This window comes from Haemaphysalis longicornis, unplaced genomic scaffold (assembly GCF_048455015.1).
Source record: "Haemaphysalis longicornis isolate Haplotype H1 unplaced genomic scaffold, Haemaphysalis longicornis Haplotype H1 scaffold_2, whole genome shotgun sequence".
In the NCBI taxonomy this organism is placed as follows: Eukaryota; Metazoa; Arthropoda; class Arachnida; order Ixodida; family Ixodidae; genus Haemaphysalis; species Haemaphysalis longicornis.
Window position 1 is genome coordinate 248,184,817 of NW_027526295.1, and position 60,948 is coordinate 248,245,764.

Here is a 60,948-nt window from a genome sequence, read left to right on the forward strand (position 1 = left end):
CGGCTCACTCAAACTCACTCACAGATTTATTTTCGAATCACCACTCACTCAAACTCAGACTCATTGCTGAGCAGCACATCTGCGCTCACTCAAACTCAAACTCGCAGTGAGCGCAAAACTCAGAACTCACTCGGGGTCAAAACTCAAAATGTACTCAGAACTCAAAATGTACTCAAACTCAAAATGTACTCAAACTCAAAATGTACTCAAAACTCAAAATGTACTCAGTACTTAAAATGTACTCAGTACTTAAAATGTACTCAAACTCAAAATATACTCAGTACTCAAAATGTACTCATACTCAAAATGTACTCAGTACTCAAAATGTATCCAGAACTCAAGATGTACTCAAACTCAAAATGGACTCAGAACTCACTCGATCTCAGGCGTACTCAAACTCAGTCGGGCTCAAACTCATCGAGCTCAGACTCACCATGCCACACTAGCCTCGCGCTCACTCAAACTCAAACTCACGTGTGAGTTTGAGTCCAAATGAGTCTGAGTGAGTGGACTCATGAGCGAGTCCGTCGACCTCTGCTTGGTGCTGTAGGAAGTGGAAAGGCCACGCACCTAAAATGGACTTGAGCCTAGACATGCAATGTTGGACACGGGGACAGCACGACGGCGTCGTATTAAAGCGAAGCTGTAGTGTCCTCGCTCATGCCGTTGTACGCCAATACACCCTGCAGGAAAGCCAACTTTCTTTGACGATGGTGATGGTCGTGGGTGAACTGAAAGTAAAAATGGCTGCGGCTTAGCTCAGCGAACCTCGGATATGCAAAGCAAAAGCTTGGCTTAGTATAGTTGAGTCTTGGTTTCCCTCGGTTAAACCTTTCATTTACAATGCTCACAGAAGGAGGCCGGGCGAACGCGGCGTTCATTCATGGAGAACGCACCGTTCTCTTCGACGGGCGCGACACGAGTCACGTTGCCCGAAACGACCCAGCGCCGCATGCATGGGAGGCTGCGGGGGTATTTGGCTGCCTCGGCCGCAGCGGCGGTGGCGACCGCAGTGGGCGCCCGCAGGCGCCAACAGCGGGCCCGGCGAATCCCGCGATGCACTTCGAGGGGTGTGTCGGCGGGGGTGTGTCTCCGGTTAAAAGGTCATTTGTGCATCCTCCACGAAATCGCTGGACGATAGTTGTAAAGCGATGCTTTAAAAACGCTTTCCGGGTCCGAAATCGAGCCTGGGCCCTCCACGTTATGAAGCTGGCGTCTATATGACTGTTTCATTTCGCCATGCTCACTGACAGTAGCGTACCCAGAATCAGCAGAATCAGCGCACTCTCTAGGGTCGGCGGGTGATATATATATATATATATATATATATATATATATATATATATATATATATATATATATATATATATATATATATATATATATATATATATATATATATATATATATATATGGCAACAATGCGCGCGGCAGCGCCGTCACGTGGTATTTTTCATATTTCCCAGGTTTTATTTATCAGTCAGAATATATGAGTACGCAATTAGTTCGTCGCTGAATATACCGCAGTTAGATGCACCCCGTGGGTATCTATAAGTGCCTCATTGACACTTCAGTGATTAGGACAGTAATTCTCGAGTTAGATAATTAACTACGATTAATTAGTTAACTCTCATTAAAGAACTTGAAAATTACTGTCCGCTTCTCCACAATACTGCAAACATTATGCACAAGGTTTTCTTTCAGTAACGCCATCACTCTTTTTTTTAAATCCCGGTGCATGATAGCTGAATATATATATATATATATATATATATATATATATATATATATATATATATATATATATATATATATATATATATATATATAAATCGAGTTCTTTTTAATAAACTTCGCCTGCAGGAGGGATATAATGATGCACACACCTTTACATGACAAAAACAGGACGCGGAAAGCCTTTTTGCCGTTGCCGAAGCCTCGGACCCGAGGGTGCAAGTAGAATGGGAAGGGAGGGATGATGGGACATCAGGGTGGAAAAAGGAACACAACTAAAGCGTTCCAGAATGCCTTGCAGAAAAAAAAAAGACTTTGCAGTAGACCTGACTATTTTTCGCTGCTATACCTGATATAAAAAAGCTGCTTCCCTGTCCACCAACTGCAATGCATGGTTTGCACTGCAAAACCAGTTTGGAGGAACAATGATAGAGCCGAACCTTGAAATACGCCTGAATGCGAAATTTTACTCAAATTGGTCCACATACAGCGCAACGTGGGGTAGTGACCACTATCCTATATCTATTATATTACGTGGCAAGCGACTACGCATGACGAAAACTATCACTCGAACAGACTAGTGTGCCTTTCTGCAAGCTCTCAATGCACATGAGGACCACGATTTTTCGGCATTCATCGCTGGCGTCCAACAGGCCTCGCACACGGCTTCCGAACAAGTCACCTGTTATGAAGACATGCCTCTCGCCCAATCTGCCTCCCAAATGTACATTCTGCAATACCCTCACACATGCAGACCTCAACCATCTCCTTCGAGATTGCTCCTTCTCGCAACATCGCTCAGACATCATCACATTTTTCCACGCGCCCACAGGCACTCCAGAAGAGTATCGTACTATGGAGAAAATAGGGCTGCACAAAATAGGGCTGTTTGCCATCAAAAGTGGCCTAGCACGGCCAGTGTAGCTGGGGTCGACTCTGGTGTCTGCACGCTGCCACGTCCCTGTAAAAGACACTGCATTCCCCTCCCCTACTTCCCTAAACCGGCCTTTGGCCGGTTTGGCCCACCTTACCAATAAAGGTACTACTACTACTACTACTACTACTACTACTACTACTACTACTACTACTACTACTAGTACTACTACTCAAAATCAATCTGCCTGCAAGGGAATGAAATCTGTTAGTATACGTTGCCACAAATTGCCCTGAGTGGTCAAATCAACCCATATTTTTGCAAGCCTATTCAGCACGGCGTCATTGTAATCCGTGTTCACTGGTTTTTCTAACTGCGAACGAAACGTGGCCGCTTTCCTTGCCGGGATGTTAAAAACTCGGGCGACATAGAAAAACCGAACCACCTTTATTTAACAGGAGAGGGAGGGATTATTTTAGCTCATACAGTGCTCAGTATTGAAAAGACGGGTTGTTTATATTTCAAAATAAACAAAATAAATTCCATCTGGTTTAAAGACAGAAGGCAAGCTCGACAATAATGATTCCCAACCAATGGGAAAAGTCAGCGTCCTTTTTTAGAAGCATCCTTTTTTAGATTCGAATCTTGCGGTGGCAGTTGTGCACAAAAGTTCATAAAGTAGTATAATGTTATAACCTTCATAAAAATTTTTACCAACATTGAATTGAATGTTTGTTGACAAAAGTCGACAAAAGCTACCAACATTGAGTAGACTGTCTACTTACTGTATATAGACCTCCTAGCAACAGCCTACCAACTTTTTGTCACCCATTGGCCACCGTGTTTGAACTGAAACGTTTCTGTAAACTTTCTACAGAAAGTTTTGTGTAGACTTTATAATCAATCGCGGTTGCTAACCGAAGCGTTTTTGATAGGAAATTCAAAATGTGATGCAGGAGGAAATGCCGACCATTTGTACACCTTGCTGTCAATACAGCTTAATTGAAGGTCGTCAATAATTTTCTCTAAAAGATCGTGTAGTGGCAGCAAAAATGAAAAATAAAGGAAACAGCAACAGGTTAGGCTAATCGGATTATTCAAGGGATAATAATTTCGTTCACATTTTCCGAGGCATACATTCACACGCTCACTTTCTCAAAAATCACATAACACAACCCCACCTCAGAGACGAAAAAGCTCAAACGCAAAGCAGCACGACACCGTCACCGCACACTTTCTAACACTGCACTTAATGTATATATAGCCGCCATCCGCAGGATGCCGATGCCGCGGAGGCGTGCCTCTCATTGCATGTTTACAAAACTGCGCGTTATTATTTCCAAAATACAATACCGGGAAAAACTGGGACGTAAACAATTGCACATATCTTCTTGTTTACTTTATAGTTGCAAACTAACCAAACAAAACGGAAAACTGGAATGGGTTGCACCGTGTTGGCTGCCTCCGGTGATTGACGCGTTTCTCCCGGAGGTACGCAAAGAGGGAGGGGCGCCGGTGTCAACATACATGTCAACATAAATTAGATAGACTTTCTATTTACCACCGTCAACAGACAAATGTCAACGTAAATTGAGTAGACTTTCTATATACAGCAGTCAATAGACGAGTGTCAACATATATTCAATAGACTTTTTACAGACAACTGTCAATAGAATGTAAGAGTATGTAGGATAGCAATAAAGTTGGTAGGGTATGTCAACACAACGTCTACAGAATGTAAAGAAGCATTTTTGTAAGGGACAAAAAAACAACAAAATTTGTATATAAAACAACAACAAAATGTCTGTTTATAAAACAACAACAAAATATAGGAAAAATTGTAATTGCAGTTCAATGTGGGCTATGAGGCGCGCCTAGGGGGTGGTGGTGCTATGGATTAATTTAAATCCCCCAGCGAGTCTTACGCATTCCGAAATTTCCAACCCGTGGACACTTTTTCCGTCACTAAGAAATTTTCTCGTTCTTTTTGTTAAATTACTGCAAGTTATACGCAAGTTGGTACACGAAGTCTTAAAAACACATAGCCTTATAAGATCGTGCTCCTGTTTTATTTTTATTTTTTTAATATCAGTAAAGCAAGATTGCATTCCGAGACTGAACTAAGAGTGCCCATCAATAGAAGCTTCCGAGACTACAAATTTCGCTCGGCCAACTTCGGTTGTCGGTTCGGTGAAAGAGGGGGGGAGGGGGGCTGAGTCGATGCGGACTTCTGTTTTGAGGGAGGAGTAGCACATTATCTCTGCGTAAGATTGGCCAAGCAAAGAATTCATTTCGAAAAAGCTTCGCGTTCAACCATCGCGATCGTTGGACGGAGGGGTGCAAGATTGTTATTATAGTCACCGTGTGTTTCCTCGTGCCTGCAGGTTCCTAGGCTTCAACAGCGGCCTCATCCGCACAACTATGATGCTTTTGATGTGCGTCGGTGCCGGCAGCTTCGACGAATTGCTGGACGGCCGCTACCTGGGAACTCTGGTGATGGTGGGCAAGCTGTCCTTCTGCGCAATTTTCTTCCTCGGCAAGGCCCTGCAGAGGGAGTCGGGAGCCTTCGTCACCACCCTCAAGTTTTCCGGCGAAATCATCTTCTCGGTGATCCTGCAGATAGCCTTCCTGGATCTCTACCCGGACGTCTGGACCATCGGGGGCATTGTGCTGGTGGCGCTGTCTTTCATGGTGACTGCATGCGGGCACTACTTCGTGCCGCCTTCGTGGAGGCAGCTGCGGCCGAGGAAATCATCGAGGCCACCGGGACAATCGACCTGGTTCCCGGAAGAGCGCGCCGCAGCTAGCGCGGCCAGGAGCGCATCCATGAAACCCTTATCCAGCGGGTTCAAGCCTCTAAAATGAAGCCACTCCGGTTGCGCGATTCGCCGTTTGCGCTGAAGCCCAACGAATACGAATAAGCAGTGTTCAATGTTTCAGCCAATATGTGTGTAACAAAAAAAAAAAAAAACCATTCGCTGTTTTTCTAATGTTGCGATGCCACGTCAGATTCGCCGTTGTCGAACCATGACGCAATCAGCCGATCGAAACGAGAACGCATCGACAACCCGATCGCAAATGCACACTATAAAGACACTTGCACACGTTTTAGTGCCTGAGCATCACTCACACGTTAGTTGGCTAAGTCGGAGAAAAGCGCAAAAGAGAGAGAGTCAACCTTTATTGAGCCCAATAATTATAAAGGCACTGACTAGTGCACGCAAGAACCGGATGGGGTGGAACCCTCTTCTCGAGTCCCATATCCGTCTAGCACCTTCTGGCCTTTGGCTGCCAGCGCGAGCTGGATCGTCAGGTCGGGGCTAGACAACAAGGCCTCCCATCGCTCTCGGGGGTCGGCTTTGGGAATGGAGGTGGGGGGCGGGCGGATCTCAAGAGACTCGCACTCGGCCAGGATGTGTTCTAGAGTGCCTTGTCTGTCCTTGCAGAACGGGCAAGTACTCTCGTTCCTGTCGAGGTACATCTTGTTTAGGAGTGTGGGGTGCGCTAGCGACCCCGCCTGTATCCTTTGGATAACGGTCTGCTGTTTTAGGCTTAACTGCGGGTGAAGCCTGGGGAACCTGCACTTGCGCTCTCTGAACACATCCCCAGCTTTCTCGCTCAAAATTCCGTATTCTCAGGAACATAGTGAAACCACTGCCGGAAAGTGATATTTCGCATGGAATAGAGAGTCGACTTGGGCATGAACATGGTGAAAGAAATTTCCAGAACTCTAAATAGTTTTTGTCTTACTCACTGTCAAACGCTAGCGCCCGAACATTTCAATGGTATAGTTTCCTTGGCTCTGGAACATAGTATAGTTAAGCGCACAACTTCAAACCCCGCACAATGCAAGCTGCCACCTTCAGTATTAACAGTGCCAAACGTATTTAAATTACGCTAAATAACTGCCGAGTAACTACTTCTGATAGAATTGCGACGAGCCGGAATGCTGCACATGATTGCAGTTATTTCTCCGTAGCTCGTTACGAGGCGCAGCAGCATCGGCTCGTCCTCGGCCCGGACGGACAACTCTCGGGCGTGGTGGTCGGCGAGTTCGTTTCCATCCACCTTCGAGTGAGCCGGCACCCACACGAACTCTAAGGGTCGCCTTGGGGGCATTCGCTTGGGCTGTATCGGACATGCCGCGGGGGACACCCTCCCTTTTCGGAAGTTGGCGTACGGCTCAAAGTACGGTTCCGTACTTTGGAAGCGGCGAGTCCGCGTAGAGGACGTCGGGGTCATCATCGAGCTGGTGAGCCAGCGCCTTGGACCTTGCGGACCGCCTCCCTTCGTTTTTCCCGTGCTGCATATTCCTGGGAAGGGGCTTGGTCTTTACGAAGTCTCTCCACTCGGGAGGTAGCGTCTCGGTGTCTGGTTGGATTGATTGGATTGAACGACGTTTTTACGCGCCGCGACGCGGGCCTCGGCGTCGTCCTGGTGGTTACTCATCCGAGACGTGAGCTCGCCGTTGCCGACTCGCGAGTCTCATGCCTTGCGAGCGCCCGCAGGACCTGCTGAACGGCACAGTGTTGATTTTCATAGGTGTAGCTCCTTGCGGCTTCTGCAAGCCGTGGCAGGATGGTTCTTGACGTCGCTTCTATTGGGCTCGTGACACAGTTCCATAAGATGTGCTTCTGGTTTGCAGTCTCCGGTTGTGGTTCGATGCTCCATCCCATCCCGTCCGTGTTCCCTTTGGTTAGAGAGGTGGGCCTTTACCATCTCGTCCACCGTGTTGTGCCTTCCCATGCCCGGCAGTTTCTGCGTGGACGAGTGGAAGGGCACTCCCACGGTGAGCTTGGTCGCCTTTTTGACCACAGAGTCTAGGGCCTCACTGTCCGCCTTCGTCAGCTGGAGGTACGGGGCCGAGTAAGTGATGCGGGACACGATGAACGCCTGCACCAGCTTCAGGGCGTCGTCTTCCTTGATTCCTCGGTTCCTGTTGGTGGCTCTCCTGATTATGCTCGAGATCTGCTCGGAGACAGTCTTGATCTCCGGCGTGGCCGCAGTGGCCTTGCCGTCGTCGCGCAGCAACAGGCCCACGATGCGGACCTGCTGCGTGGGCTCGACCTTCGCGCCGTCGATCGTTACAATATCGTTCGGCGGCGGTTCCTTCCTGGGCCTACCTGGCTGCACAATCAAAACTCCGACTTCTGCGGGGCACAGCTCACCCCGCAGGTCTTGGCGCACTCGTGGACGGTCGTCGCCGCCCTCTGCAAGGCTTTCTCCACCCAGGCGTCGTAACCCAGCCGGGGCGTCCACACCGTTATGTCGTCGGCGTAGAACGCGTGGTCCACACCTTCGATTTCTTGGAGTAACTTGGGTAGGGGCAGGAGGACCAGGTTGAAGAGCAGAGACGACAAGACTGACCCTTGCGGAGTGCCCCTGTCTCCGAGCTTGATCGGGTCCGACCATTCCTCTCCTATCCATATGGTCGCCTTGCGCTTGGTCAGAAAGTTCTTGACGTAGCCGTACGTCCTGCTGCCGCAGCCCGTCTTGCAGAGGTTCTCGAGCACGCTTCCGTGGGACACGTTGTCGAAGACCCCCTTGAGGTCCAACGCAAGTATCCCGCAGGGCGAGTGTCTCATGACCTTCTTGAACACCAGTTCGTGTAGCTGGAGGAGGACGTCTTGAGTGCACAGGTGCTGGTGGAACCCGCACATAGTAGCCGGAATCTGGTTCGTCTCGTCCAGGAACCCTTGGAGTCTCCGGATTACCATGCTTTCCACGACCTCGCCCACTCAGCGTGAGCTCACCCTGTAGCAATGGAACTGTCGGTCCTACCGCAACGAGCAGCCTACACTTACCCACTACACGCAACAGCACAAACCCGACTTCATCTCATTTCAAGAAACAGACTCTGACACTGTTACTCTGCGCGGCTACAAAACACATGTCACCGGCCTTGGCTCCCGCACCGCTATGCTGGTACAGTCAACCCAAACGGCCCAATCCCACACTTTGTTAACTGAGATCGACTATGCATTTGTAGAAATCATTCAACGCAAGAAAATTCAAGCCAGTCTATTTGTATTTAAAGGGGCACTGACACAAAATTTTGAAGGCGAGATAACTTCGGAGATAGATTGGTGGGAACACATATACATCATCTGCAAAATATCAGCGGCGAATACAGCCTAGAACATATTTAAAATCAATTTTGAAGTCTGCGAAACGCAACCGAGCAGCCAGCAGAGGACCACGCGCATTTGTAAATAAACAACATCCAAACACGTCACGAGTTTGTGTTTGCCGCTTCCGCACTACCGGCGTTTTTTGCCGGCTCGCCTGGCTCGCCGCTCCAATCGGAGGGCCGGAGGGCGGAGCTTCTGCTCTCGAGAACGAACGACCCGATCGTTGGCGGCGGAGGCGCCGTGATTTCGTCAGCTAATCGGGCAGCTGGCCGCGACCAAAGTTCTACAGCGATTCCAGGCACTCTGTTTCTATTACTGTTTATTACCATTGGATGCGAAAACGCGCCGGAGGCACGAAAAGCTCACTGATCTAGCCGCACGGTCGCTGTGCAGGCGGCGGCCACGGCCGCGAAGTGGCCCAGGCCGGCGCAAGTACCTCGAGTGATAGCTTGTTACCGCTGCACGAAATTGTCCCCAAGTCCCGACCATGGTGGCTTACATGAGAAAGGAGTTAATGATGCGATGGCGGGTTGCATTAAAAATTGTCATCTGCACCGATTACGAGAGCGGCACTCGAATATCCGCCGCAGTGCTGAGCCGAACACATCTGTAGGCGGACCTGTAGGCAGACCGGCCGGCTGCTCCCAGCGCGCGCCTTGCCACCCACCGTCTCGAGCGTCGCGCGTCGTTCTTTAGCCGCGGTAGCATTTGCACTCGCAGCGCCTGCGTCACATCCACGGTCGCTTTTTAATTAAGCGCCTCACGAGATCAGTACGTGGGGGCATTCGCAGAAACTGCCGTCGATGCGGATTCGACAGTGCTACGGCGGCTCTGCTCTGTGATATCCCTCCGACGGTCACGTGGTCAGCTTTGTTCACACAAAATCCACAAAATCCATCGTTTCGCGGCACTCGCTGAAACCGAAACTGCGACTGGCCGCATTGAAAATGCCTCTAATTAAACAACCGTCGCACGCTGAAGCAAATGAGGTTTCTACAGGTTATAAGTAGGTCACTAGCTACTTATCGCAACAAAAAAAACAAGATGCAAAATTTTTGTGTCAGTGCCCCTTTAACATATGCAGCCCCCAAACAAACCCCTTACCGGCATCGACAAACTCCCTCAAACCACCCGACAGCGCACGTGCGGACAAAAATTAATCGTCCTTGGCGACTTCAATGCCCAACATACGGCGTGGGGATACCTAAAAGACACCAAGAAAGGCAAAACAATGTATGATGCAACACTTCAGAACTTTCTGCGTTTGTGCAATATTCCAGATCTCCCGACAAGAATTGGCAACAGCATCTCCCGAGACACCACCCCTGACCTTACCTTCCCATATAATATCAAGAGTGTCACGTGGACGCGCACGCAGACGCGCTAATCAACGCATCGGCACCGCCAGACTCACTAATTGGAAAGACTTTCGAGGCGACACCCCTGCAGATTCCATCACTAACCTAGATGACAGGGTCCGACGGTTACTCGACACGGCCAAGAAGCACACGAAATAAATTGCATTAAACCAGGAAACCCCAGCCACTGACGAACACCTGCTCCATGTTTGGGATGCACGACAAGGCCTGCTTCTAAGGTGGAAAAGGAACAAAACGAATAAGAAACTTCGCATCCGCATAGCTCAAATTACAGCAGAGGCAGATGCGTACGCTAAACAACTTAGCCAACAAAACTGGACTGAGTTTCGCAACCAACTTCAAGGCACGCTCGGCACCCGCCGCACCTGTCACTCCGGTCCTTACTAGGCAGCAAGGAATCAAAATCCACCACACAACACCATCTGAAACGCCTCATACATAATTACCAGGGCACAGAATCAGATTTATTGCGAGAGCTTCAGCGACCGCTTCAAGTACCCATTTCTGCTACTACTATGAAACTTCCATCATACACTGGAAAACCCAATCCACACATGGGCGCACCTTTCTACCATGGCGGAAATCGAAGCAGCCGTTCACCATCTAACCCGCAACACAGCTCCAGGAAAAGACCGGATACCTAACAAGCTCCTCCGCAACCATGATTACGTTGCCCTGGAAAAACTTCTGGAATTGTTCAACTCCCATTGGCAGGCTGGAACCCTCCCCCCACAATGGAAGCACGCTGAAATCACCCTCATACCAAGCCCAACAAACCGCTTATTACAAAGAACCTCCGCCCCATCTCTCTCACTTCCTGTGTCGGAAAACTGTTTGAGCACATGGTGCACAACAGACTATCACCCCACATCGAAGAGAACGGGTACTTCCCACATACAATGTCCGGCTTTCTCCCCCACTTATCGGCGCAGGACATCCTACTTCAGACTAAAGACCACGTTCTGGATACCCTGGACAATCACAGCAAAAAAATCAATACTAGCCCTAGACATCAAAGGGGCATCTGATAACGTAACACACCATGCTATCTTGCAATGTCTTGCCTCTACGAACTGCGGCGAACGTACACAAAAAAGCAATACTAGCCCTAGACATCAAAGGGACATTCGATAACGTAACACACCATGCTACCTTGCAAGGTCTTGCCTCTACAAACTGCGGCGAACGCTCATTTTCCTACATCGCTTGCTTTCTGATCAACCGCACGGCAACGATAGGCATTGGGCATCTCCGTTCCGACCTATTCCCAATGGCGCCCGAGTATCCACAAGGAATGGCAACGACGGACCGTCGTTTCACCCTTACTATTCAACTTAGCTATGAAAGTTCTGCCGCCACTCCTCGCAGCAATACCCAATTTACTCCATGCACTTTACGCTGACGACCTCACCTTGTGGGTCCCCACCGGCTGCACCTGCGCCCAACAAGACGCCCTTCAGGAAGCCATACACATCCCTAAAACATACCTTTGAGCTCGTGGACTAGAATGCGCCCCAGAAAATCCGCCCTCCTCCCGCTCTGTGCAACAACAACCTAGCAACCCCCACCTCCGCATACTCGGTCTCAGCATACCCAAAATTGGAAGCAGCTCTCAAACATTACCTGCATTGAAACGCACCCTCACATAACTCACGCACCTCGTGCGACGCATCGCCCACCGCCGCTACGGCCTTCAGGACAAGGACACTCAAATTTCGGCACACCATACCTGGCTCACCATACCGGCACACCATACCGTCGAAAAGAAAAACTCAATACTTTTATCCGCCAAGCCTACAAACTCGCCCTAGGCCTACCACCTCAACATCTACGCGCAAGTTGCTCGAACTAGGGGTGCACAACACTTTGGAAGAATTGCACGAAGCTCATCATTGTTCCCAAACCATCCATCTCAAGCTCACACCTACCGGACGAGACACCTTGCACGCCTCGCATACCCAGCACCGCCCAAAGAAGACCAGCACCATGTGTACCCCTCCACATCCGTCAACACATTCCTGTAGCTCCCGTGCCGGGGAATATGCACCCCCTTTACAACAAAGCACGCCGCAATGCACGGGTCGATGCGGTTACGAAGAAGCACGCAGGGAACCCTACGACACTCTACAGGGACGCCGCACACTACACCCGCAAACCCGCCCACGCAGTCATGGTTATGGACCACCAGGGAACCGAAGTCGCAGCCGCCACGATATGCACCACCTCTACAAACGCCTCTGGGGGAATCGTCATCGCCCTAGCAGCCACAAAAACAGCGAATACATTACAGTCATTACGGACTAGCAAGTAGCATGCTGAAACTACCAGCTCGGCCGCATATCATCCTTCGCCCTCAAGATCCTTAACATCCTTCAGCTTCCCGACATCCATATCGTTTGGGCCCCTGGACACGAGTCTCTTGACGGAAATGAGGGGGCACACGCCGCTGCCCGAGTACACACCCTCCGGGCCGTTTCCAGAGAGAGCCAAGACACGGAGAGGACTCCCCACACACTGAATGGCTACGCGGACATTCTCTCGCGCTTCAGACACGAGCGTCAACGGTTCCCTCCACCCAACTCCCACCTTTCCAGAGCCGAAGCTACCACACTCCGCCGGCTACAGACAAACTCCTACCCGCACTGTACCCTCCTCCACCATATCTATCACACCCAGTATTATAGTACCTGCCACTTTTGCCCCCAGCCAGGCACCCTGTACTACGGCCGCTCGATGGGACCTAGTTCCCATCGAGCGGCCGTGCCTGTACCATCTGGTCTGGGATTGCCAATACCCACCCCTCACACCCAACCCTCGTCCCACGTACGAGCAGTAGGTGGACCGGCTGTCCAGCTCGGACCTCTCGACCCAGCGCATGCTGATGAGGGGGCACGAGCAGCCAGCAAGGACCAGGGCATCCCGGACTAACGAACGCTCTCTCTCTCTCTCTCTCTCTCTCTCTCTCTCTCTCTCTCTCTCTCTCTCTCTCTCTCTCTCTCTCTCTCTCTCTCTCTCTCTCTCTCTCTCTCTCTCTCTCTCTCTCTCTCTCTCTCTCTCTCTCTCTCTCTCTCTCTCTCTCTCTCTCTCTCTCACATCGAAACCCGCCGTCCGCTTTCAGATACAAAATTTTCGCGGGGCACTTCAGTCTGCTTACGTGATTTGAAGGCAAAAGCTTGGCGATACTTAATACAACAACTGATACATTGTACTTGCATAATTCTTAACCGATATATTGCACTTCAGGCATGAATTTTGGCATTACTTCGACCGAATTATTTTATGCTATCCCGTGTTTGCGTCAGTTTCTTCTCTTTCATTTCGTAGTTGCACGTTCACGTAGTCACGCGGCACGTATTATTCTACAATTTTCAAAACCGAGCCCATTCGCTCCTCAGAGCTCCCAATCACGGGCAAGTCACCCAATTGGGCATGTGCTACTTAGAAAGGAATAGCTACAACCACAGCTTTTCAAATTTGTTTCCTTTATTTCATTTTGCTCTTCACAGCCCTTGTTCGACGAAGCTCGCTAGTCTTTTTTTATAGTCTCAATTTTTCCGACAAAACCCGTTGAATTGCCTAAAGACTGCCTCAAATGATAGGTACAATAGACGCCGTTGATTACCTACCATACTGTAAAGTTTTCGCAAGAATGTTGTGACACGCAACGCCTTAAGAGAAACCGTATGCCACACTGAGACAGCTGAAGCACGGCCACTCGATGGAAACCTCTTCTCCATCGAGCGGTAGCGACTGAAGCGTACGCTCCAGCTACAGACGGATAAAAGCATGGTATACTCTGCGGAAGCCATGTCCAGCAAACCACGTAAAAAAGGCGAAAAACATGTATCCAGTAATCCTATTGCGCACACACCGGCTGACTCGACTGGGGGCGGTCGCGGGTGCGGTCGCTACCAATGCTTCCGTGGAATGTGTCCGCCGCCTAAAACCACAGCGCACACAACAGTTGCGCCTCGGCAGTCATGGAGCGAAAGCCGCCTCAACGTCGTCGCAAAGGGGGTCGGGCGCCAGATGGCTTCCCAGTCAATGCATGGTACTTTCAATAGACGAAAAAGGGCTTGAAATTCCTCCTCCGCTTAATAAAAAAAACTGTCGGGATAGATATATGCCTGCTACGGCGACCGTGACCAATGTACCACACCGCAGCAGCCGCCAACACGAGCGCCACGAGCTCAACTCGGCCGTGCAACATCTATCCCGAGTTTCCTCCGAGTTCTCGTGTCAATCACACACACCCAGCCCATTCGTGGGCGCGGCGTAGCGACCAAAGACCCACCCAACCATGGCGTCCACTTCGCCAGTGGGGTAGCGTCGCAGCCACGAAGTCACTTGCATTTCATGCTCCAAAAACAAAGCTTAGCAGCAAATAATGAACGAACGAAGTCCGCACGCCACCGTCAGTCAAATGCTGCCGCAAGTAGGAGGGTTCGGTCCGAACGAAGAGTTCGCTCTAGTCCGAACGATAGGGACGACAAGATTTTCCCACCGCAGCCGTATTTATACACAGCAAAAACACAATCGACCATGACATGGTAAATTGTGGCGATGTCCGATACTACGCGCGCCATCCGCACGTAAACAAAGCCGGTCACATTCGACTGTCGGGAGAAGGGCGCGTTCCTTCCGCTATAGTGAACTGCCTCGCGTATACTTGGTTTGCGCTTGCGCTGAGCTACACGGGAGCCACCCTCAAACCACGTAGCAAATACATTTCAGTGGAAGTACAGAACACCGAGAAAATCGGAGCCGCCCCTGGCCGCTTTCAGAAGGCGTAGCTTTAAAAGAAGGCTGGGGCCAGGCCGGAGTTTTGAAAGGAAAAGCTGGGTTATTTACTTTACGCAACGGAGTGCATGTTTCAATTAGTTCCTAGACGGCGCTGCACACGGTTGTTCGCACAAGCCGTGATTTTTCAACGTGAGCGGCCTTAACTGGGCGCTCTGATAATGCCAAGCGTGCTCCGCGCGATTTCGCCGGTGTCGCTCATGGTTTATCGGATGCTGTACTATTTTATTAACTCGAGCAGCTGGAAACTCGGGATCGAGCTATCTCGGGCCTTCTGGAATAGCGCCCCTGTTTAACATTCCTGCACGCTTAAAGGGACCCTGCAACATTTACTATCGACTACTTCCGTTCACTATCACCGAAACTACGCGCGTAGAGAAATAGCGAATCATCATTCCCTCTCAACTCGACCGCGGACAACGCGACGAAAGCTGCGCGCTCTCTTCCGGAGAGGAAGCGGCTCGTGGTGTTGTACAACAAAAAAGCAGGCATACTTGCCTGACCCAGGCTAGTCGGGCAGTTCGTCACTGAAGCTCCGTGTGCACTCGAAACAAAAAAGAAACGCCAAACTGTTCGTACAGGTTCAGGCATAGAGGTTCGTGCACAGCGCCGACGACGGCGGATTGTCACAGAAAATGCAATAAAGTCGTGAAGTTGACCAGCGACAGCCAATGGGGCAGCCACCGCACAAATGACGTAATTACGGCGGTGGCAGTGGTGCATAAGAGAAATTAGAGAGCGCGGTTGGTTTTTTCGCGTCTTTCACAGCGATTTACTTGCTCACCGCTTCACGTGCACGTGCAATATTGGCTCAGGTATTCCTGGCAGTGCAATCTAAACGTCGCGCAGGTTTATTTGCACTGCACGGAGTGTTGCAGGGTCCCTTTGAGGCTGCTGTGTTACGACGACGTGAACACGTTTTCCGCTTGTTGTCAGTGCTTACGTTCTTTTCAGATATCTGAATTTTCCTAAACCTTGCCCCAAAATTTCCAACACGCAAGGTTTAACGCGGCGACGTTACACCGGCGATGAGATGCGCCGTATTGGAGGGCTCCGGATTAATTTTGACCATCTGGGAGACAATCGATTCACCTTTTTATTTCTAAAGAGCTCATGTGCAGCTCAGAGCTGTTACATCCAACACCACTTAATTTACCTCCGACTAGCGCTCGCGTCATGTTTTCACAAGTATGCACTAAATGGCCCAGCTACACATTTTATTACCCGGATCAGTTGAGCGACGTTTCAACGAAGTTTAGCAGGTTTCAAAAGCATCGTCCGTCGACGTCAGAAGTTTGTCAAGTCTTCATAACGCGTTACGTGCAACAAAACCATGATGTGATCAAAACGGCCGGCACCACAAGAGAGCAAAAGTCGCCTCTGTATGCACACCCGCTATTTTTCATTCGGGTGTGACAGCACAGCCAGTCATTATAGCAATTATAAGGAGAGACACTTTGGTTGCAAGCCCCCTTCCCTGCGTCTTGAAACTGTCCTCGGCTGCAGGGTCCCTTATACACGTTGCGCCGATAATTGTGCGGCGTTGTCCCACGAGCCTATTGCATGCGGCCAGTGGATAGAAACAAGCGCAATATCACGCACGTGCGAAGTTCTGTGCAAGTTACAATTCAGGAATAAAATACGAAGAATAAAATACGGAAAACATGAAAACAAGAAATAGCGTTGCTTCTATAATTATACGCTGGTATAACACAAAAACAGGAGAAATATCGGCGCTTCCATGTACCTCGTACTGCGCTGGCGCTGTTTGCAGTCACCTGACGCAGCGCGTCGACACTTTGCTATCAGGTTCATAACGTGAGTAGTGAAAAACGAAACAAAATGAATTTCCAGTCGGCATAGCTGGGGACCGGCAGCGTCACTTGTGGTGCTCCCGCTGCAGCATGGCGAAGTGCAGGAAGACCTGCTCGAGCGTGAGCTGGGCGACCGAGTAGTCGGCCACGTTGAAGACGCCCTTCGCCTGGTCCATGACGTCGAACACCTCGGCCCAGCCCATGTCGGGTGCCGCCAGGTGGTACTCGAGCAGGCCGTTGTGGGCGCCGATGAGCTCGATGCCCGGCAGGCGCGCCTGCATGTAGTTCTTGACGCCGTCCACCTCGGTGCTCAGCGAGTCGTCCTTGCTGCTGTACGAACTGTGCGACGTCACCGACGCGGCCCACGGCTTGCCGCCCGTCACCTTGATCATGATCGAGTAGCCGCTGCCGAACTTGTTCTTGAGGTGCTGCGGAGAGCCCAGGCAGCACAGGCGCCCGTTCACCATGATCGCCAGGCGGCTGCACATGGCCTCGCACTCTTCCATGCTGCGTGGCAGATGGAAACAGGGATGCTCAGGTGTGCATACGTGGATTACGTATAGCCGGCACGTTCTGAAGAGACGCTGAAGTGTACATCATAACAAGACTTTCTAGAACTTTTGTTCGTCTGCAATCGATGACAGAAAATACCAAGCACCCCTCGTGGCTATTGCACCAACCACGGTAGTGACGTCACACTGGTGTGTAATGTGCTTTTTTGCTGTCTCGGCCTTCGAAATAGTTCACCCATTTCATGGTTAATATTCTAACGCACCAGCAACATCTGAGAGGTTGATGGACACAATTTCGCGCGGGAGATTTGTTTGTGCTACCTCGACGACGTAGTATTTTTTGACCGCACTTTGAAAGAGCACAACACCCGCCTTGACATGGTTCTCAACTGCCTGGAAAAAGCTGGCCTGGTGTTAACTGCAAAGAAATGCCTCTTTGCAAAGAAATGCAAAGAGAAGTCGACAAAGATGGCGTTAGACCTTATTCACAAAAGTTATAAGCCGTGAGTCAGTTTAAGCAGTCGCAGTCTGTGCGCAACCTGCGATGTTTCCTGGGGCGGTGCTCCTGCTTTTGTCGGTTTGTACCAGAATTTGCGGAGCTTGCTTCTCCCCTGTGTTCTCTGTTAACGCAAAAATGTACCTTTCCACTGGACACCCTGAGTGCGGAGCCTCTCTTTCCCAACTGAAATTTGTTCTCACGTCAGGGCCAATATTTCGCCAGCGACATCGGAATAGGAGCAGTACTTGTACAGAGACATCATGGCACCGAGAACGTAATTGCCTGTGCCAGCCGCACGCCTAGCCAATCAGAGAAATTATACATCAATTGAGCAAGAATGTTTGCCGTCATAAGCTGTGCTTAAGTCTCCCTTTTATCTATGGTCGCTCTTTTACAATTGTTACGGACCACCGCTGTTTATGTTGGCTCGTTGGGCTCCGTGATCCATCTGGACGGCTCACCCGCTGGGCCCTCACGACTCCAAGAAGGATTTCGTTGTTTCCTGCCAAAGCGTCCGCCGACACAGTGACGCTGACTGCCTTTCCCGGCTTCGGGCTCCCAGTTTCATCTACCGCTTGCGACGGCGACAACTTCGACATTCCCTGACATTGAAACCTTCCGGCGAGAACAGCAAGGTGACCCCAAGCTGGCATCCTTCTTCCCCGCTGCTCGTGACTCCATCCCTACCAACCGCTTTTCTCTTCGGAATGACCTGCTTAGTTATATCAGTGCGACTGCCGCGCGGTTCCTACTGGTTGTACCCGAGCGGCTGCGCACTTGCGTGCAGCGTGCTATGCATGACGACTTGACGTCTGGGCACCTTGGCTCCGCTCGCGCATTACACCGCGCACAAGAACGATTTTACTGGCCCAACATGCGGCGCACGACTGAAAAATACGTCACCAATTGTGATGAGTGTCACCGCTACAAGCATCCTGCAACCACACCACACTGCCCGGTCTCCTCCATCCTGTGAAACCACCCACTGCTCCATTTGAGCAGGTGGGGATTGATTTCGTTGGCCCACTTCCACGAACCTCAGCTGGAAATCGCTGGGTTATTGTCTGCTTCGATCACCTGACGCGTTACGCAGAAACTGAAGCTGTACCAGCTGCTTCAGCAGCCTCGGTTTCAATGTTCCTGCTGCATTTCATGATTTTGAGGCATGGCACTTCACGCGTGCTTATTAGCGATCGTGGCCGCCAATTTACTGCGGATGTTGTAGAACAGCTACTTCGCCTTTGCACCTTGCAGTTTCCGCATGTTACACCGTACCATCCGCAGAACAACGGCCATGTTGCACGCACGAATCGCGCACTTCTCAACATGATTTTGATGTACGTGGCATCAGATCATAAAAACTTGGATGAAGTACTACCTTTCATAACTTACGTGTACTATACACTGCCAAGCAGGAAACAACCGCCTACAGTCCCTTCTACCTCGTCTACCCACGCACTCCCCGAACTTCTCTGGACGCCATCCTGCCCTTCTCGTTGCACAACGAAGATTCGGCTGCCAAGACTGTCTAGCCGAAGAGTACAGCCAGTTAGCTCGCCTGCGCACCCTTGCATCGCAGTCCCAGTCTAGACAGAGATACGACGTTCGGCACCGCAGTGTATCCTTCTGCAAAGATGATTTGGTGTGGTTATGGTCTCCCTTAAGGAAACGCGGGTTGTGTAGTAAGTTCGCCACATTACACTAGCTGACCCATTCGTTGTCCTCGGCCGTGTAAGCGACGGGACCTACGTCATTTCACGCCTTAACAACTGGTCGCCGGTCAAGCAAGACCCAACTTGCGCCTGTAGCCCGGTTGAAGACCTATCACCCTCGGGCTGCTGGGCGACTCACCCTGCGGGTTTCATCTGCGGATGGTGAAATGTAACGATGTAACGCGATCGAACTGATTGAATGTTGTGCTCAGTAGATGGCGATGGCTATATCACGGGAATACCGGGCCGACGGGAAGAACGAGGTGCCTATGGCGGATTCGGGGCTCGTACACCACACTTAGCAACGGTTTACATTCAAGTCTTGTAAATAAACCCTAATTTCATCCCACAAACGTCTGAACGTCATGCTAAAAATATTGACTATTTACGCACGGCATGTACAGTTGAAACGTGCTATAGCAATCTCCACAGCTTACCTGCAGGGGGTCGACACAGCTGACACCAGAAAATCGGCACGGAGGGTGGTGTGAGGAAAACGACACTTCTGAATGCACTTTTAGCCATAAAAGTGTCTGCTAATCACCGGGAAAATCTCAGATTATGTCCCACAAATTCCAGACTTGCGTTTGGTAGAGTAATTAGGCTGCTGTGTCCGTGAATACGATGAGAGAGAAGCCCAAAGTAACTACAGGACAAAATCTTTTTGCAGATAGTACGTAGGTTGCAGCGCTCTACGACATGCAACATACTTGCAAGTCCTCGTAGTAGAATGTATCAGTAGCCAGTTCATTATGGGTAAAGAGCAATGGGCGAACTTGAGCCCAAAGGGACGTCAACGACATAACTACGAAGGCCTTGCTGCTCTACGGAACAACGGCACATTACATGCACACCACAAGTTTGTCGACGTTATTGTAAGGGCCGCCGTAGTAATGTTCAGGCAACCGCAATACTAATACCAGAGTCTTTCAAGCATTGAAGGACTCGGCTAATATTAACAGGCCAGCTCAGAATGAGACGGCGTCGCCATGAAGTGGAGCGCTCATTTTTTTGCCAGCGATTCGTGGCCGGCGCACACTATACCTGTGCGAAGTGAGCACGATGCTGCAGCCGCGGTAGATGAGCTCCTGCAGCGTGGCCCAGATGCAGCGCTTGGCCACGGGGTCCATGCCCGTCGACGGTTCGTCCAGGATCACCAGCAGCGGGCTGCCCAGGAATGCCACGGCCGTGCTCACCTTGCGCTTGGTGCCGCCACTGAATACGAGAGCGCAAGGAGAGCTGTTGTGTGCACCAGGGCAACGCCGAGCATCACAGTACATAGTAAACTAGAGTAGCTGCAGCAGTAGCGGCGCTTGCCTGTAGGTATCCAGCGTGCTGTCCAGGTGGGGTGTGAAGTAGAAGAGCTGCGCTAGGGCGTGGCAGACGCCCGCGATGCGGTTTTCTGGGATCCCTCGAATGCGCGAGTAGAGGGTCAGCACCTCGCGACCCGTCAGGTACACCGGAAGGGCGTCTGTCTGCGGACAGTAGCCGATCCGACGGCGGACCTGCGCCAAGCGCGAAAGCTCTCGCTTCTCTAGGGACTCGACTTAACATGACGGATTGTCACGCGGCAGTCAATGGGATATTTAAAGGTCATGTACACGGAGAATCTACAAATAATTACACCAGAGCGATAACAGCTGAAAGGCAGGAGTACAGGTCGCGCCAGTTTGCGACCGAGCGATTTCTTGCGTGTCGTTCAGGCGACGCGCCGCTTGGTTTCTTTGTCTTAGCAGGGTAGCACGTATGAAGCGCTCGCCGTAGATTGGCCAGCGCCGTTGTCAAGCTGTGTCGGTGCAACACTCGTTCGGTGCAAGTAGTCCGCAACAATATTACTCTGCATCACCAGACGTAAACAAGTTGCTTCCATCATTATCAGTTGCACAATGCGGAGTACGAAACGTGCGCACGCGTATGTATGAAATCTATACGGAATGGAATGAGTTACTGATCCCGCACATAAGCCGATGATGCATGGTCATGCCTGACGAGACAGCTCGCATAGGAGGCAATATTTTCCTAAAATCTCACAAAGTGCGTCGCATGAACAGGTCACGTGTAAAATGCGGCGTTTAGTCGGAAACCGGGTAAGATGAGAATGCTGCTGCCTAATGCCGCACCATGTAGCGTGCCGCGTGTACTACAGAAGGTATCCTACATGGTCATTTATCGCATTAAGAGAAATGTGAGAGTGTCGCTATCGCAATTCATCGTCATTGGATTGACAGCCCTGAGCATGCGGGGTCATCTGTATCGCGTCTGCAGCGAAGTACCTTCTAAACGAGCCGGTATTTAGAGATAATACGGCATTTTAGAAGCATTTGGAGCTTCTAAATGGCTTATCGACGCGTCAAACGTACACCCATTGCCAGCTGCAGTTCCTGGAAATTTTATACTCATGGGAAAAGGTTCAAGCCGGCAGTTGCCGGCAGAGGGAGCAACAAAGGCGGGAACGAAGACATTGCAAAACAATCTCGCTCAGAATTTTTATTAGCTACCCATTTTTTTAACCCAGCCATCGTTTTTTTTTTCTAGTACCTGGCGTAGCATGGCTGCCAAGCACTTGAAAAAGAAGGACTGCCAAGGTCCACTCAAGCTTTTGGACGTCCGGGCTCCTTGCGGCCCGTGTACAGAGTGCTAGCATATAGGCAAGAAGCTCGAACATACTATTTGAAAGCTGTCTATTACGCGCATAACCCGAAGCCCTACTGATGGAAAAACTTCGTTCCTCATTTGTGGATGGCGTTGAAATCAAGGCACCCCTTTTATCCCGCCACCTGCACCCATTGCAGGTTAAGCGCTATATATACGACCAAAGCTCACGCGGGAGTTTTTTTTTGTGCCCGATATATTGTGCGTGAAGCAACAGAAGACTCCAGGGACAAGAGAGTTGACAGGTTTGCCAAATGCGTCCGTTCCCTCGCTAACCTTGCAGCTTTCATTCAAAGACCTGCAGTGTGTGACTGTGGAGCGATGCACAGAGGGCAGACTTACGATCGGTGCACATACCTTCTGCTTTTCGCTGGTGACCGAGTAGCCGTCGACGAAGGCGTCTCCCGCGGTGGGCGCGATGGTGCCAGTGATCATCTTGAAGGTGCTCGTCTTTCCGGCCCCGTTGACGCCCAGCAGGCCGAAGCACTCGCCCCTGCGCACGCCCAGCGAGAGCTCGTGCACCGCGCGGCAGAAGCCGTAGCTGCGCGTCAGCTGCCGCAGAACCAGCACGTCCACCTCTGCCAGCTCTTCCACGCTCGAGGACAGCACGCGCACCTTCTCCATGGCCACGTCGTCGTCTTCCGCCGTCAGCTGCTCATCGGGGGCAGGAGGAAAGCATTTTCAGGACTATTACTCTCACACACACCTCATTCCCTTGGACAGGAGTAATTTTGTAAATCGGGCGAGTTGTTGTTTTGTTCGTCTTCCCAGAGCGATACGGACAGGAGTAAGGAAAAGGTAACATAGGGCAAGCATTGAACGAACTGAAATTTTAAATGTGCTAACATCAGATATTGTCATAAGCCAGCAGGGCTACATACAGAAAATTAACCCGACAAAAACCCCTGAGCAGTCAAGCGGTCTCACAGAGCACACTTATCAAGAAACGCAACTTCTACTTAAAAGGAAAAAGAAAAAAAGAGCGTGCTAAGTGAGGCCATACGCCTGCGCAGAGGCTTTGTCGAGTCCAACCTGTTTGCTGTTTATGCGGCTACCTGCCGCATAAGCAGCACGCACGGGTGAAAAAATGGCATTTCATTATTTCACTTTGCTTCTAACGCAGCTGTGATCCTATTCCGTTCCCTTCCTTTTTTTACAACCAGTCTTTGCACCCCTGCTGACCTGGATCTGCTGCTAGCAACATTGCGACATTGAAAATGAAATAAAGCTATAATGCGGAAATCGCCGCTCTTTCGCACTCCAGATTTGAATTTGCTATGTCATTGTGCCAGACGAACTAGCCACATCGGCTCCCCTGTACTCCAGGATCGCCGACCACTGTACACACGACCGGTATACCGGTTTAACTAGCTCGCCATACTTGCCTTATCTAGCAGACTAACTGACCCTAACACGCCAGTAAGGCACCATTTGTAAACTGCTTTTTTTTTTTTTTGGCTCCTCCTCATGAAAGGTGGATCTTCGGAGGCCGGCAGCACCCATAGGTCTTTTCATCAAGCGGTAAATCGGCTTCCGAGCACAGATGACGCAGGCCCCCCTCACCGCATCCGAAAATTCCACTTCGTTCTTGGCCGCGTCCCCCCTGACGGTGTGGCGCTCGGTGAAGAAGTCGGCGTTCCTCTCGCAGACCCACAACGCGAGCAGACCCAGCAGCATGTGCAGAGCGAACGAGCTGAGCGCTCGCGAGATCCCCGGCGAACCCCAGGCCAGCGTGTCCGGCTGCCAGTCGATGCACTCGCTGCCACGGCAGTAGTCTGCGCCATTCCAGCGAAAATACACGCGCGTTCACTATGTAGTTACCACCAAATGGAGAAAGAAGGTATAGCATGTTTTTTTAAAAAAAAACGAAAGTGTTTTACTCCCGGATACACGAAGATTTCGCTGACGTCATATCCGTCACGGAAGTGACGCCAGTACAACGAAGCAAGCGGCCTATAAAGGGGACATCCGTGCGCACAGGGTCTTCTTGCGGGGAAGCAACCTTTAGTACTAAAGAGTACATTATACAGTAGAATCTCGATAAACAGAAATCGCTTAAACGGAATTGCCGCTTAAACGAAACAGTTGCCTGGAATTTGGTTGGTTTTGTATTCAGATAACGTAAAAAAACTCCCGGTAATCGGAACTAACATTTCCGCATCACCGTGTAAACGGAACCAGAAATGGAACTTCTTGTGAAATCCACTGGCATGAGAATCAGCTTTTTACGGTTCCGGCTGTTTCGTTCTTGTTTTTTTTTTTTTTTTCCTCCGTGCTTTTTTAGCCTTGTTGGCCTCGTAAGCCTCGTCTCGTAAGTGGTTAGCCGTGTTAACGCAACGAATGCAACATCGCAGTTCTTGTTCCAGTCGTTCGGTCTTGATTCTAGACGCCGAGGCTACAGGGCTCACCTCCTGTCGCCTCATTCGTGCCATCGTTGTGCTATTCGTCCTTCATTACGACGTTGCCGTCTTCTAAATTCGGTGGCTCGTAAGCACTCGCGAAGTTGAGGCCTCTAGCCTCCATGAAGATGCAGTTGCAAAGACTCAAACAAAAATAATTGACGCATTTTGTAATGCACAGCGACTCATTGTTGCCAAATCAACTTTGTGAATGCTGTGCCTACGCTTCTTGTAGTTTTCTTGCTTTCTGAAAACTATCAGCTACAGTCACTTTCTAGTTGTTAGAGCTCCAAAAAATGCCCTTAGAAGTGTGTACGCACATAAATTTACACTTTAGAACATCTCTCTCAGTAAACGGAACTCCTGTTAAACGGAACTAATTTTTCCGGTCCCTTGAAGTTCCGTTTATCGAGAGTCTACTGTACTTAGGGCTGTTCGTTTTCAGGTTTTATGTTATAACATCAGGATCACGGCAAGACAGGAGTTCGCCACGACGGAGCATCCAAATGAGGACAGGAATGCGACACATGACAGAACGTCAGACCCCGGCACGACAAGAATACGACAACAGTACGACACGCGGAAATACAGCAAAACTACAGAAATTTTTCTTGTCATTCCTACTGGAACAGCCCACTGTGGGGCTTGAAAAATGCTTGGCGGTGTCCAGCCGGCGTGGCGGGACTGTTCCCGCTATCTACAGCAAGATGGGCAGCGAAATACCTCCTTTCTCCCTCCAGGCGTAACATATATACCCTCGGTGAGTGAAGGGGAAAATAAAAGAGAAGCAAACAGCAAAGCATGCCTTGCGCGCCAGATGAGCAAGGGGCGTTCGGAGAATTTAACGTGAAAGGCAGCCGCGTTTTTAGTCACAGGCCGGACGCTACCCTGATCGTTTCCGCGGGCGCCTAAGCCCCTTTGGCGGGTGTCGTCGACTCGGCATTTGCGACGTGGGCGCAAGCAGTACAACTAGCCTCGCGGCCAAACCTTACGCTCTACATCAGGTAAATTTCTTTTAAACTCTTCCACTCTCCTACTCTAAATGAAATGGTCATTCCGTCCTTTGCACAGTTTATCCATCACCCACTAGTCTTGCCTGCCTCCTTATTAACAGAAAAGTGTTTTATTCCCGGATACAAGAAGATTTCGCTGACGTCATATCCGTCACGGAAGTGACGCCAGTACAACAAAGCAAGCTGCCTGTAAAGGGTGCACCCCTGTACACAGGGTCTTCTTGTGGGGAAGCAACCTTTAGTACTAAAGATTACGTTATACTTAGGGTTGTTCGTTTTCAGGTTTTATATTTTAACACGAAAGTGTTTCATGCCGGGATGCACGAAGATTTCATTGACGTCATATCCGTCACTGAAATGACGCCAGTACACCTTTACCGAAGCGACACTGCCAGCAGGACGTCGCTCACCAAGCACATCCACACGACATCCGCCGGCCCGCAAATCATGCTCAGCTGCAGATTTCGCTGCACATTTCACTTTCGTGTTTTACTGATTTCTATGACAGAGGAATCAACCCGTTTTTTTATTCATCAGCTTCCTAATGGCAAAGTTTGAAAAAAGCAGAATCTGTAACAAATGCTATTTCCACCGGCCGCGTTAGTCAGCGATTAGCAATGGGCGCTGATTAAACGACTGAACAACGAGTTTGTTCCTGGTCAGCCGCATTTCGTCGAAGCCTCAACGAGAAGAGGAAGAGGGGAACTACACTCACCCTTGCAGCAGTAAGGCGCCCTACTGGGCGCGACCTCGCAGAGTACGGTCTGCGTGAAGTGATCGTTACAGACGATGTTGTAGTGCGCGTTGCGGTAGAGGCGGCTGAAGGAGCGGCCCAGCGCGTACATCGGCACTACGTGCGTGAACATGGTGTCCACGGTCCCGATCAGGCTGGAGAGCTTCACCGCGTCGCTCTGCCACTCGAGCACCGCCACCAGCACGAGGCCGCACACGCCTGCGTCACCAGTTTGGCCGGCAAGAACCACGTCCCGTTTCCCCTTGGCACGTCAATCGGGGCGTCACCACAGCCTGGGCTACATTTGCGTTCTCATAATACCCCGTCTGAAAAGCAGCACAGCCCTCCAAAAGCGTCTGCAGACCCAAAACGCATACCTGTTTTACCACCCGAGGGCTCTTTTACAAAAAAAGGTTTAGGGAGCACTTTTCGCCAGTAACTGTCTCGTGGAGTTACACTGTACTGCATTCGCTGGTTCCATTAATATCTACGGGGCCCCATCATCTACGTGGACTTTCCGGGCGGAGCAATTGCTGGCATATCCACCTGGGCTAACACCGCCAATCCCACACAACCACGACCACTACCATTACATGTGGACTTTCTTCATTGACGCCTTAAGGTTTCTGAAAGTGTGGCTGACGATCTCGTGAACGCTTCACGATGGCCTAACGGCTCTGAAGAGGCATCGGGACATAATTTGCGTGCTTTGACCTGCAGTCGACTGAAGCGGATGACCATTCATCGAAAGATCCACTGATTGTCTGCAACATCCCTAATATACCAGTGGTTGAAACTTTGCATGCAACATGCCTTCACGCTGCGCATTTGATTCCACTCTGAAATTTAAACCATTTCGCTTCAATGCCCACGGCGCTTCCCCCCGGAAAACAACAGTGTTTTCTTGCACGTGAAGCGGGAGACGGGCTACACCGTTTGTGTTTTTGTTCTGACGCAGTTCAACGCGGAGAATCATGTCCTGGAACCACCGCCGTCGAAGCATGCGACATTACTCCGGCACACACGCAAAAAAAGACATAGTTTCAGTCGCTCCCCTGAAGTAAAATCAATAAACAGATCAAGCTAGGGTCATGAAAATTCAGTTAAGTCAAGCGGTGCTGGCATTGCACTACTTCAAGGACAGCGGCAGTTGTCCATGTATTTACGCCGCCGACAAGTTTAAAGTTCTCCATCCCATCACACTCCACCCGCCGCGGTGGCTCAGTGGCTAAGGCGTTGCGCTGCTGAGCACGAGGTCGCGGGTTCGATTCCCGGCCGCGGCGGCCGCTTTTCTGATGGAGGCGAAAAGCAAAAACGCCCGTGTGTACGAGATTTCGGCGCACGTTAAAGATCCCCAGGTGGTCCAAATTAATCCGGAGCCCTCCACTACGGCGCGCCTCATCGCCTGCGTTGCGTCGGCGCGTTAAACCCTACAAATCAATCAATCAAACCCATCACACTCCGCGTACGCACACACGCAGACGCTAAGAGAAAAATGGCAGCATCTCCACTCCGTGGATGATGGCGAGGGTGCGGAGTACGGGGACTCGAAATGACATCCAAGTTGCACCCCGAGTGACATCCGATTTGCGCCCCGACCATCCTTCGATTGGAGCCGTGAGTTGCAACTTGATTATTCCCTAAATGAAACCAACTCACGGCTCAAATCAAATTTCGCTTGATTTTCGCTTGATGGTGGCGTGCGCACGGATGGACGCGGACGGACATTGGGAGGTCCTAAGGTGTTCCGCACCGTTACAGGCAAGGGAGCCGTTTGACTCTTCGGTACTGACTCACGGTCTTAGCGCAATGGGTAAGACGACTGACACTAACTCTGTCTGGTCTACCAGACACACGCTCGAATCCTGCCGGTGCCTCTGATTTTTCGCGATTGTAAATTCTGTGCGCACGGGCGCGGACGGACATTGTGCGGTCCTAAGGTACTCCTCACCTAAAAACGCGGTATTCAAAGGTTGCCTCTGCCCATTCTGCGCACACAAAGCCATTGATAAACGCAGCGCATACTGCGACTCCCCCGACCGACAGCCAGCTTCTACAATCCTTTTTTAATCTAGAAAATACTGCAGGCCAAGAATGGCCTAGGCAGGAGTGGGGGTGGTACACTACAAGAACATGACCAAAAAAGGAAACAATACAGAGGAGGCACAAACTAACAGGAAAATATGCAACCTATTATGGTACAAGATTTTTGAGTCACACTTCACAAAAACTTTCAATACACCTTTCAATCCATTCATTCAATCCATTTCAAAACTTTCAATCCATTCGCAAACAAGCCCTAACCGACACCAGGGAGCAATCACGCTCTGCGCCAGCGGCTCTTGTAGCCACGCCACAGTGAACAATGCTCTTTAAAACTGCTCGCTGTGAAATGTGGTCGGAATTGTGTTCATAAGCTGACGTCACAGAAAAAAAGTACACTCGAAAAGGCAAGTCAAGACAAGTCAAGAATACAAGTTTATTTGCGACACAAATATGATAACATGCTGTTAGTCCAACGCGAAACGATGCTGCTGAATGCTTGAAGTTGTCGCTGTAAAATTTCGTTGAATTCCTTACGCATTTCGCAAACGCAGACATACGTCAACAAACGAGATTTTCCTAAAATCTTTCATAACCAACACTAAGTAATCCTAATCTGTAGCACCCAACCGAACACCCGTCACAACAGGACGCGAATATTACAAACTATTTCAAGCATTATCAATCGGTAATTAGCATAAGTGGTTTTGGGAAAGGTGTCATTGTCACAGGCGCTGCCGCGTGGACACAATTGGCACTTGAAGCGGGTTCGTAAAAGTCCGCCATGCTTCGCGACGATGGCGGCTACAGGATGACAGCAGCTAGTACCTAAGGCGAAGAAGATGGTGCCAATCCGGACGTAGGCGGCCGTGTGTGTGCGGAAAAAGAAAGACCAGGCCGCGATGGCAGGCAGCCGACAGAAGCCGAAGTAGAAGAAGAGCAGCAGCATCACCTCTGAAAGAGCGAGTTAACGAATGAGCTAGTTGGCTCATTGTTGTGCCAGAAAGACGAGTAGGGCGATAAACGGACGAAGAATCTGTCTTTCTAGTCTTCCACCACCTTCGCCCGTTTAGCACCCTATTCGTCTTTCTTCAACAACTGAAAGAGCGGAAGGGACGAAAGTTTACGCTTCAATTTCATGCACAGTTTATGCACATTGTTGTAATTTAAACATCAAACATTGAGGACACGCTGACATGTATTTCAGCGTAGTGCACATGCGTAGTTAGGTCATGCTGTTGAGTGCTCTTGAGTCATGCTGTTGAGAGCGATAGCGCAGCCCAATAATAAAGTGACAGCTCTATGACAAATAAGTTGGAGAAATCAATAGTCAGGGCCACTCCAGGAGTACGCTTTTCTCGGTCAGGAAGGGGTGCGTTGAACGTTTCAATGTTTTGGGCCGCGAACCATTGTTGCAGGTGGCGCAATGTGAGGCAGTAATGCTTTTGTACGAGGCGATATTACCGGTTACATGGAACTTGTTGACCACATAGGTGGTAAATAAGAACATGTTACTGGTGTAACCGACACCGACAAGAGAAGCGTGAAGGTGTGCAGTTTTTATGTTCTTGACAAAAAAAATTTAAAGCCAAACGGCTGGCACACGCAACGGCGGCTGTTTCTGCTTGCCTTGCTGCTCGGGTTCGGTGAAGCCCTGGGTGCTGAAGAGTCTGAAGGTGGCCATGACGAGCAGGCAGGAGCCCATGTAGAGCAGCGTCGACCAGGTGGCGTAGGCCAGCCAGTAGGCAAGCACGCTGAGCCCGGAGATGAGCTGCAGGTGCCGGGAGCCGCTCACGTGGTCGAGCACCAGGAACACCGAGAAGCTGGCGATCAGGAACGACGAGCCGAAGATGGCCTGCTGGCCGATCTGGAAGCTCTCCCGGAGCATCGTGATCAGCTTGTTGGCCTGCGCTCCCGGAAGTCGATCGCGAAACGGCTGCTACGTGACTCGTTTACATGCCGCCAATTTTTCGTTTGCACGCAAAAAGGTTGACCGCTTCGCAGCGGCGTAAACCGAGCCAACGTGTCTCTTCGTGTCGGACTGACGCATGCACACTACAGGGAGGGTAGGGCACGTTTCCTCCCACCTCACCACTCCCTTACTCGACAAGAACAATGCATCTATCGGCACATTCAAGCCGGGTCCTTTCCATACCCTCTACTTCAAAACAAAATTTACTCCGCGCGATACGACAAGGAATGCCCTTTCTGCAAACGACTCGGCACGCTCGGCCACGTAATTGGAGAGTGCGACTTTTTCCGCGCCGTCCCCACTCCCCTCCCCCCGACCAGCAACGCCTTACTTGAACGATGGAAGGCTTTGCTGCTCAGCCCCGCCCTGGAGGACCAGACCCTACTGATAGCCAGGGGCCTGGAGGCCCTAAAAGCATATGGAGCCCGTGAATTTTGTGCTCAATTAAGTCTATTCTCTCTCGCTCGCTCCTACTCTCCGCGCGTGCTTCCACCGCGGACATCTCGGATGGGTGTTTTTACCTGACTACTGGAATCCTTTTGTGCTTAGTAGAAGCGTGTTCCACCACACACAACCGTTGGCGTATACACCGAGTGCATTGAATCAGTGCGTGCTGAAGAAAGCTGGAATAATGTTTTCTTATGGAGTGAGTAGTCCTGTTGGAATCAACCGTGTTGTTGGCTCTGGCTCCTCGTCGTCCAAATAGGCAATTCGCATGCAAGACAGTCAGTAACCGGATCCTATGACGCGGGTCGTCAACGGAAGTTCCGTCGCTGCACTAGTTTTGTTCTCGCAACGCGTTAAGGCGTCGAAAATAGCATTAACACAAAAGCACAATTTGGGCTTCAGAATCAGAAAGAAGTCGGTTGTTCCGCAGGTACGTCTCTTTTACACGCATACAAATCTTCCCGTTTGCTGGTGCAAAGAGGGAGTAAACATGTTGGTCACAAAATTGTTCCATACGCTGTGCTGTCAGACGCTACTGTTTCAAAAAAGCGGTGCACCAGACGGATCGGCTCAATCTTTGGGCACCAAAAAAATTTCCTTCTGTGAGCTTCTAAAGCCTGGGACATTGTGTTACGTCGAGGATCCCTCAAGCGTGCTTTCTCGATCGTATTGATCCTGCACCTTCCGTGTACACGCGAGCGCATAATTAGTCTACCGGCCTCGCACCTTCTCCTCGACCACCCTGGGAAACGGGTGGTTGATCACGGTGAGCTGCAGCGACGCGTTCCGGAAGACTTCTCGCAGCAGCGCCCGCTGGAAGGAGACCAGGGCTAGCGCTGGCGTGTGGTACACCTGGTTGTTGAACAGCAGGAGTGCCGCACGCCCCGTGCCGTTCGGCTCGTCGTTGAACTCGGCGGCGATCAGCGTGCTCGTCAAAAACGTGTTGCCCTCCAGCACCGACGCGTTGACCAGGTACTCTTCCACGCCACCCTCCTCCACGAGCACGGGGCTCACCTGGAAACCCCACAAGAGCCGCCCGGTCCCCAACGTGAGCGACTGAGTTCGACCTTGCTTCGATTTTCCCCATCGTAGTTTGTCCCAGGCCATCCCACCTGCATTCCGCTTCAACGAAGGCAAAGTCGTTGCCAGCATTACAACGAGTGCCCAATACTCAATACCGCCAGCATTGCAACGAGCACTCAATTCTTCCCCTCCAGGAAAGCGTTGAACAACCATTTCAGCAAAGCAAGGAAGCTCGATTGGCCACCGCGGTTGTGTGGAAGGAATTACGTGTACGATGGGTGAAACAAGAGACGTGAGAAAAAGGAGGGGAAGGGCGACTCAATCTTCCCTCCTCTAAAGAAACGAAAAAAATTATAATACTAATGCTTTTCAGTGTTTTTATCTCCAACAGTTTCATTCTGCATTTGGAAACAATTGTATCTTCCCTTCGCACCCTCGCCCCCAGCCCCTCGCCGGGTTCAACCAAACCGTGACCTGATAAGAGCGCCTCATAGCGCTTTAGTTTCAGCAACCGCAAGGAAGGAAAGAAGGCCAGCGGGATTTTACCAGAACGTTTTTGTGCGCCGTGATGTTGTCAGACATAACTGCGACAACAATTTCAGAACCCCAGTAACAAGGCCTCACAATCCAGGCACACAAAATACGCGCACGCGTAAAACTTGACATTCAAGTCAATGTTGCAATAAATCCAGCAGAACAGCGTCGCTTCGGCAACGCCGAGTGGTGGACACACGAAGTGGACTGCGTTCGAAAATCAGCGCCCACGTAGACCCTTATGAAGCTAATGTGCGCGTTCATTACCCTGCGGGTGAACTGCTTCTCGAACCACTTGGCGAGCGAGGCGGAGGCGCCTCCGCGGAAGGCGTACGGCGCGTAGCTGGAGAAGACGAGGTTGGCGTCGAGGACGCGCGGACCCGGCTTGTGCACCTTGGGCAGGCTGTCGATCCAGGTGAGCGTGAAGGCGACCACGAAGACCGGCAGCAGCAGCTGCGACAGCGTGAAGGCCCAATTGCGCCGGCTGTGTAGCGCGTGCAGCACCAGCAGCGCCCACGTCTGCTGCAGGAGCAGCCGGCCGCCGCCGTTGCGCCGAGCCGCCGCCGCCATCTTCTCTTTGCCGCCGTGCCGCAGCGGGTCCGCGAAACTCAACGCGCCCAGCAGCTTGTCTGTGGGCAGAAGACAAGGAAAACCGCTTTGCATTGCCCGAGCAAGTGGCACTCCCTCGACCTTCGGAGAAGACAGGGGAGATATAGTGGGCATCCTCGATTGACCAGTCCTGGACGGTCGGCGGGCAGTCCGATTACTGCGTTCGGACCGGAGGCCCCATAGGAATATACATGAGAAAATTGAGCGCCGGATCGCGTTTCGGGCAGTCCGCAGGCTATCCAGGACTGACAATTGAGGATACCGAGTGTGTTTATGGGCGTCGCACATTTTGTCTTTAGGGGGGCAAACCCGTTGCGTGACGGAGGGAGGGGCTTGAAGGGGGAGGGGGTGCATGTTCCCCTTTTGCCCACCCCTGCCGACGCCCATAAGTCTGTTGCTAAAACTAAGGCGAATTAATCCCGCAAAGAACGCCCTAAATGAAGTCAGGCTCATAAAAATGGCATTCTCCGTGGAAGTGCATGTGGCACTGCAAGCCGCTGGAGTCCACATAGATTCCTGAGTTGCAAGCAAATATACGAAGAAGCGAAGAAATTGTCGCTCAAGACCTCAGTATCGACATTTAAGTGTGTTACTGCGACGCGATTGAAATGATGCAGCAACGTAGCCGACTCCGGCAGATGTTTCCAGTGAATCGCCATTGTTTCTTGTATCCTTTGCAGTGGTTTGTGTACAGGCGAAAACTAAGCTCCACCTATACTTCCCTTACCAGTGCCTGTCCCCAATAACCTCTCGCCAGCCGTAGATAGTCTTGAAGAAGTGAAACATAACTTGCAAATTCTTCTAGCCCGTCGCTATAACATCGACACAGATTCAACACCCTGATCTGATGTTAATAAAAGAACACACTGCCCCATAAGTTTCTAATACGTATATAGCTGGGCTCGTTGAATGCTCAATTACATTTATTTGCTTTAGTATAATTGTCAGTGCTGCTTTACTCCCTAGTCGAATTTTAACTGCGTGAGTTCGCAACGAGGTCTTTTGCACCGCTCTCCTCTCTTCTTCATCGTACAAAGCGCACGTTAGGATTTTACGCGGTGAAACTATACTTACTCTACGAGGCGTGACGTATAGCTAAAGGCAAGGGATTGATTGAAACCATCTGAACATTTAACTTGATAAAGGGCTGCCATGGTAAGAATCGAACCCACAACATGGTGCTTTATCCAATACTACTCTTATCTAGTAAAAAAGATACGCTGCAACACTAAGTGACCCGCCGCGGTGGCTCAGTGGCTAAGGCGTTGCGCTGCTCAGCACGAGGTCACGGGTTCGATTCCCGACCGCGGCGGCCGCTTTCCTGATGAAGGCGAAAAGCAAAAACGCTCGTGTGTGCGAAATTTCGGCGCACGTTAAAGATACCCAGGTGGTCAAAATTAATCCGCAGCCCTTCACTACGGCGCGCCTCATCATCTGCGTTGCGTCGGCGCGTTAAACCCTACAATCAATCAATCAGCAACACTAAGTGGCCGTCAACGCGCACAGGTGAAAGCTAGTTGCAGTGCAAGGCAGGCCTCGGGAAACTTAATTCTGCGGAACTATATCGCATTAAAACGTTGTTCGGTTTTCTCAGTAGAGTTCAAGCTAGCATTTCGTAGAGGTGCGTGACTCACCAGCTACAGTATCTCGCAACTGGTCATCTTCTGGGAGGCGAAGCTTGGACATTGCTGAAACAGCGTATTCGCCGACTCTGCAAAGCATTAAGAAGAGCAGAAAGACGTTTAAGACTGTTGATACGAAAGTATTTCGCGGGTACTGCTGAGGTGGACGCTGTAAGATTAGATTAGATTCATCGTTTAGATTTTCGCTTCTGGTAACGGTTCCTCCAAAACATTTTCGTATCGTTCCCGTATAGTAACTCGCTGCCTGTTTATTTACATTTTGAGCTTACTGCAACAACAATGGCCTACCGCAGTTCCATATGACACGGGGCCGCGTGTGCTCATTACATCTGAGCGGCAATTTTCCTTTTGTGGGCACAATAGTAAGACATTGTTTCAAAACACCTCAAATATTTCTTCATTGCATTTCCAAAGACGGAGGGAGGCAGTATACAAAATACTCTGAAGGGGAGGTGCCCTAAAAGTTAAGGCTACAAAAACACCCATACGCAATTAGCAAGTATTCACGACTGTTACCATGAGCTTGTGTGAATTGAGAAGCTGGTATCGCATAGTCTAGCTGCCACGCAAGACTGCTATAGAGAGAACTGCCCCGAAAATACCCAGTTGTAGCCACAACAGTGCTCCGCACTGTATTTTCCGCACGCGTACCGCAAAAAGACTTCCTCGAGCGTGGTGACCGAGACGCCGAAGCCGGCGATGCCCAGCTTCTGCTTGTGTTCTTCCAGGTGCTTGAACAGGTGCTTGAAGGACGGCTGGTCTTGGCGGGCGATGCGCAGGGCCAATTCGGATCCCACGTTGCTCTCGAGCTCGGTCGAAGGAGCGAAAGCAGCTATCACGTCCATGACAGCTCGCGTGTCGCACGTGGGCTGCTTTACGATCACCATGTGGTATCCCGCTCCTGCGCGGACCAGATGATGGGACGCTGAGTCACTGCCAGGGCTTTGAAAGCGCACAAGCATTGTCAATGAACCCGTGTCTTCGGTTGTATGAGCGCACACCGACGTCGAGTAAACACTCACTCACACTACAGGAACACAATTGCCTGTCTATTAGTTGCCAGCTACTGCAGAAGTAAGAACGCTGCCAAGTACTTATTACTGCTCGTCTGTCACCTGCGCTACGTGTGCTGCCCAAGCTCAAGTTTGTACTCTGGACGTTGTCTATCTGTGCCCGATGCTAGTCAGAGTTGCTCGATGCTAGTCATGAGCGAATGATGATATAACTGAGCGTAGCAACAAGAGAAGCGACAGGGGCGAGACGGACCGAGGCTCTTCTTGAGGAAAAAAGGCGATCCGCAGCACTGGACGACGCCGTTGGCCATGATGGCGATGCGGTCCCCGATGGCGTCGGCCTCCTCCATCGAGTGCGTGGTGAGCAGCACGGTGCGCTCGGATTTCTCCGCGACCAGCAGGTCCCACATATCCCGCCGCGCCGCCGGATCCATGCCGGCCGTCGGCTCATCCAGGACCACCACCTGCACCAACAAACCGCCGGATATTTCACCTTGTTAACGCTCTATAAGGACGACACGAAACGAACAAAGTTGCCGTTCAGCCTTATTTCGCATTTTCTGGCGTCAACAAATTAGGCCTGTCAGTCGCGCTAACAGTGCTGTTGGGCATGAACGGTACCAACCAAAGGAACTCGAACGGAACAAAATGGCGATCAAGAACAAATTTGTTCGGGAGCAAAAGAGCTTGAGTACAAGTTGGCTACGCTTTCTCAGTTTCAGACTGGTAGGAATAAAATATGAAATGCGCTGGTTCATTATGAGTTTCAAGCCGTGCCACCACCAGAAAAGAAAGGCCATGACTGCACTACCATACCCAGCATCCTACGCCCGTAAAAAAACTTGGCAATGTAGAAACATCTCTAATGAATCACTCGAATCACTCGAATCTAATGAATAATGCTCGAATGACTCCATCGGTACGTGGTTTTGATGCCTGAACCCGTGCACGAACTCCGTGACCTTGTAGCGCCCAACTCCCGGTGCGCGCTCCCGGTTAAACGAGTTAAGTTCAGTCTTCAGTCTTCATATACTTCATCTTCAGTCTTCATATACTTTCTCGTCCGCCGCTTCAAAGTCTTCGTCAAGCGCTCCCTCGTCGTTAAAAACCTGCACTACTACTTGCTGTTCTTCAGGAAGATAGCATTCTCGCCTGGCAGCGCGGCGAGCCTCCTCCGGATGTTCATCCGTTGCCCCATCCCTCATGTGCGCGGCAGGGAGTAAGAGAAAGTCCTACCGCCGCCACCGCGGCGGTTCCGAGTTTTATGAGCGCGGGTGGGTGCCCATAGCAACGCCAAGCGAGTAACGTCAGGAGCAGCCGACAGTGTTTTGTCGGCGACACTGTTTGCTCAAACGCTGACTGGCACCTGCGCTAATAACTTTTCTGTTGTTTTTGTGAGCCCCTCGCGTGGCGAAAGCTCACGCGCAAGCCTGCATACGTATCTGAGACTAGGCGCCTGCCCCGTTAGTTTTTATTCTTTTCCAGTTCAAAAAGCTCGTGCTTTTGATCCAAATTCTACTTCCGAATTTTTTCCCAATTTTCGCTTGTGATTATATGCTCTTGCTCTTTCTTCATTAAAATGGTTAAGTTTCTAACTTAGTTTTTGTGTAGCGGGCACATTAGTCGTCCTTACGCCAGATTGCTGGCCAATTCCCCATGGGGGTACGTGCGCTCGCCATTTTCTCGGTATTTTTTTCTGCGTATGGACGGCGCAATTAAGAGCTTAAATACCTCTGCTGTTTAAAAAAATACCCAGAAAACTACGCCGCCTGTAAAGGGTGCACCACCGCAGATAGGGTCTTATAGCAGTTAAGCCGGCTTCCGCGCCTGCTCGAGTGTCAGCGCAAGGGGCGTGTGCGCATGCGCAGCCCTCACTATACCATTGTAAAGGTGCCTCTGGCCCCTGGGATTTGATGTTAGTGTGGGGGACCGACCGGAACGGCCTTGTAAAATCTGGATAAACTTGGCCTCACCCCTCATCCCTCAGCACTTAGACTAGCCTAGGCAAGAACATCGCAAAACCTAACAAAACTTATCAAAGCCTAGAAAAACCTAGCAAAACTTATCAAAATTGGAAGAAGCTAGGTCGACCCCAACTGCGCTGTTTATCTAGCTGTTTATCCCCCAACTCCGCTGTTTATCCGCTGTTTATCTAGCCGCTGTTTATCTAGCTGTTTATCTAGCAGCGCCATTTTTTTTATGCTGACACGTGCTCTCTTAACCTACCATTTAAACGCGTTTGCCTGCCCAACGTAGGAACATCCATGGAAGAGGTGTGGCAGGTGTGCCAAGCTTGATTTAAATTTATTTCCAATTACTATAAAATTATCGAACTCTGGACGGAAATTTTAACACATCCTGGATCTGCTTCCAACCTTGAGGGATTCAGCGGGGCCTTGTGAAATGTATTCAAGCCGATAAAAAAATTCGGCCACCTTCGAAATTGGCCACCTGGCCACCTGGGGGCACCTGGGGGGCGCAGGAAACATTCCAGCACAATTTCGGCGCACGTTAAAGATCCCCAGGTGGTCAAAATCAATCCTGAGCCCTCCACAACGGCGCGCCTCATCGCCGGCGTTGCGTCGGCGCGTTAAACCCTACAATCAATCAATCAATCAATCAATCAATCAATCAATCAATCAATCAATCAATCAATCAATCAATCAATCAATCAATCAATCAATCAATCAATCAATCAATCAATCAGAATGACACAGATTCTGCACAATAGGTTTATATGCCCACAGCCAAATCTAAACGGCAAGTCCGGTGGCAATGCTCATACTTGTCAACACTGTTGAGCCAAAACAAAATATTACGCTATCAGGGGCAAGACACCAATAAAATAAGTGTTATTCACATTGTTTTCTTTATTAAAAATACACAGATGGTTTATTTAATGAAAGATACGTCCACAAAAATACAAAAGTGATCGCCCGCGGTTTCCCTAGCGACATTTAAAAAAAATGAAACGGCAGCAGTAACGAAAGGTTCCACTAGATAGTTTTCTCGTTCCGCTTGGAACGCACCTGGAGTAGGGTGCCTCAAATCACGCGCGTTTTTGCCGTACGGCTGCGCTGTAATCGAGGCGTTCGGCGTTGAGCAGTGGAAAGCGTTACATTTAAATTGACTTGAGCAAGCTGCTAGCGTGTTTATCCTGGGAGGAGCAAGACGGGAGAGGAGCAGCATGTAAGTTCGTAAGCGTTGACGACAACGTACAGTCTGTGGCGGAACAAGTGATGTGGCGATCCGCGGCAGGAATCGCCATTTTCGAAGAAGCGGACCTTATTAGCGACCCTGACGACGTTCCCAGTCGCCTACGACAGCCGAGCTTGCGTCAGCATTCAGCGTAATTTGCGGCCGAGGCGGCATAGTGGACAGCCTCATTTGAGTAGCGTTAGTAACGTCATGACGCAAAATATAAAGCAAGCGAAGCTCACAGACTTCTTTTGTGCTAAATCAGTGCGGTGGTCGCCGCGCCGTGTACTCTATTTTTCATGCCTTGAGAAACAAATCGGGAAGCTAACGATGGTCGCGATCTCAGAAAGTTCTTAGTGATGTCCGGAGATTTGAGATAAGCTGCAGATGGGCGTATTTTATATTTCGAATGATCGATATATCGAACTATTTCGCAACCCCCTTGGAGTTCGATATAGTATCCTGGATCGACTGTATACATTAAGGCACGCGAAGAGGAGTACCTTTGAATGTCCGATGAGTGCCATGGCAATGGACAGCTTGCGCTTCATGCCTCCCGACAGGTGCTTGGCGAACGTGTCCGTCTTGGGAACCATGTTGAGCAGGATGAGCAGGTTGAACGCCTCCTCGTGCACGTCGCCGTACGGGACGCCCTTCAGCTGCACGTTGCCAGGCGGGGAGAGAGAGAGAAAAAGCACGGGTGTTTTCAGAGCCTGGGAATTCGCTACGAGAGTATGGGCAACCTGCTATGCAGTTGGCTTGCATCGCACGCAGGAAAAACATTTTCTTCCAGAACAAGATTCTACAGATTCTATTTCTATCATACGATTTAAACTGCTCTGTCTGTTTCTTTTGACGCAGCCTTTATTTCATGGTTTCCAGACTGCAATTGTAGGCATATATTTCTTACCTGCTGCATTGTTTGCCTAACCCGTTGCTTATATCCGCTCCGCGTCGTAATTCTTCGGCCCTAAGAGCATGTATGTATGTATGTATGCATGTATGTATGTATATAAGTGTGCATGTATGTATGTATGTATGTATGTATGTATGTATGTATGTATGTATGTATGTATGTATGTATGTATGTATGTATGTATGTATGTATGTATGTATGTATGTATGTATGTATGTATGTATGTATGTATGTATGTATGTATGTATGTATGTATGTATGTATTTGTATGTATGCATGTATGTATGTATACATGTATGTATGCATGCATGTATGCATGTATGTATGCATGCATGTATGTATGCATGTATGTTTGCGTTGGTATGTGGATGTATGTATATATGTATGTATGTACCTAATTACAAGTTCGTATGTACAACCAACCGAAAGACGTAACCCTTGAATAAATATTTCCCGCGACGCGCCACATAAAAGAAAGACTGCATATGCTTTTATAAGGCTATAAAGTCAAAATATTGTACGCAGAAATTCCTTGATTTTCCGAATGTAAACGATCTGCGCCATTCCCTTGGGACGCGCTTTCGAACCAAGCTAGTCGAAGCGTATCTGTGGTTTACAGTCTGTGTAAAGCACGGATTAGCTCTAGCACCGAAGCTGGCGCGTTTTCTTTCTTTAATGAGACAGCATTATACGGCGACCTTTTTGGGAATAAAATAGTGCGTCCATTGAGCTCCATAGGGATATATAAAGTCAAAATTACTCAAAGGTCCTAAGGCATTCATTTTTATGTGTAAGACGGCTCGTATTGCCTCTGGAGAAAAGACTTGACAGCAATTCGTGTTTAGCAGTGAAACCTACTTTAAAGTGGTTCCATTCCTTTAAAGTGGTTCCATTCCACTAGACATTCTGGAGCAAATTAATGAAATTCCCCAAGGCGTTTATATTTTGATATAGGACTGCTTCTACAACTGCAAAAATTTCTTCCCAGTAATGCATTCGTGTATGGTAGTAGTAACAGTCCGTCTGGTTCGCGTAGTAGCAGTCAGACCCGTTACACACCGGCTTCGTCTTTCCCAAGATTATTTTGTGTACTGCGGCGGATTCCCGTGCCTTAAAAGTTGTTTCATACGACAAACAACAGCGCTTTATTTTTCTTTTACAGCGCAGCTGTTATAAGCTAACTCCCCCGTCCGTCTGTTTTTGTTTGCATGCCTAGACCGAGGAACGCCAGTTCCCTCCTCCTCATTTCGGCCCCACCCCTCCCTTCGGCCACCTGTCCGTCTCCGCTGCTTCATATGTTGATACAAGATGGCGCATGTTGTTACGTGGCGGCAGAACTGATGAGGCGATCCACGGTTGATGGGGAGAGGTCTCTTCACAAAGAGATGCGATGGACGTATTTTCATAACTTACATGGCGGCCATAAGATAGGGCGCGCAAGGGCACAGCCACTCCTCTGTCGTCCTCGTCGTCTGGTCTTAAGCCATGGCAGTATGGGGCATTGGCTGCCATGTGTCACGTGACAATATTGCCTTTGTAAGAATGTCGTGCCAGCAACCTAAGTGAGCCGACTGAGTAGATCGGCGTAAGCTTGGGATTCGCAAGCTGACTTTCCCACATTGTGTGTTGCACAGTGAATTCTACTGCAAATCCTTCTGAATACTTCTCCGGTGTGATGCCAAGGTTTAAGCGGGAATCTGTGGACAGCCAATAACCGACAAAGGGCTCATCCACGCTCACACGGTAGATTGGCACTGAATTTTCAAAAGTAAATTTCAAAATTGGCACTGAATTTTCAAAAGTAAAAGTAAATTGTTGCTCTCATGACTAGTATGAAATGTTTGGAGAGAGAAATGACTAATTTGCATAGCAGCAGATTATCTTGCTGGAAAACCCATTTTTACGAATAAAAGATTTTCAACCGCAAACCCGCCACTCGCGTGGACACCCAAGACTGCGAGGACACCCAAGCACTTTTTATGAGTTGCGAATGCGAATGCATTAATATCAAAGTGAACGCTACTGAGAGCTCAGTTGAACGGTCTGCACCCCCCTGGGCGAGAGCAGTCGACGGAGCACGAAGCTTGGCGCGCCACGTGCTGAAATTAAACCGGCTTCACCAGAGCTGTCATCGAAAGCGGCCGCTGCTGCCGCCGCACTCTTAACTATTCCGCGTGGCTCTGCACATGCCCAGGCGCTGCCTAGCAGCGCGCGCTCCGTGTTTTATTTCCGAGACACGCGCTAGAGACTTCGGTGCCGTTTCGTTGCAATAGACGCCAGTTTTTCCGTTTAGTGGGCCATCTAATTCTTTCGTATTAAAAGGTGCGATGATTACACCGCCTTTCACAGTCAGGTGCCTTTCGTCCTCAAGGAATTCGTGCTGCGCGTCCGATCGGGATAGGAGCCGTGCGAGATACCGGACACTACTAGCCTACATATCTCCGACAAGCACAAAATATGGGATGCCGGGACGAAGACGCAGGAACACATGCGAAACACATGGTAAACGCACAATAAACTACATTGGAACCAAAATATGTAACAGCCTCCCCATCACTGTAAAGCAGAGCACGAATTTGTTTTGCGTTAAAAAAACATACCGGAAAAAATGAACCTCTACCTTTGTATAATCTATCATTCATCACCTGTAATTATTTAAGCCTGTTTCTCTCCATGTCTTCTTGGTAATAGCCATGTCGATCTTGTATGACCCAAATTGTATATATTTACGAATTGCATGGGTCCCCTACTAGCAGTGTTGCTAAGGGCCCAGTCGTTTTTGACTTCAATGCTTTCTCTATAAAAATGCGTGAAATAAAAAAAAATAATTGAAATCAAAATATCCGGCAACTGAGTCAGTAATGCCTTCCTCGTTAATAAACACGGGGTGCTCTCCTTGTTGCTAATAAATAACCTCGGGCTTAGGTGATTATGGCATAAGATCAGCGTAGGATAACCATGCATGTTCTGAAACGCTTCAACCGAGACCTAAAAGCTTTCTGGCTCTCGTGTCAGCGTAATTCGGGAGTACCCTGGAGAAGAAGTAGAGGTGCTCGAAGACCGTCATCTCCTGGAAGTGGACGTCGGTCTGCGGACAAATGCCCAGGCTTTCGTGCGCTGCCCGGCGGTCAGAGCTCACGTCTCGGCCCTGTATGAACACGGAGCCGCTAGAGGGAGCCAGTTGTCCTGCGCGCAGGTTAATAGGCGGGAGTTGGTGTACTTTAAAGTTTGTAACGCACCGAGCTATTGAAGCGCGACGCTGAAGTTGCATACAGAGAACCCTCGATTTACTGAAATCGATTGACTCGAAGCTATTCACAGTCCAAACTGCAATGCAGTGAGAGCAAGACTACACTTTTAACGAAATACCGTTATAACGACGTCAGATTCATGCCCCGGAGATTCGTTATAACAATAGTGCACTGTATTTTCCTGACGTGACCAACAAATTATTCAGTTCTCATTGAGTGAGATAACTAATGAACGGAGCTTTTATCCCCAACTTGAAGGGTATGCAACAGCGTGTCATCCGATCGTCACGAATGCATTCCCCGTACCCGGTCATCAATCACATTCTGTGGAATGAATAACTCACGCTAAAGCAGAATTAAAAGTCACTTTCCTATACAAGTTAAGTATATCCTACAACTCCCCATGTGCATACCTGTAATCATCCGCATGGTGGTAGTCTTCCCAGCGCCATTGTGGCCCAGAACAACGGTTATGAATCCCTTGGCCGCCTCCAAGTTCATGTTGGACACCACCGTGGTTTTGCCGTACAGCTGCGGCGGACAGCAAAGCATGAAACGGCTCCCTCAGGGGAAGCGAAAGAAACGTTCACTCAATCGCGTAAAAATAACCACCGTAGTGAGCCATCGTTTGTTTCGTTTGACATGCCGAGTCTGATGGTACGCGTTTGTACCCACAAGTCCTGAAGGGACGATAAAGACAAAATGCACGTTCGGCTCATTAAACACACTGCTTTACCGGTGTTACTAACACCAACTTTGTCGAAAACGTCGCAAAAATAATCACGATATTAAAGAAAACATGAACCAGTGGCGACTCCCCCACCTACCTTTGCCGACGTCACTACGACGTCACTGAATCATGTTTGCGCGATTCGCGGCAGCCGACAAAAGCCACCGCAAAGAAACGTTGTCTGTGGAATTGTAGTGGGGACCCTATAGTTCCGTTTCATCGTACCACTTTGATGCTAATTTGCAGCTACCACACCTATAACTGTTTTCAGTACTGGCCTTTATTGCGTCATTGCTGCAGCTATTGCGCCACAGCTGACGTCACGTAGCACGAAATTTGAAAGGTTTTCAATATTTGTAACGGTTTTTATTTTTGTTGTTGAAAACGCCTCTTGAATACAGCTGAGGAGTTACCAAAGGCTAGTTATTTCGAAATGAACACGGTTCCTTTGAACTGAGGACGAGGCATCCTTAGACAAACGAAATGAAGAGTAGAAAACAAAGGCCTTGTGACTGGCAGGTATAGAAAGCAGTCAGGTTGTGACGGCTGGTATCATGGGTAGGGAACTAGTCATCAATGACCGCATACTGGCCATGCACGCTGGACCAGCACGCCTGCAGTTTTTTCGCTTCTTACCTTCGTAAGGTTGACGAGTCGCACTCCCACAGGCCCCTTCGGTGTGAATTCCTCAAAGCAAACGCGCGGCGGCTTCTTATTGGGGTCGGTTGGCTTCTGACACTCCACGTTACACACTCGCTGGTCCTCGCGCTGGGCGAAAAATTAGGGAAGTGCATTGTTTGCGGGTAGAACATGTTTACCAAATCTGCTAAATTTCTGCGTGCTCTGGCGTCACGGGAGTTTTCGCCCAGAACGTTGCACGTAAGCATTAGTGTTACTTTTTTTTACGACCTCCTCCACGCCATTATCATTGTCGCCGCCATCTTCCTCTCTATGTAAAATACATACGCATAAAAACTACGTCAAAAAAACATGAGAAATATATTTACAGATTAAAAGCCAAGTCACAACAGCTTCCCTTGCCGACTCCTTTTTTATGAACTGCACGAGGCTGATAGGGCCAGGCTCGCGTTTAACAGCCCGCTTGTTGCCCTGTGCCGCGTTTAACAAATCGCTGTTTCCCAGACACAAACTATGAACGGTGAAATGCCATGGCGGCGATAATTTAGGCTTTGTTTTGTTTTTGAACAAATGCTAAAGTAAAGGGCATGTAAATTTGAAATAAATGAGTGTGAACCTCAACTGACCATGTGTAATTCTCGCTTCGATGAGCGTGCACGGCAGGTTTGAAACACTTTGTTTCACATCTCCAAAGCATCGGCACGCCGAAGTCTGGAGCTTGCTGTCCGTTGCTTGTCGGCGGTTTCGCGGTTCTCTGTGCTCACGCGGAAGCAGTTTTCACCCCATGGCAGGCGTTTCACTGCCCTCTAACGCGCAGCATCACATTCATTCACATTCATGGAAGTAATGAAATTACAACAGAAACGTAATGGTCACAGAGCATCGTAAGCCGCGCGAGGGCGCCTGAACGAGTTGTTGCGGTATCACTAATCACCATGACGTCATGCCATGCGAGGAGCTATGTGATTAGTGTCATCACTGAGAAGATGCGGGGCGGCGCCGTTCGCACGCGCGCATGCGCACGCAGCCTTGACAACGGTAGATAACTTGTAACTATAGCGAGCGTGCAGCAGGGTCTCCCTGAACCTTCACGGTGCCATAAAGGAAGCCAGTGCCCGGCCACGTCTTCTGGACGGAAAATGCACGGGGAACCGCATCACGTGGGCTGCAGCTGCTGACGCAGAGGCGCCAGCTCGCAGGGGCACATGCGGCAGGCTAAAGTACTGTGCGCTGACTCTAGCCTCCATGGTCCGGTGCCCTTTCGTTTTTACCATAGATGCGGCGAGTTTTATGGCGAGCAAAGTTGCATTGAAGCCCCACTCAGTGGGACACAAGGCAGACACGTTCTCGTCTAAAAGGCTCTACACTGATACAGGGTAATCGGGAAACATCCTCACATCATCTTTACTGCCCCGCCAATGTAAGCTGATCCGAAGCGGCGGCCGCTCACCTTGACCAGAGACAGCCTCCAGCCGATCCTGGGTTGGCTGGCGGCCAGCGTCTCGACGTACCAGAGGATCAGGACGTACATGATGGTGTCGAAGAAAAGCAGGCCGATGACAGTCATCAGAGACAGGCCCTGACCGGGGTTCGGGTTCACGCCGAGGTTGTACCACTGAATGCCATCACCTGTTGTTCCGCAGAACGGAGGGGAAGTTTCCTCAGCAATGTGTGCGACTACAAGTCCGTGTGACAGGGAAACGGCTATACAGGCATACCCACCCGAGCAACTTGCCGGGTCTACTTCGTTTTGGGTTGAGGCATAATATACACAAATGGCCCTGAATTGTAGAAATCCGCTACGGGGTGGTGGTCGTGTGCTACACATACAATCATGTTCCATTTTCGTTAATGACTATGGAGTGTCACGTGGTCCGCAGTTCAGTAGTTTCTCGTTTTTATTTTGCGAATTCGCTTTTCGTATGCTTGGGACAACCGTGAAATAGCTGAACAACGCCGCGTAAAAGCCCCGGGCTTGGCATTAGTTAACCTCTTTCCACAAATCGCCACACTGGCTCAGGAGAAACTTAATTCCCGGACATTCCAGACGTTGTTGCGGGTGCGGACATTTTGCACATGTAAATCATGCGACTCTCAAGTCTCCCTCGAATTTTATTGGACAGGCACTGTTGGAGCGATTGTTAGCATGAAATAACGCTAATCTCGCCTGCCCGTCAACACAACACAACACTCACTCACTCAAAGTGAAAAAGTAAAAGCATTTTATAGCCACACCAAAACGCGAGGTGCAGAAAGGTGGACGCGCCCCAACTGCTATACAATGAACGTATACAAATTCTTCCAGACCTCATTTTTGCACTTCAGAGCTTGTCAGCTGCCCCGACAGGATGGAAGTTCACGGCTTAGATAACTTTCGTAAGGACTTTGACCATACGATCCAACGCAAACAAGCACGTTAACAAGAGCAAAGTGTGCTCACAAACATAAAATACAATACAAACGCGCTTCCACCTGTACATCAGCCATGCATGTTACGCAGAGCCGGTGCCGCCGAGCTCAAACCCAAACATGTCTGTTTTTCAATAGACAAATATGACGTCGAGAATATCACTCAAGGTCCTTTAACGAATCCCGACGTTGCGAGTAAAGAAGGACGAAGGAAAAGCTGCCCGCACAAGCCAAGGAGGAGGATGGTTGGCCCATTACCCGACGGAATTGTTTTCGCTCCGAAAGCAAGCGCGGCTCGTGCTTACCGCTAGCCTCGAGCACGGTGGCCATGGTGATGCCGACCGGTAGCGCCGTGTTGCAGAGCAAGCAGGCGGCCACCAGGGTGGGCAACGAGTGGTCGCTGCTCAGCGAGAAGAAGAACAGGAACGGCGAGAAGGTGGTGATGTAGGCGACGGCAAGCGCCGCCACGGAGGAGTTGGCTGCGTGCAATATGGCCGAAAGCGGAGCTACTTTACGTGCACCTCCAAGTACACCTCATACTACTAGCAGATGTACCTATAACCCGCGCATATACGACGACCAGCCGTGCGCCAAACTCGGTCATTTGAATACTCCCGCCTCATAACGTTGATAATGGGGGTAAATTCAGGTGGTTTATGACGCATGATTCCTCGCGAGACTTCGTGCACGTTTGGAAAATTGCTGAAAAGATAGAGAAGTCCAACCCTGGATTCCCTTGTGAGTGATAAAGCATTATATGATCCTTACATACCAATGCCATTAGTTTAGATAAGTGAGAATTCAAAGCTACAAAATTACATGCAGCGTGTAGATTCCTATTCTGTGTTATATTACCCACATAACACCACCGATGAAGTGGGCACGATTCCAAGATTTACAGAGACCGCGCCAGCACTCGCGTAGCCCATGTGCAACCATCTGGGGCGGTATTCTCGTGTTTTGTCCGTTTTGTGTCCGTTTTAAGAGCGCCCATTTTGAGCAAGCCCTGATTGTCTAAAAGCGAACACCCGGATGTGACGTCATACAAGCACGGCGGAGCTATGAGCCGCGGCTTGTCGGAGCAGACCATTTGGAGCAGGCGATTTTTCGTCGCCTTGTTGTTGGTTCGCTGACGGAATAAGGAGCACATAAGAGATGTGACGTCATGCAAGCACGGTGGAGCTATGAGCCGCGGCTTGTCGGAGCAGACGATTTTTCGTTGCTTTTTTTGTTGATTCACTGGCGGAATAACAAGCGCATAAAAGATAGTTTAAAACAGGTTTAGTCGTTTAAGATGTGTTTACAAGAAGAGTTGCGCAAAAGTCAACCCAAATCCCGCCTACAACTGGAAGTACGTCGCAGTAGAAGAAAGCACGTTTTCAAAACGGACAAACACGAGAATACCGCCCTTGGACGCATCTTTGCAGCAGCCATGTTCAGCGTCCCTCACCGAGGAACAAAAGATAACCGTGCGGACGTGCGCCCTAAAAACATGGCAAGTTGCAAGCGCGAGCAGATGTTCGACGCGTGTGTACCGTTGTTGAAGAAGGATCCGACGAAGAACGAGAAGGAGGTGGTGCTGGTCGAGTACGCAACGAGGAGCAGGAAAAAGACAATCGGGTTGCTGTGGCGCAGCACGGGCCCGTTAGACGAAAGAGGCGCCGTGGCTACCAGGACCAGCAGCGCAGAGCTAGCCGTCATCACGGCCACGGTGGTCAGGAACCAGGCCGCGTAGTTGAGCCACGGGTTCACGCCCGTCATCTCCAGCAAGTCCTGCGGGATGAAGGTGCGTCCTCACTGTATATCCACTGATACGCGTAGCTTCCACCCCACAGGAGGCACTCACGCAAAAATGTTTTTTTTTCTTCTTTATATAGCATTGGAGAGTGCGCTATATAAAAATCTTTTGTGCGGAGAGTGGATACATGAAGTTGAATCCGTGTGTATACGAAACGGCTGAAGACTACGCCCCGCCTACCACTGCCTCCCATTCGTAGTTATGGCTGGACTTTTTCGTGAGCCACACTTAACGCTGCAGTGGTTTGGCGGTGACGACGGCGTCGTAACCGAGCGAACGATGGGAACTCCAGAGACTGAAAGAAAACTGGACTGGGAAGGAGAGTGCCGCGAAATTGTGAGGGAGGGGGGGTTTGCTGCGGAGGCACGAGACGCTCCTTCGAAAGAGTGAGGGGGAGCGCAGTATGCTGAGCCCGCGCCAGACACGTGTGTGAAAACCGCCCTCGGCGTCTCGTGGCGCCCGAGAAAGGAAGCGCGAAACCAGGCATCCATGTTTGCAAGCGTCTTGTTCTTTCAAGTTCTGCGTGCTACACGCTCATCGGTCATTCGTCGTCGTCCTCGTTGCGTGGCTCATCCGAACTACGTGACATTTGCACGAGAGGTTCTATAGCACGATATACAACAACATGCTCGGCGGCGCCGACGCGCTGAGAAATAACGGCAGTTAGCGCGCGCCGCCGTGCGCTCGCTGATCATGCGATCACTTCCTGAACCCACACCAGCTATGCGCCTTGACCGAGAAGACTGTAGTTCACGCTGCGCCCAAATTTCGCATTAGGTATTATCCTAATCGTAGGTCATTTTTTTAATGTGCGCCATCCATATATTGGCTTGCCCATCAGAGTACTTTATGGATCAGTATACATGTCTTCATGATAAAATGCGGCAATACGTCACTTCATGCTCCCTGCGCTATACCGGGTGTGAACATAGCAGGCGGCTCAGGGTAATGAACGCTAAAAGGAACGACAGAGAAGGTAATCTGGTATATTCCCGAGCTAGCTACCCAGCGAATGACTCCGTGCAGCTTATAACTTTGACAGCTGACCTTCCAGATGGCATTGACCTGCGAAGCACCATGTGGGTGTTTGGCAAAAAAAATGGCGCAGGTTGCACTAGTGGTGCAAGGCAGGAGAAACAGCAGAGCTGGCAGCCACTCCTCCTTCGTCGGAGGCCCGGCTGTTGCACCTCACATAGATTTCCAAAATTGCCGCTGAAAGTTCATGGTTTGCAGTCTCGGATCATTTTGTCCGCATGATTTCACATCTCTCCCAAAGTAGACCGCGACGTGCTATAGTACCTGCGGCAACCGGCTTCGCGAACTCGGCTTCTTTAGCGCGAACTCGGCGTTTGCGCGCCCCACTTCAGGCGCGAGCGCACGTGAACTGGCGAGAAGAACAGCACGCGAGAGATCACGCCATGAACGCCAGCAGAGTGTTCTCGAAGGTATAGCTAACCGACGCCGGGCTCTCCCGCGAGGCGCATGCAGACAAAATACAAGTTTGTTTTATTCGAAAATTTCGTGTTTTATAGGGCCCCCGGCGCTTGTCCGGCAGCGAAATATGCCGTATTCAGTGAGAAATTAATCAGTTTAAGTTAAAATTTTCATTCTCCCGCCAAATCGTGTGTTTTCGTGACGTCTGCCATGAAGTCATGAGGGCGGGTATTCAAACGAACTTCCAGTGCGTCTGTAGGCTCAGCACCCTTGCTTACCGTCAGTCCTCCCAGACGGCCCTACCATTTGCTCCTGGCTTGTTTATGTTACGGTAGAAAGTAATCGTTTCGTGAGACATAAAGTATGCTCGACAAACAGGGTCACGCGAGACAACGTCGCTTACGCCAACCGGCCAGTATCGTGAAAAACAACTCCACAACTGCGGGCTACTGTGCAGCTAAAAAACAGTGCGCACAGTATACCAACAGCAGTGAGCATCAGTACTATGTTTACGTGTATTTTTGGAACTTTCAGCGTTTACCCCGCCATTCTTACCTCTGTAAAATGAATATGCATTACATTTCAGCGCAAATGGAGCCTTCGGTAAGCTTATAAGCCCTGCCTAATTTGCGTTTGCCGGCCTCAGCCAATCGCATGGCTGGGCATATGACATCACAGGATCTGTTGCGGGAAATGAGCTAGCAGTTCTCATGGCCATTCCCTTTTTCCTAATTATGTACCTTATCTGAGCGACGGGTGCGTTAAGAGTGGTGTCAGTAGGATTCTAACAAGGCAATCTTTCGAATGAAACAAACTTGTGTTTTGTCTGCATGGCGAAGCCCCTTAGTGGCTCGGGCTGTCGGCGTCTGCTGTCGTCATCGACGTCGTTCGTTGTCATCGTAGTCACGATACCATACACTCGTGTTCCAACGCCTCGCGCTAGAATGCTTCGTGCTGCAAGCAAAGCTGTATACCTCTACCCATACACGGTTTCATCTCCGCTAGCAAAAACGGCAGGGCACCAAGGATACACTTATACACGCCATGCTTCGCCCCTCCCCAGGTTGCACGTTAGTGGAGACGGCCCGGGATTTCTTGGTATTTTGGGGAGTAACGCTCGACGATGGAACTAAAAGCTTGAACAGCTCTGCTCTTAAAATGGCTCGCATGACTTGTTCACTCAATCGACATTTACGCACAGTTCGCAGCTTCACTCTTGAACTCTGCGCACGCACGTGTCGGTGGTTAGCGTGTGCGAAAGTGCGTGGTGCCTGGCGTTTGCCAAAGATGTGACCGATGCAACACACGCTCGCCATCCACGTAGCGACCTTGTAGAGGAACGCTGTATGAACGTGGGCACACCTTCATGCCGGACTCCTTCTCGAAGCCGACCTGGCGCACGGCCGACAGCGACGGGTAGATGTAGCTGAGCAGCACGATGATGGGCAGGAAGTACTGGACGACGAAGTAGAACGAGTCGACCGTGTGCGGTGGCAGCGGGAAGCGCTGCAGCCACAGCTGCGTGGGCGACACGTTGAGGTGCTTCTGACCCAGGATGTGCTCCAGGGTGCGCTGGAACAGCTTGTGCTGCAGGTACAGGAAGCCCTCAGCCACGTAGCCTGTACAGTGAAAGCAGGAAGTTCGATCAGCACGAGGTTAACCGCTCGCCACTGTCGACCACACATGTGAGTTCACATCGACAAATCCTACAGAGCTCCCCGTGGAAAATAGTCAAGGAATCTACGAACAGCGTTTAGCTCGCCCGGCTACCAACTCCTTTTTGTGTTGCTAAAGTGGAAGCTGGGGAGTTTTCGCAGTCACCGCCGTTTCAGTGTCTGAGCCTAGACAAGTACATCGACACGACGCTGACTCAGTTATAAACGGCTCAAGGTTGTTACGGGTCGAGACAGTTCTGGTTCACGATGGTTCTGTCACAATCCACCTTTTTCCAGGAGCAATCTGCGCATGCGCTACCCTAGACCTCAGCGCACTCAACTCCACCAAGGTCCCTGCAGCCGCCATTCTCTCAGGGCAAAGTAAACCATGGAGGAACATTTTCTTCTTCCATGAATTAAACAAACCAGCGACTGCCGCTCGGGAGGTTTGTGCACTCTTGTTTCTACGCTGTAAGAGAGGACCGGCGTGTTTTGCCTTTTTTTTTTTCGCATCACTGCGCTTTGTCTGTCCATCAAACGAAGCGTTAGCGGAGACGCGTATCGTCCGAGCAGGCTGCCATCGCCAGCGGTAGCCGCTTCGATATGCTGGGTGCGTGTGCTGCAGTCGGATGCAAAAACCGCCGTTTGAAAGAAAGCAGCCTGGCTTCTTTCGACCCTCTTCGCAAAAGTTGCATCCCCTGCAGCGTAAGCGGTGGACAGTGGTTTTGTATCGCGTCAACGATTACGGAACGCGAAGCCCGACTGGGCCACCGCCGAAGTAGTGAAGTTGCTGCCTGGTGAATGACAGCGCGTCGGTGAAGTCCGTGCGTCATCCGCTTTCATGAAAAAAAAAAATAAATAAATAAATAAATAAACGTTCTACACGTCAAAGTTGGCAGACACTTGCGTGGGCCATACTTCACGCGTCAAAGTGCCTTCATACAGACGCGAAATGAAAAGACGCCCACCTCCCCTCGCGGGAACCCTGGTGTGATGCGACGCTGTGGGGGGTTCAAGCGCAAGCGGAGAGCAACCGTCGACCGAAAGGTCGCCGGAGAGCGGCACACCGGTTATATGCGCAGCGCGCCGGAAGGAGAGGAGACCGCGGAAGAGAGAGTACTGCACATGCGCCGGCGCCAGTGCTTCTGCCGCGGCTATGACGCAACACAATCCAACACATTCCACTTTAATCTAATCCAATCCAAATCCAATCCTAGCCAAGCCAAGCCAAGCCAAGCCAAGCCAAGCCAATCCATTCGAATCCGATCCAATGCCCCTCGCGAGAGAGGGGCATCGGAGAGGAGAGGGGGTGAGTGGCGGAGAGCGCAGCTCGCGCGGCGAGGAGAATGGGGGAGGGGCGGACGCCGACAACAACGCCGACGACGCTGCATGGACAAGGCGAGTGAATGAGATGCAGTCGCATCTAAAATTTGCACAACCAAACACGGCACCTGAACACGACGCGCGCTCCGAACGCGCCCGGGTGTCATGGCGCGTTAGATCGGGTAAACAGCCGCTAGGCGGACTGGTACTGAAAAAAAGGTGGATTATACGTCCGCATAACCTCCGCAGGCAGTGGGTTGGAGAGCCCAATGACGCGGGTGCGATCCCGGCTACGGCAGCCGTTTGTCTACGACAGGGGTCGGCAATCTGCGACCCGCGGGGCAGTATTATATGCGGCCCCAAGCGCGACGCGTCAGAACCCCCCCCCCCCCCCCCAACTTTCCATCCCCTGGTTCACTTACTATCTGATGGCCGTCATGGCAGTTTTACCTCAAATGGGATTAGACACGAACAAAGAATACCTAATCGCTTCAGTTGACATTGTCCCCCATCTTTACATTTAGCCAGATAACGTCTTCACTTCCTTTCGTTGCACAGATAAAAATAGCCCCCCCCCCCTCCCTCTACCCGCTTTGGCCGTCCGGCCCCCTCTGAGTCGGCTTCATGCAACTCGGCCCCCCTCCGCTTTAATAAGGTTGCCGATCCTTGGTCTACGAGAAACGCCGACGCCCGTGTGTCGATATTTCGGGCGGACGTTAAAGATCCCGAGTGGTCTAAAGTAATACGCGTAGTCCTTGTGCGCATCTCACATTCCGGTTGCACCCTCGGGTCGTAAAAAGTCCTCCAAATTGAGATAACCGTGTCACCTCTACGGGTCATGCTTTCCTCACCGGGGCTGCCGTCGAAATTGGACTCCGGATGCCGCGGTGAGAAGAGGGGAAGCATGGGGAAGTTGCTGTCCGTGCTCCACGACTGGAAGGGCTCCGCCTGCGACAGCTTCATCCGGGGCGCTGCCTTGAGACGAATCTGCAGAGACGACCGTATACATCGTCGCAGCTTAGCGTAGCCAATGGGCGCTTGAAAATGTGGCAAGGGACAGAATTCTCAGTTAATGCGCCGATGTCTTAATGTGACGACAGCTACGTTGGCTGCAAGTGAAATATAAGTGGTTGGCGTTTTGTTGTTCTTGCAGCCCTACTGTTATTTATTATTTATCTGATACCCAAAGCGCCTTGCGGCGTTAGCGGGGGATGGGAACACACACACAAAAAAACAGTGCTCTACAACAAGATAGAATTGAAAGTAGACGTAATGGCGAACCGAACAAAACAAGAATATGAAAATATAAATGTCATTAACAGTGTGACAAATAATTAAAAATATTCAGCAATAGTGCTGTTGAAAAAAAAGGAACTTTATTATTTACATGGATGCCTGACTTGTATGCCTGATTTACATATGTACCTGACGTGATACATACATACATACATACATACATACATACATACATACATACATACATACATACATACATACATACATACATACATACATACATACATACATACATACATACATACATACATACATACACACACACACACATACATACATACATACATACATACATACATTACATATAGAAACGCTTCACACCGCACACATACAACATATACTATATGTCATATACCGTATACAGACATACATGTACATATACCCTGTATACACACATACATATATACCTGACTATGTAAACGAAAAAAAAAGACCGCTTGCACTGTAAATAGAAGACAATGTTAGTTTAATTCTAGTAGTTTAAGGCTAGACGAACATGCATAGCCAGTACAGTGTTTGAACACACAAGACGGCAACCGATTCGATTTACATATGGTCTTAGGAAAAAACGAGTTAGAAAAAGTTCTGGATTTACATGCTCACTCTCGAACATTATGGTTGTGGTCTGTGCGGGAAGGTACGTAGGGCGAACAAAAAATATTTCATGCGGTATACCAATTTGTGAAAAGTATATGTCAAAATAATTTCAGGCGAAATACTGTTCTGCGTTGTTCAAGTGGCGGTCAATTTAAGATTTAAAGGCAGGCGTTTTTACTAATTCATCTTTTGAACCAGTTTTCCTAGCCCATATCAAGATGCGAGGCTTTGCGCCTTTCCGATTGTTGTTTTGTCAGGGAGAGTCGGTGGGTCCCATACTGTACAAGCATATTCGAGTATAGGCTGTTGGCGGCCGCTTTTCTGATGGAGGCGAAAAGCAAAAACGCCCGTGTGCACGAGATTTCGGCGCACGATAAAGATCCCCAGGTGGTCAAAATTAATCCGGAGCCCTTCACTACGGCGCGCCTCATCGCCTGCGTTGCGTCGGCGCGTTAAACCCTACAATCAATCAATCGAGTATAGGCTGTTAGTTACTAGTGCCGTTTCTTCGAACTACGGAGTTTTTCTGAAATATGAGAAAACTACTCAGCCAAATTCTTACGCTGTTGAAAAAATGGTTAGATTTTGTCCGGATCAGTAAAATCATCAGCGAAATCTTTCATTACATAGCTTTTTGTCCCAGACTCATGAAAACAACTTTGTCATTGTCCAGCGCTCATTAAAAATCTCAAACATCGCAAACAGTGCCACCCTTGTAGCAAGAACTTGCTATTGTGGTCAATATTTTTAGAGTACATGGTGTGTTTGAGCGTAGTGTACAAGACAGCAGGAAAAGATGGAAAAGGTGGCGTGCGTGTGTTCTGCGCTTCCAGTTTTTTTTTTTTTCCTTTCATTCTATACGCTTGTAACAAACCCAGTAGTCGAAAGGCCAACTATTCCAGCAGCAGATTGCATTAGCCTATTCATTGTGTTCCACAGAGTCCTTGCTCCAGAAAACTAATGTTGCTCTCCAGGCAGCATATGTCACCGCCCTACGCTTAACAAATCGCACATGTGTAAACATTTTTTTTTAACTAGTGAAACTGCCGCTATGAAACTCAAAGCTTTCGATTCACAACTTCGGTATGGATAAATTCGACGAATGCGCGATTACTGAAATTTCTTTTGTTAGGGAGTTTAATGTCCCCCTACTTGGTTGAGTGAACGAATCGATAGTACAAATGTATGTATAGTTCTCAGAATATTCTGAGCAAAGGCGCAGCGCTAAAGTATCCTTTAAAAAGAATTCTGACCTATATCAATCCCACCTATGATCCAGAAATGTTATAGCACGTTATTTGCATGGTGGCTTTTTATTGTTGTAGAGATCTTTCAATTTCAATTAATGTTCAATTAGCTTCCTTGTTCTAGTGTGTCTTTTGACTAATATTAAGGCCTAAATCTATGCCCAAACAAGTTCGATATCCATTTTTGATGGCCACTTTGAGTAAGCCACGATTCAATTAAAGTTAGGTTTTCTTAGTGAACTAACATTTCTATCTAGTTCCTCTATTGATGTGTTCCAATATATTTTCTGATATTTACGCACTTCTTTTATTTAAATAATGCCTTCCAACTACATACCCGCCCACAATTCGTATATCGACTCAGGGGGAGTGGCCAGTGACGACGAGAACTTCCGTCACAAGCTCACGCCTGAATCTCCTATTCCCACTGGCTGCAGTGTCAACATACCCACACACAACTCTTACATATCCATTCAAGGGAACTGGCCAGTTGGGTAAACAGCTGCGTCAGAAGCTAGTTGCCTATTTATATGGAAGAATTCAGAACGCGAAACAAGCTTACAAGGCTATCGAATGTAACGCAAGTGTCTTTCTAAATATCTTATTTATATATTTAATCATTTTAAAGTTTTATTCACTTCCACTCGAACCTGAATTATTGTATTCTATCAGCAATGCAAAAATGCTGGCCTAGCAATTCCTCCTTTTTTACCGCGGAACTGTATATGGATAGCTTCCCTCGGATTTTTCGTCTTCGTGGCCAACTCCCCAGCGCCATCTATGAGGCGGCAAATCAAAATAGTAAGGCATGTGCTGACACCTGGAGTAGTAAGGGGGAAGATAAGAAACCACCAAATGCTACATAACACCTTGCTAATTCCTGATGATTGATCTCACTCTCAGTAAAGTTTCACATAGCGCAGGTACATCTTGCAAGCTATTTATAAAAGGGCTTTACCAACAAAACTGTGTTCCGGCCAGGTTTTCGCCCTTCTATAAGCAGCGTAAATAATTTGGTCTTCATTTACGAAATATACAATTTGTATGCTGTTCTAAAACATACACGCGTATTTATTTAAATTTAAAAAAAAATATGTTTTTCGCAAATATCTAACGAATTGCGAGCCCGAATTACTCTGCCGACGAAGCAAAGGAAATAGAGTCCGTGAAATATTATTGGCTAGCTGTCTTGACAGCGGTGTTAGACAGCTCACCTTGAAGCGCAAATCGGGAAGCAAGCTCTCCGAAGAGTTCGGCTGCAGACCGACGAACACGACGCCGCCAAGAATGGAGTCCCGGTGCGAAATGTCCGCCATGTAGTGCTCTTCCATGGCCTCCTCAGTCTCAAATCCTTTCACTGCGGGTACATGTGGTTACTCATTGTAGCTGTGACCGGCAGCACGAAAACTATGAAACCCCACGACGAGGTCTGAGACGAATTGAAGCGAGCGCTACGGCCGACACATGGGCTTGGTTGTATGTGGCATGCAGGCGTTTATAAAGCGTACAATGAACACATCGACAAACAGCCTCAGTGAATGAATAGGGATCTCATTACTAGAGACCGGATTTTAAGCACATTTATATCTTGTTTCTCGCGCTCCTATCGCCACACTGATATATGAGCATGAATTGATATTAAGAAGGGCTTTTCTGGTGTCTTTTTTATTAAAAATGGCTGTTCTGGCCAATTTGGAGCTTGTGCCTAAATGCCTATAAATTCCTATACATTTTTATTTTCAAAATTGGTGCCCATATGAACAATATTCAGCCTCAAGTTTCGCTTTCTAGTGCGTTTGAGATCCTCATGTTACCGGACAGCATTGACGTCTGAACTCCATGAGGTTCAATCTGGTCCTCTAGTTTAACCATCTCCCGAAAACAACAGCTTACAGCAGTGAAACGGGACGCTCATTCTAGTGACAAGAGTCACAACTTTGAAGTTAGAAATATAAGATGGTGGTGGTTTGCTATTTCCACTATTTTCTTGATTCCTAAACTACGTTCTACGTGCTCTCCAAACAGATTTCTGCGAACATGTGCAGTCGCAACCTCGCTACCAGTGGTATACTAAAATCCAACTCTATTTTCAACTCAACGGTAGAGAATCAAACCCGCCTTTGTTAGCGGATCATTCCTATAGTAAAGAGCCCACGGTGAAACATCCCTGCATAGCTGTAAGTTCCTTACGCCTTAAAATTCACCCTGCCTTTTTAGGGCGCAGCCCTTTGGCGGCCGTCTCTGGGCTGAGCCGCGTTGTCGGCGTAACCGAGTGAACGAGGGCTAGTGAAAGAAAAAGCTAACGATGAAAGAAAGCAAAGGAAGATAGTGTGCCGCGAAATTGGAAAGGGAGGGCGGTTCGCCGTGGCGGCGCGAGCCAGCGCTCTTCGGAGGTGTGCGGGGGGGAAGTATGCTGTGCCCCCACGAGACCCTCGTCTGCGCGACGTTGGCGAAAACGTGAGGGGGGCGTGCGCGTGACGATGGTGTGCGTTCCCTGCCCAAGACGCGGGTCGCGGCAACGTTACTAGATTGGTCGCGGTCCCTTCCTGAGACGCACTTCGCGCCGCCGACGCAGAGGCTCATCATCGCTGCCGTCGAGAGAATCCACGAGTGAGTGCTGCCTCAGCGCACTGCAGCTGCGCCAAATTATCGCATTAGGGAGTATCGTCATAGCCAGCGAGTTTTTTACATCAATTATCCGTTCGGCTAGTAGACAAACTTTGCAAAAATGCTCTTGGAGTGTCTGGAAGTGTAGCTGCTGGTGTTGGGACGTTTTGCCTGTACATTTCGGATATTATCATTGTATGTGAGAAATTTCCGGAGTTGTACTTAACAGTCCTCATTAAGGACATGTTAATTTCTCAATAGGTCGTGGCATATCTTGCCTTTATTATTTGCGTCTTTGTTACTTCGTAATTTAATTGCGCCAGGCAGGCATAAAGTAGCGCTTTTTAACCAGCAGTTCCAGCTTTTATGTATTCTTTTCTATGCCTGTTACCCTGTATGCGACGCTCGAGCAAGCGAGAGTGGCCATTGAACATGGATGTGAGCAGTGCGCTTGTTCAATTAAGCCGATTAACCTAGTACACAACTGAACGGGTATGTTTAACTCAACACCTTCGTGCCATCATAAACCGCAACATTTTTGGCTCCCCTGTCGTATATACAAATCGCGGACGTCTTCGCTTGAAATTATTTGCATTTCTGTAAAACTTTTGTGGTGCATATATCTTTACGACGTTGGGGGCCTAAAACGTTGTTTTGCCTGCCTATTCTTGGCGCCTAAAACGTCCTTTTTAATGCCTAAAAATCCAGCCTCTACTCATTACACAGCCAGTAACCATAAGGTGCGGAAGGGGATAAGGTTTATTAAGATTTAAAGTCAAAGCGACCAATAGCTTCCCCAAAATTATCAGATATGTAGTTGGCAAGAATCTGACAAAAAGTATCTACAATCACTGGATTTTAGGAGTGGCTTATAATCAATTATGCTGCGGGAATAATATAATTGAATTACAACTCAAGGATACCGGGTGAAAAGGGACGGTCGTCTGCAGACAGGATTAAATCAAGGGACGAAGCAGGTAGAAAATTTCCCTCCTTCAGTGGAGTTGTTGAACGTAGATTACGGGTTACTGGTATGGTTGTTCGCAATGAGAGCGAACTGTAGCAGACCTCTCAAGTATTCATTCTTCTTAAAGGCAAGCATTCTGGGTGGCGCATAGCAACTACTGGACGTACACACTAAACTTTTTTACACCCTTTTTGGCCGAAAAGGGTGTAAAAATCTTGTCCCATGGCTAACACCCTTAAAAGGTGTTTTGGCAAAAAAGGGTGTATGGATGAAAAAAGGGTGTTGAGGATGCTCAACACCCTAAAAAAAGGGTGTTGAGTCTCACACCCTTTTTTTGAGGTGATGGAATGCGCAGTAGCAATGTCAAACGGCGGAGCGCGCAGCATTCAACACTAACAGCCAATACGTACAAGTTACAGTTGTAACACGGGATGCAAGCGGTACAGGGAGTGCGCACTTACTTAGCAATAGATGAACTGTTCTTGCTTTTATACCCAGCAGAGGAAAGCCCCCAGATGGAGTCGGTGGACTTGTCGCAAAAAACTGATATTTTAGCGCTAATTCTGGAAGTATGGATTTTATTACGAGAACATACAAATCAACGCGCGGATTTGCAAAAACTTTTTAATTACCCGGTAGTTTTTCTGATCCGTAACTTATACAATTTTATTAAATACCATACAAATCTTCCCTATCACCTCAACACCCTTCAAAAAGGGTGTTCATAATTTCAACACCCTTTTTCCCAGAAGGGTGTGAAGCTACAAATTAGGGTGTTCCAAACTAAGAAAAAGGGCGTAAAGAAAAAAAGTGTGTAAGAAAAGATCGCCAACGAAGAAAAAAGGTGGAGAGACCTCCAATTTTGGAGGCATTTTGTACCTGTTTACACGGGTGGACTGTCCATTCTCTACAAGCGGGCGGGGGGGGGGGGGGTTGTAGCTCACGATGTTTACAGCAATATGAATTGGTATAATTTTTACCAGTGAATCTCTTTAAGCTTCAGGAGGTAGTTTCGGTGGCATTAGCAAAAAAATACAAAGAAAAAGACCTGGGGCACCTGTAAAGGGTGCACCACCGCAGATAGGTTATTATAACAGTGAAGTCGGCTTTCAAGCTTGTTAGAGTGTGAGCGTGGGCACAAGGGGCGTATGCGTCCGCACCTCTTACTGTACCATTTCAAATGTACTAGTCTTTTTTGGATTCTAAAAGGTAAAAAAATTCGCGCATCTTGCAATAGTGGTGCAAAGCTGGAGAAACAGCAACGCTGGGGGCCGAACTACCTTGTTTCCCTCTTGGATCTCCTGGAAATGGGGAGGGGGGGGAAGGGGGGCACACTGGAACAGCC

The 60,948-nt window shown here is 49.5% G+C and overlaps 1 protein-coding gene across 2 annotated transcripts; it reads right to left on the bottom strand.

The window, feature by feature from the left end:
* Positions 1-15,996: 15,996 nt before the first annotated feature.
* On the bottom strand, positions 15,997-57,400 carry LOC144170348 (phospholipid-transporting ATPase ABCA3-like). 2 transcript variants are annotated; one of them, XM_077700096.1, is made up of 23 exons: positions 57,244-57,400; positions 53,741-53,876; positions 51,274-51,530; positions 48,215-48,452; positions 46,985-47,158; positions 45,721-45,899; positions 44,268-44,399; positions 43,315-43,432; positions 42,682-42,836; positions 39,238-39,393; positions 35,790-36,000; positions 35,175-35,424; positions 34,515-34,591; positions 32,665-32,900; positions 31,441-31,728; positions 29,925-30,201; positions 29,124-29,249; positions 26,235-26,471; positions 23,671-23,882; positions 22,465-22,758; positions 20,773-20,960; positions 20,500-20,670; positions 15,997-17,239 (listed from the first exon to the last, which is right to left on the bottom strand). In XM_077700096.1, exons 1-23 carry the CDS (start codon positions 57,358-57,360, stop codon positions 16,798-16,800), a joined length of 4,671 nt encoding a protein of 1,556 aa, XP_077556222.1. In that variant the 5' UTR covers positions 57,361-57,400; the 3' UTR covers positions 15,997-16,797. The 2 variants fall into 2 exon arrangements, with proteins under 2 accessions (XP_077556222.1, XP_077556221.1); XM_077700095.1 differs by having other exon boundaries at positions 32,539-32,900.
* Between the last annotated feature and the right edge of the window lie 3,548 nt (positions 57,401-60,948).

What these genes read in the sequence shown, in the direction of transcription:
- LOC144170348 (XM_077700095.1), bottom strand. Translation starts at nt 57,360, where the DNA reads ATGGAAGAGCACTACATGGCGGACATTTCGCACCGGGACTCCATTCTT. An exon ending in AGAAGCAGTTCACCCGCAGG is followed by an intron (nt 31,729 to 32,538) that starts GTAATGAACGCG and finishes TGGGGTTTCCAG; the next exon opens with GTGAGCCCCGTGCTCGTGGA. An exon ending in AGCACGCTGGATACCTACAG is followed by an intron (nt 20,671 to 20,772) that starts GCAAGCGCCGCT and finishes TCTCGTATTCAG; the next exon opens with TGGCGGCACCAAGCGCAAGG.